The 64,584-nt window shown below is 46.7% G+C and overlaps 3 protein-coding genes across 11 annotated transcripts; 1 reads left to right on the forward strand and 2 right to left on the reverse strand.

Moving 5' to 3' along the window:
- Positions 1–15,530: 15,530 nt before the first annotated feature.
- Positions 15,531–29,650, reverse strand: SDHAF2 (succinate dehydrogenase complex assembly factor 2). 3 transcript variants are annotated; one of them, XM_040494950.1, is made up of 5 exons: positions 29,522–29,616; positions 25,698–25,775; positions 25,138–25,361; positions 24,944–25,053; positions 15,531–15,833 (listed from the first exon to the last, which is right to left on the reverse strand). In XM_040494950.1, the coding sequence occupies exons 1-5, from the start codon at positions 29,555–29,557 to the stop codon at positions 15,703–15,705; spliced, it is 579 nt and encodes a 192-aa protein (XP_040350884.1). In that variant the 5' UTR covers positions 29,558–29,616; the 3' UTR covers positions 15,531–15,702. The 3 variants fall into 3 exon arrangements, with proteins under 3 accessions (XP_040350884.1, XP_040350885.1, XP_040350886.1); XM_040494951.1 differs by lacking the exon at positions 25,698–25,775 and having other exon boundaries at positions 29,522–29,650; XM_040494952.1 differs by lacking the exons at positions 25,698–25,775; positions 29,522–29,616 and adding an exon at positions 29,360–29,384.
- Positions 29,651–29,685: 35 nt separating this feature from the next.
- On the forward strand, positions 29,686–53,327 carry CPSF7 (cleavage and polyadenylation specific factor 7). 4 transcript variants are annotated; one of them, XM_040494946.1, is made up of 10 exons: positions 29,686–29,779; positions 30,391–30,509; positions 37,766–37,984; positions 38,809–38,912; positions 39,298–39,470; positions 42,285–42,699; positions 43,205–43,323; positions 45,532–45,700; positions 46,352–46,519; positions 51,310–53,327. In XM_040494946.1, the coding sequence occupies exons 2-9, from the start codon at positions 30,456–30,458 to the stop codon at positions 46,512–46,514; spliced, it is 1,416 nt and encodes a 471-aa protein (XP_040350880.1). In that variant the 5' UTR covers positions 29,686–29,779; positions 30,391–30,455; the 3' UTR covers positions 46,515–46,519; positions 51,310–53,327. The 4 variants fall into 4 exon arrangements, with proteins under 4 accessions (XP_040350880.1, XP_040350883.1, XP_040350881.1 ...); XM_040494949.1 differs by having other exon boundaries at positions 39,298–39,443; XM_040494947.1 differs by having other exon boundaries at positions 29,729–29,852.
- Positions 53,322–60,706, reverse strand: TMEM216 (transmembrane protein 216). 4 transcript variants are annotated; one of them, XM_040494955.1, is made up of 6 exons: positions 60,566–60,674; positions 59,904–60,005; positions 59,480–59,798; positions 59,247–59,339; positions 57,132–57,333; positions 53,322–56,831 (listed from the first exon to the last, which is right to left on the reverse strand). In XM_040494955.1, exons 4-6 carry the CDS (start codon positions 59,290–59,292, stop codon positions 56,816–56,818), a joined length of 264 nt encoding a protein of 87 aa, XP_040350889.1. In that variant the 5' UTR covers positions 59,293–59,339; positions 59,480–59,798; positions 59,904–60,005; positions 60,566–60,674; the 3' UTR covers positions 53,322–56,815. The 4 variants fall into 4 exon arrangements, with proteins under 4 accessions (XP_040350889.1, XP_040350890.1, XP_040350887.1 ...); XM_040494956.1 differs by having other exon boundaries at positions 59,480–59,828; XM_040494953.1 differs by lacking the exon at positions 59,480–59,798 and having other exon boundaries at positions 60,580–60,706.
- Between the last annotated feature and the right edge of the window lie 3,878 nt (positions 60,707–64,584).

The raw sequence follows: 64,584 nt of genomic DNA on the forward strand, positions 1-64,584 counted from the left end.
CTGCCTTCCTCCTTTCCAGGCCTCATCAGTAACCCCAGCAATGTGTGGAGACCACAGGGCAGGGCCTGGATCACCCAGTCACCCCCTGAAGACACTGCCCCATTCACGCTGGACTTGGCCCAAGTGAGAAATAAACCTCGCTTTGTTAAAGCTGCTGCGATTTGGAGGTTTATTTATTATCATAGTCTAACCGCCCAGGTGCCCCATGCTTCCAGCCTCAAACAAGAGCCGTTTCCAGACTCTCCAAACATGCCCCGCCCTCTGCCAGCTCCTTCCTTCGCCCATGCAGTTCCCTCTGCCTGGAATGCTTTTCCCTGCCACAGTGCTCTACCTAAAGCACAGATCTGAACAGGTCCCTTCTCTGTTTATATCTCTCAGATAGCTCTCAGAGACCTTTCGGGGAGGTCATCCTCAAGCTAAACGAGAGGGCTTTGCTGGCAGCGAGGAAGGCCATCTCACTAAGCGGTGTCGGGTGTCACAACTGGAGAGCGAGGCTAGGTGGTACAGGCGGGGGCTGTCCGCCTGGCGGCAGAGAGACCGGGGTGCTGTGGCCGCTGCGCCCCCCACAGTGGCTTCCGGGAGGTGCTTAGCAAGATCCAGGCGGCGGGCACCCAAGGGACAGTGCAGAGTTCCCAGAGGGGACACTCCCCGATGGCGCACACAGGTTTTTAACAATTTATAAACCGAAGTGACCGAGGGACAGGAACGGCCAATACAGGCAGCACGCCAAGCCCTGTTCTTACGAGAGGGCGAAACCGCAGAGGGGTGAGGAGGGCCGGCGTGGAACCGGGCTGCCCGGCTTTACACGCCACATCTCCGGGTCCCTGGCGGAGCCGCCCTGACCAAGCGGCTCGGCTTTTCTGCACCTCTGATCCCCAGGTAGAGCGGGATGGCCCGAGAGCCTCCACCTCTCTCTAGAAGTGAGCTGCCCCAGGGGCGCGCCTCACACGGTTACATCTCGCTGTCGTTAGTCTCAGGAGAAAGCTACAAGACGTGTGGTCTTGGCTGTCCCCGTGACACTGGCCGGGACACCGACCACGCGGCCACGTGCCCCTCCTGCCATGTGGTCAACGGGCCTCGTAGGCCATGGCGATCACCGGTGTAGGCTTTCCGGTGCTGGATTTACACACGTGTCACCACAGCAAACGCTCCTGGACGTGGACAGCCATTTTTTATGCGACAAACCAAGAAACAAGTGTGTCACAAAAGACAGTTAAAAGCTTCTGCTCTCTCCACCTACATACATATGGGCTGTTGGCATTCTCGAAGCTGGTTAATATCATGGTTTAAAAGGAGAATTACTGAGGCGCCTGGGTGGCTCGGTCGGTTGAGCGTCCAACTTTGGCTCAGGTCATGATCTCACGGTCCGTGAGTTTGAGCCGTGCATTAGGCTCTGGGCTGACGGCCCGGAGCCTCCTTCCGATTCTGTCTCCCTCTCTCACTCAAAAATAAATAAAAAGATTTGAAAGGAGAATTGCTTTTTGATGGAGAATTTTATTTTCATTTTAAATATAAATGAATACTACTAAACCAAGCAATCTTTTACGATAGACCAGTCCTCACCAGGTCCCATTTTTCTCAGTGAGGAACTTATTTTCAAATATGAATTTTTGTAACTCAATGAGACTACTTTTAGCTACATTTATTTTTCATGTAAACATTTTATTTAAAAAGTGTGGGGGCGCCTGGGTGGCTCAGTCGGTTGGGCGTCCGACTTCAGCTCAGGTCACGATCTCACGGTCTGTGAGTTCGAGCCCCGCGTCGGGCTCTGGGCTGATGGCTCAGAGCCTGGAGCCTGCTTCCAATTCTGTGTCTCCCTCTCTCTCTGCCCCTCCCCCGTTCATGCTCTGTCTCTCTCTGTCTCAAAAATAAATAAACGTTAAAAAAAAAATTAAAAAAAAAAGTGTATATTCAGGGGCACCTGGGTGGCTCAGCTGGTTAAGCGTCCAACTTCGGCTCAGGTCATGATCTCACGGTCTGTGAGTTCGAGCCCCGTGTCGGGCTCTGTGCTGACAGCTCAGAGCCTGGACCCTGCTTCGAATTCTGTTTCTCTCTCTCTCTCTGCCCCTCCCCCCTTGCATTCTGTCTCTCTCTCAAAAGTAAATAAACATTAAAAAAAAAATTTTTAAGTATGTACATTCAATAATGTACAGGGGCACCTGGGTGGCTCAGTCGGTTAAGCGTCCGACTTCAGCTCAGGTCACGATCTCGCGCTCCGTGAGTTCGAGCCCCGCATCGGGCTCTGTGCTAACAGCTCAGATCCTGGAACCTGCTTCGGATTCTGTGTCTCCCTCTCTCTCTGATCCTCCCCTGCTCGTGTTGTGTCTCTCTCTGTCTCAAAAATAAATAAAAACATTAAAAAAATTTTTTTAAATAATGTACAAATAGTTTTGTTTGTTTTCACAGTTACAGATGTGGTTTTTGACAGAGATATGACAGCAAGCCTTTTAAAAAGGCTTAAAAAGGCTGAAAAAAGAAGCCTTTTTATTTTTTTTATTATTTTTTTTATTTAAAAAAAATTTTTTTTTCAACGTTTATTTATTTGTGGGACAGAGAGAGAGAGACAGAGCATGAACGGGGGAGGGGCAGAGAGAGAGGGAGACACAGAATCGGAAACAGGCTCCAGGCTCTGAGCCATCAGCCCAGAGCCTGACGCGGGGCTCGAACTCACGGACCGCGAGATCGTGACCTGGCTGAAGTCGGACGCTTAACCGCCTACGCCACCCAGGCGCCCCAAAAGAAGCCTTTTTAATAAATTATGTTGGAATAACTAGGTATCAATATGTAAAAAAAAAAAAGGACCTCAAACCTTACCTCACACCACACATAAAAATTCATTCAAGATACACAGATACACCTTCATGGCTCGGGGATAAGCAAGCTTCTGAAACAGGTCACAAAAAGCAATAACCATGAAAGGAGAAGCTGACAAATTGGACTCCATCACAGTTTAAAACTTTGGTTCTTCAAAAGACACTTAAGGAAATGAACAGGCAACTCACAGACTGGGTAAAAAATATTTGCAAACATATCGACAAAGGACTGGTGAGCAGGCATCACGAATACCTACAACTCGATAACAAATTGACAACAGCCAAATTTAAATGTGGGCGAAAGACTTGAGCTGGCCCCCCACAAAAGAAGATATATGGAGGGCCAAGGAGCGTGTGAAAAAAAAATTCAACACCATTAATCATCAGGGAAATGCAAATTAAAACCCCTCAGTTTATAAAACCAAAAAAATGCATCCGGCTCTGTGCTGACAGCTCGGAGCCTGAAGCCCGCTTCAGATTCTGTGTCTCCCTCTCTCTCTGCCCCTCTCCTGTTGCATGCTCTCTCTCAAAAGCCAATAAACATTAAGAAGAAATTTTAAAAAACCCCACAGTGAGGAGCACCTGGGTGGCTCAGTGGGCTGAGCGTCTGACTTTGGCTCAGACCAGGATCTCACGGTTCATGGGTTCGAGCCCCGCGTCAGGCTCGCTGCTGTCAGCCTGTCAGTGCGGAGCCCGTTTCGGATCCTCTGTCCCCCTCTCTCTCTGCCTTTCCCCAGTTTTTGCCCTCCCAGGGAGAAACAAAAAAAAAATATTTTTAAAATAAAGATAATAATAATAATAAAACCCCACAGTGAGGCACCAGTGCTTAGCCAGGAGAATGGCTAAATCTTGAAGGACTGACACCAAATCCTGGCAAGGTTACACGGGGCAGCTGGATCTCTCGTACGTTGTTCGTCAGAGTGTAGAATGGCACCTCCGCTCTGGAGAACGTTCTGGCACTTGCTTTTCATAGACATTCGCCCACCTCTGGCCCAGCAATTCTACCTCTAGATACTCACCAAGCGAAATAAAAGCATTTGTTGACAAAAGGAATTGTCTGTAGCCCAATCCTGGAAAGAACTCAACGGACAGATCGAGTGCGGTCGAGTTGTCCCATGGGACACATTCGGCTCAACAATAAAAAAAAAAAAAAAAAAAAAAAAAAAAACAGATATGGTGGCCTGGGGTGTGGGGAGGTGTGTCCTGGGGACTGACCGGGGTAGAGCATGAGGGAACTTTCTAGGGTGATGGTGATTCCTGTTTCTTGGTAGGAGTTTGGCATAAGCACCCGCCAAAATGCAGCCCGTGGACGCCTAAGGGGTGGGCATTCCGTTGGATGCAAACTCTACAACAAAAGGAAACAACTTCAAGTAAATATATGTCTAGTTCATGATGTGCGTCCTGCAGTATTTAGGGGCAGCATTCTGATAGCTGTGATTTTCTTTGAAATGAATCAGAAAGTAGATGGATTAACGGACAGAGAGGGATAGGAAAGTGGGCAGATAGGCAATGAACCGAGTACGTAAAAAGTTAATGCTAGAATCTAAGCGGCGGATATACAGGCGTTCGCTGCAAAACTCTCTCAACATCGCGGGGCACCTGGGTGGCTCAGTTGGCTAAGCGTCTGACTTTGGCTCGGGTCATGATCTCACTTTCATGAGTTCGAGGCCCGCATCAGCTGTCGGCGCAGAACCTGCTTGGGATCCTCTGTCTCCCTCTCCCTGTGCCCTTCTCTGTGCCACCCCCCGCCCCACTGCCTCAAAAATAAACATTTAAAAAAAAAAGACTTTTCAACATTGCTGTGTATATGAAATTTTTTAGAATGAAATGTTAGAAAAAATCCGTAACTTTTATGCATATTTTATAGGTACCTTGTTCGTTTTGGCCAGTGACGCCATTGATAAGGTTTTTCCCATTCACGGTTATGATGTAAAGTTTCCTTTTAAAAGTTTGTTTTTTTTTTTTTTAACGTTTAGTTTGGGGGGCGGGGGCGCAGAGAGAGACAGAGACACAGAATCCGAAGCAGGCTCCAGGCTCTGAGCTGTCAGCACAGAGCCTGACGCAGGGTTTGAACCCACGAACCGTGAGATCATGTCCTGAGCCGAAGTCGGACGCTTAACCGACTGAGCCACCCAGGCACCCCCGAAAATTAATTTGTTTAAATAAAGAAGGTATTCGACTTAAGGAAGACCGTAAGTATTAGTGTAGATGGTGCATGGGTTTGGCAAGGCTCGTGAAGGCAAAGGAGTGAACAGGGCAAGTCCGGGACAAGTTCACACCAAGATCTAGGGAAACCTGGCTTTAACTCTTGTCTTGCTGCTTCCCAGCTGAGTGACCTCCCTGCTGCGGAGAAAGGCAAAGAACATTGCCATCTGGCAAAAGTATCGGGAATAACGCCCACACCTCAGAGGGTGGTGGACGGACACCCCCCCCCCCACACACACACACACACACTGCGCCCCGGGTTTCAGCCCCCCTCCATGCAGCATCTACTTCCTGAAGCACGTCTGGGTTTGGGACTGGTCTTCCTTCCAGAGACCTGGGCAGAGAACCAAGAACTTTCTGCTTTCCACCGTGAGACAGACCCATCTAACTCATGGAAACCCTTCTCCTCAGTCCAAGGGCATCCAGCCACCTAGGAAGCTGGGGACCAATCCTTCAAGCACACAAAACCACTGGAACTAGAGAGAGGAAAAAATACGTCATCACTGCAGCGCACCCAAGAGGGCTGCGATCCCTGCAGAACCCCAGCTCTCCCTGCTGGGAAGGTTTGCTTTGAGCTCTGCAATGTGATTGACGCATAGATTTTTTTTTTTTTTTTTGATTTCTTAAATAATTAGAAACATCTTGGGGCACCTGGGTGGCTCAGTTGGTTAAGCATCCAACTTCGGCTCCGGTCACGATCTCGCGGTTCGGGAGTTCGAGCCCCGCGTCCGGTTCTGTGCCGACAGCTCAGAGCCCGGAGCCTGCTTCGAATTCTGTGTCTCCCCCTCTCTCTGCCCTTCCCCTACTTGCGGTCTGTCTCTCTCAAAAATAAATAAACATTAAAAAAAAATAATTAGAAACACTTTGCCAAGCGATATGCCAGGCGCTAGGCATAAGAAGATGAGCACAAATAGATCTAATCCTTGTCCTCATGGAACTTACAATCTGGTGAGGAGACAGTCATCTCTCATCATTTCTCATCAGAGAAATCACCAGACAGATTTAAAATGGAGAGGCTAGGAAAGCTTCTCTGAGAAAGTGGCACCTGAGCTGAGATCTGAAAGAGGATAGGGGTGAAGAAGGAAACGGAGGCCAGAGCATTCTAGGCAGAAGGAACTACATGTGCAAAGGCCCTGTGGTGGGAGGGGTTGTCGTAGAGGACCCTGTTAAGGGTCTCCCTTTTTTTGAAGAGCAGTGGGCAGCCATGGAAGAGCTTTAAGGAGGCGGAAGTCATGATCAGAACAGTGTATCGGAATACAGGGCCGCAGGTGGAGAACAGATTCAAGGGGGTGTCAAGCGGCCATACTAGTCGTCCAGCTGCAGGGTGTGAGCAGCTTTGACCCTGGTGATGGCTCTGGAGACGGAAAGAAGTGAATGGATTCAAGAGCTATTTCGGAAGTAAGTCAATAGGCCTTGATGATGTCATGGGGGGTGGGGGGGGCATTGGGACAATTTCTAGCTCGAGCAACTGGACGGATGCTGACTCCATTCACTGAGAGACTACAGAGGAAAGCTAGGGAGGTTGGCAGGGGGGTGGACCAGGGATGGGGAATAGCCTGGTTCCCTTTTGGACGTGCTGCGTTTGAAGGACCTTTGAGACTCACTGGAGGAGTCAAGCTGGCAGTTAGATATTCAGGCTGGAGCTCAAAGGAAAGCACAGGTGTGAGACACAGATTTGCCAACTGCCCGCACGCAGTTGGTACCGGACAGCCCAGCGTGGGTGAGATCACTAGAGGACGTATCAAGAGAAAAGAGGAGTGCTCCCAGGACAACACGATGAGGACCTTCCAATCTGATGACCGGAGAGAGGGTAAATGTGCCTCTACGGAGGCAGGGGTGTGGCTAGAGAGGCTCAAGGAAACACTGAGTCATGAAAACGGGACAAAGAGGTTTTCCTTGTTGGGCACGGGTGCATAATGTCCACTGCAGCATGGAGGTCCTAGGGGACCCCGGTGAGAGACGCTCTCATAGCACAGCAAAGTGGACAGCTAGTCGGGTGAAGATAAGGAACGGAATGGAGACGAGTGCAGTCAACCCTTCGGGGAAGGTGGGCCGTCAAAGGGAGGAAAAGGAAAGGATCCGGCTTGCGAGCTGGATGCAGCGGAGAGAGATACATGAGCGTATAAGGGCTGCTGCTGGATGATATGGAACACGGTTGGGATGGGCTCTGAACCTGCACGTGGGAGGAGGGACAGCTCTTGTGTTATGACAGGAGAACAGCGTGTGCAGCTATGGGAAGGTAGGGGGGTACCCGTCTGATGGTTCCAGTTTTCCCTGAAGGAAGTCGGTGAGGTTGTCTCCTGAGAACGGAGGGACGTGAAAGGTCACAGGTTTGAGGATGGGTAGGTTTGACGCAGTCATTGTGGAGAGTGAGACGGCGGATTGGCCAAACGTACATAGCATGTGCAAAGGCCCTGTGGTGGGAGGGACTGTGGAGAGCACAGGCTGAAGGAGCATCTTAAAGGCTGGAGCACCAAAACAGAGAGGGCCTGGCCAAGATGAGGTCTGATATACAAGAAATGGCAGTGATATACAGTGGATCCTTGAACAGCACAGGTTTGAACCACGTGGGTCTACTTATACGTGGATTTTTCCCCCATAAATACAGTGCAGTACTGTAAATGTATTCTCTCTTCCTTATGGTATTCTTTTTTAAAAAATAACTTCTACACCCAACGTGGCGCTCAAACTCACGACCCCGAGATTAAGAGTCACATGCTCCTGGGGCACATGGGTGGCTCAGTCAATTAAGCATCCGACTCTTGATTTTGGCTCAGGTCATGGTCTCACAGTTCGTGAGTTCAAACCCCAAGTTGGGCTCTGCACTGACAGTGCAGAGCCTGCTTGGGATTCTTTCTCTCCCTCTCTCTCTTTCTGTCCCCCTCCCCATTCATGCTCTCTCTCTCAAAATAAATAAACATTTAAAAAGTCACATGCTGGGGCGCCTGGGTGGCTCAGTCGGTTGGTTAAGCGGGTTAAGCGTCTGACTTCCTGCTCAGGTCACAATCTCGAGGTCTGTCAGTTCGAGCCCCACGTCAGGCTCTGGGCTGATGGCTCAGAGCCTGGAGCCTGCTTCAGATTCTGTGTCTCCCTCTCTCTCTGCCCCTCCCCCATTCAAGCTCTGTCTCTGTCTCAAAAATAAACGTTAAAAAAAAGTTTTTTAAGTCACATGCTCCACTGAGCTAGCCAGCCCCCCACCTTATGATAGTCTTTTAATTATTATTTTTTAATTTTTATTTGGGGGGGGGGCGCATGCAAGCAGGGGAGGGGTAGAGAGCGAGGGGGACAGAGTCCCAAGTGGGCTCCACGCTGCCAGCAGAGCCCGACACGGGGCTCAATCTGGGGAACCATGAGACCATGACCTGACCTGAAAGCAAGAGTTGGATGCTTAACCAACTGAGCCAGCCAGCCCCCTGCCATGATATTCTTTATAACATTTTCTTTCTGGGGGCGCCTGGGTGGCCCAGTCAGTCAAGCGTCCGACTTCAGCTCCGGTCATGATCTCACAGTTTGTGGGTTCGAGCCCCGCATCAGGCTCTGTGCTGACAGCTCGGAGCCTGGAGCCTGCTTCGGATTCTTGTCTCCCACTCTCTCTGCCCCTCCCCTGCTCAGGCTCTGTCTCTCTCTCCTTCAAAAATAAACATTTTTAAAAAATAACATTTTCTTTCTAGCTTACTTTTGTGTAAGAACATAGTCTATAATACACAACCCAAAAGATGTGTTGATTGACTGTTCATGTTATCGATAAGGCTTCCAGTCCACAGTAGGCCATTCGTAGCTGAGTTTTCGGGGAGTCAAAGCTGTGCGTGGATCTCCACCCCCGTGTGGTTCAGGGGTCTGCTGTGCTGTGTATCTGATACAACAAGACGTGCTGGTCAGAGTAGAAAAGGCTGCGACAAGGAAATCAATAAAGCACAAAACCGCCCTGACTCGACACCATAAAGGCTCGTATCTCATCCGTGCAGTATGGGAGCGTTTCGGTGGCCTTCCTCCTTGGCGTGGGCAACCCATCGCGAACGTGCGTCTTTGACGTCTGCAGCCGGGTGGCGGCGGCCTGAGGTCACTCGGGGTGTTCGTAAGGGCCCAGGCCTGAAGGTGGCCTTCGTTATTTTTGCCCACGTCCTACCTGCCCGTGCAGATCACCCAGCACCGCCCTTACGTAAGGGAGGCCGGGAGCTGGCGGTCTTCTAGGCGCTCAGGAGGAAGAAATGGGGCGATGGGCAGATCCTGTAGTCCCTGCCCAAGCCGCCCTTCCGTTCGCCAAACCAGCAAGGTGTGTCTGCTCCCACGTGGCCCCCACGCACGCTCTCCTCGAGGGACACCACCCAGAGCCTCGCCCAGTCCCTGCATCTGGCTCGAAGCCCAGCGTCCCTGGTGACGTCAGTGAAGCAACCTCTTCTCTTCCTGGGCCAACGACCCCTGGCACTGAAAAGCCAGGTCCGCTGTCCCCTTGCCCTGCCCTGCACAGCAGTGGGGCAGAGACGGCACTGCAGGGAAACTCCTTCCCGGACTGGCTCTCCACCCACTGCTCACATTGGCCCAGCTCCTTCCACTGGGAACTTCCTCTTTAGCCACCATCCTCCCTGGCCACCTCTGACATAGGCCTGTCCTACTTGGGGGCTGCACATTCTTCCTCCTGCCCATGGATGGTTGGACGTCCAGCTGAAAACTGTCAAGGACTTTTTTTTAATTATTAAAAAAAAAATCTGTTTTTAATGTTTATCTATTTTTGAGAGAGAGATAGAGGGCGAGTGGGGGAAGGGCAGAGAGAGGAGACACGGAATCCGAAACAGGCCCCAGGCTCTGAGCTGTTGGCCCAGAGCCCGACTGGGGGGCTCGAACCCACGAACCACGAGATCATGACCTGAGCCGAAGTTGGATGCGTAACCAACTGAGCCACCCAGGCGACCCAAGGACTTTTTTAAAGAACATTTTTTTTAATGTTTACTTATTTTCAAAGAGAGAGAGAGAGAGAGAGAGAGAGAGAGAGAGCAGGGGGGAGGGGCGGAGAGAGAGGGAGAGAGAGAGAATCCCAAGCAGGCTCTGGGCTGCCAGTGCAGAGCCTGATGCAGGACTCGATCTCATGGACCATGAGATCATGACCTGAACCAAAACCAAGAGTTGAACGCTTAACCGACTCAGCCACCCAGGTGCCCCAAAACTGTCACGGACTTTTCTTTTTATTTATTTATTTTGAGAGAGAAAGAAAGCGTGAGCAGGGAAGGGGCAGAGAGGGAGGAAGGGAGAGAATCTCAAGCAGGCAGATCAGCAGGGTAGCGCAGAGCCTGATGCAGGGCTTAAACTCATGAACTGTGAGACCATGACCTGAGCTGAAGTCAGACACTTAACTGACTGAGCCACTGAGGCGTCTCAAGGACTTATTTTTTGAGGGGAGGGGAGCCCCGGCTCATGGTTCCAAGGGCAATACAATCCCTCACAGACTTAGCTGGCTTCCACCCCATTTGCTTCTAGTCAGTTCTGTGTGCCAGTAGCCACACTCCCCAAAGTCTTTTCCTAGACAATTCTATTTCATGGACGCGAGACACACAAAATACTTCCATGCTGCTCCGCTATCTTGGCTCCTCCTTTCCTAGACAATTCTAGAACCTAACTTGTTTTGCTGGTTCACTCTCCCTACTATTCCTTCTCCCCTCAATGGCTATCTTGAAGCTATTCAGAATAATAACAGGAGGCATGGCCTCGTCCGGTCCTGTCCTGAGTCACTTTATCCAAGGGAGACGTTTTACTGGGCTTTTGTTGCCCCCGATTTTTCTCACATCTCATCTTTTTCTACTTAGGGTATAGAAGATGTATCAGCCCTGGAAGGCCCTGGATCTCCGGATTCCACTTCCGTTCCTTACTTCTTGAACACAAGGTAATTCTTTCCTGAGCTCATCTCTTCCTTGTAAATCCTCACCAAACGCACACAAAAGCAGCCAACAGAGATGACTAGTTTTTGGCTCTGCAACCTCTTTTCCGTGGGCCGTCAGCTTGGAAAGCACGCGGGCTTCCTCTAAAGTTAGAGCAGGCAGTAGCTTTACCGAACGTTTTGCTAATGCACACCGTGCTGAAGACCATTACAGTGTATCTTTCAAATTAGTTTCTGGGCATCGCTTCCTTTTTGGACCAAACCAGCTGCTTCTTTCTACTCGAGCTGGAGACACATCATCTAGCGCAGCATCTACAAGAACTCCTCACCTCTGCGGGCCCCTGCTGAGGGGGGTGGGAGGCAAGGGGAACAGGGTGAGGGTCCCGCTCACCAGGGGCCTGGCGTCCGAGCCCCTGACTAGGAGCCAGCACTGTCTTCCTAGCGAAAGCCCTGGAGCCAGTGTGGGTGGGCAGCTCGTCTCGGCCCCTAGAACGGGATTCTCGTGGCCTTCCCCATCAGCCACATCCTGCTCTCAGAGCCAGCCTCCAACTTGGAGGAAGAGGACAGACAGTGATAGGAAGCTCCGGAAAGCTTCAGACCTCTTCCCCGCTGCTTGAGGTAAGGGCAAAACCCTCGAAACCAGGGCAGAGTTGGAGCCTCGCTCTCCGGCCGTCCCCCAAGTCCAAAAGAAGGGTCTCTCCAAACCATCCTCTGGAGACTGCGCCTGTCATGCTTGGAAGGCTCAGGTGGTTGAGGCTGGAGCTGCTGAGGCCATGACGTCATTTCTGCAAGAGCCGGGGCCCGGGAACCAAGGGAGGGCTCTGCCAAGTGTGCCCAGCAGTCAGTCCTCCACGGACCAAGACGAGGCCCAGGACGAGAAGTCAGTAGCAGAGGGGTACTGGTGACGGCGTTCCTGTTTCGAGGCACTGGAGCATATGGTGACCAAGACTGGCCTTCAGATGCTTGTTCTGCCCCTTCCCATCTGTGACCTCCTGCACGTAGCTTCGTCTCAGCACGCCTCACTCTCCTCATCCGTGGAAGGGGAATGCTAACTGTACCCGTCTCACGTTACCACTGGGAGCATCCCGTGATAGAGCCCACGTGGTCCTCTTAGCAGCGCTGGGCCCGCGGTCGGCACACGGCACTGTTGCCACGACTACTGAGTGCCGCCAACGCGGGGTACTGCGCTGAGCGCCTGACGTGCGTGACCCTTTTGGTCCTTCCCCCCACACGTGCGGGGAGGTTCCTTTCCTTTCCGTTTTACACACACACACACACACACACACACACACACACAAAGACACAGAGGTTAAATGCTGTGCCCACTTGGCTCGCCAATGGGATCCAGGATGTTTACTTAGGTCTGACTCCCAAACATCTGCCCTGCTCTATTTGCCCTAAACATGCGTTCCAGGGCATCGCCAAATGTGAACATTCCATTCAATACCCACCAACCCGAAAATGCACTGGCAAAAAAACCCCACACACCTTAATGTCACCATGTGCTTTAAAACTTACCTGCTGTGATGTGTAGTTACGTAAGAGGTGTTCACAGTGCCCTTTTTAGAGAGAACGTTCTCCGCTCTGGCAGGGGTATCTAGATTCAGGCAAGACCTGGGACCCAGCAAAAGACCTGGACGCTTCTGTGGTTACAGGTTACAAGGTGGTAGATTTCTTCGCTGCAGCTCTTCCGCTTCGAGCCTGTTATCTCGGAAAGCTTCCACTTTTCTATAAGCCACCTTAAAAAATGTCAGACCGCTCACAGACATGTGGTTCTCGAAGCTGAAAGAGCAGCCCTTGCGTCAGGCCACCTGTCCCACCGGCGCCATTCTACCCGACCGACTGGGGAAGATTCTGCACGCGACCTCCCTCCCAGAGGGCTCCCCGGCAAACGGAAGTGCCTGCCGACAGGTGGCTTAACTGGAAGCTGTTTGGAAGCTGATAGGCATCACCCTCCCCCCCCCCCCCCGACGGCCACAGGATGGCGAGCCCACCCCGTCAGACACGCTAGGCTCTGCCGACGGGGACCCGACAGCTCAGAAGTCTCCCAGACCTGCTCGCCACGTAAGGCTGCCCAGCTTCCATCCCGTGGACCCTTCCTCTCCATCTCGCCATAGCAGTGGCGGCAGATGGGCAGACGGGACTCTTAATTCTGCCGGTGCAATCTCTTCCCCTGGGGACGTTTCAAACTATGAAGCAGGTGCGTGTCTGTGCCACCCTGGCTAGAGCTACGAGTCGGACCAGATCATCTACAGATGCGGCTCAAAGCCAGCGAGAGGCACGTCCACAGTGACCCCAACGCAACAGAGCTGGGGCAAAGGTGTTTGGCTTGTGCCTTCTGAAGGCTTAAGATGATGGAGAGAGGAACGAACGGAAGAGAAAAGCCTTTATGACCCAACGTGATGCGTCACCTGGCAGCCTGCAATGGCAGGACTCACGGGCCAGATGCTCATCTGCCCGGCTCTGGCCGGCAATGAGGCTGCTGAGCACTGAGGGGTCAGACTGACAGCTATGGGTCAAGCTCCTGTTCACCACAGTTCCTTGGGGGGCTGCAGGCCCTTGCTAGACGTTTATTAATTTTTAAAAAATGCACTGTGCCGGCCTAGTTTCAGTTAATGCCTAATAAAGGGAAAAACTGTTGACATAGCACCCCTGAGTCTGACACTGGGCAGCTGAAGTGAGCAAGATCCTTCGCTCTCAGAGATGACACAAGCCAGCAGCCTGAGAGGAAAACAGTCCCTTTTAGAAGCATGCCATTCCCGGGTGGAGGCTGCCTGAGCTTAACAGTACATTAAATGAGACACAACCAGGGTGAGGAGAGATCAGACCCCAGGGCAAAAGAGCTCACGCTGCACGCTAGGCTGGTGGGGTCGGTTGCACAAGCGCCCAGAACAGACGAGTCAGTCACTTCACTGCCCGGTTCGTGTGTGCTTCTTACAACCACTTCGATCTCTATACAAACCCTCCATCTAACGCCCTCCCCACGGTTCACCAGGAGGCCCAAGGGTGGCCAGGGGACGCCTTCTCATTGGCCCTGCTGCTGCCTCCCAACGGTCACTCCTACTCCTTGCTTCAGGGAGAGTGCTTCTCACCCCCAGGGGGGTTTCTGCCTTCACTGGCTGGGAAGATAGCGTGCGGGTCTTTAACAGGTTGCGCTTTCCTACCACCTGCGCAGGAGACAGCCCTGCACAAGCTCTGGTGACCTCACGGACACGCCAGGCAATCTGTGTTAGGAGACAGCTTGAACTCTCAGGCCTCAGGGGCCCATGGCCAAGCACTGACACCTAATATCTACTGAGAACTAGTGTGCTGGGGCGCCCCCCCCCCCCCCCACAAAAGGGCTTTACAAGCTTTTTCTCTTGCTTTTTTATTTTTGAGACAGGAAGTGTGAGTGGGGGAGGGGCAGAGAGAGAGGGAGAGACAGACAGACAGACAGACAGGATCCCAAGCAGGCTCTGCACTGTCAGCAAAGAGCCCGACGTGGGGCTTGAACTCATGAACCGTGAGATCATTCCCTGAGCTGAAACTGATGCTTAACTTTAGGTGCCCCTAAAGGAGACCGTGAATTATGAATGAATAGCTACTTGACCTTGGACAAATGACTCTGAGCCCACTTTCTCATCTACAAAATTAGCATGACACCACTTTTCCATAGGGGCACTGTGAGGCTTTCACGAAGTCCTAGAAGTAAAGACTCGTTCTCTCCTCTCCTCAGCTGGAGGCACTTTAGGGCAGGAAGGACCATGAGGAGGCTCTATGGGAACCCTACGGCTCCCCCAAAACTGGAAGCCCACACTTCCTCTCTGCAGGCATCTCCTGTGATCACCCACCGCGTGCTCGTCAATCCTGGCCTGCCTTCGTGAGGTCCACACCTTCAGAAGGTCCCGGCGCAGTCTGGGTCACTACTGCTCTGACTGGATTACAGTTCTGAGGGCAAAACCCCTCCAGCGACACCACTGCTGGCCACACAGAAGTCTCCCCGGCTCCAGGGCTCAACACTTCCCACTAATTCACTCAAAGATGCTATTTCTCATGTGTTGTTACTTTGTCGACTACAAATTGACAAATTACTTGCCAAAGTAATTGGCAAGACCGTAGAAATGCAGAAAAAGTTTGCCACCGTGCTACATGGAAATAAAACCTGTGGTTGGGACTCTGTAACGCTCTAGAGACAAAGGACTACGGATGATGTGAGAATAGACAACATTAAAACCATGGTGCGAGGGCTGGGGCATTGTGATTTTTCCTTTGTGAAATATTCTTTAATATTTAATTACCTTTCGGTTTAATTACCTTTCGGCCCACACATTCCTGCTTGCTGCCCTCATTCTGCCTGTGGTGCCTTTGAACGATTCAGCTCAGGGGGTTTGGATCCACTTCCCTTGGTAGAAAGGACCACACTGGGGGCGGGAAGGGGGAATTTCACTTGAATAAGGCCCTGGGCTGCTCAGGGACCGGCCGCTGGCTGCCTCTTTCCACTGAGCACACACCCCTCGTGGCTGAAGCAGTGAGCCGGGCCCATCGCGCTAACCTACAGTGCCCTCCTGTGGCAGAGGCCTGCCTCCGGAGACAGCGGCCACAGAAACGGACCTGAGTGCCAGCAACCCTGACAACCACTTCTGAGGTGTAAAAACTGCACAAAATTGCCAGAATGAGTCAAACTGAACATTTACACGGCCTGAGAGATGGGTCCATCATTGGAGGCAAGCCGAATGGTCTGGGTGGGCTGTCTAAGGAGAGGCAGGAAGTCAAGGCCATTGCCTATCATGTTAGGGCCTGTGGACTGAGCCCCCGTGGCAGGCAGTGGTGCAGAGCTCAACGAGGCTTTTCAAAGAGGTATTCAAGATCCGGGGCACGCAGTCTCTGCTCTTTGTTTTTGTTTTTAGCGAAGTCTCTGAGCATCGTCATGACTTCGTTTTCAAAGATTTCTGGGGCTGGCTTTGCTTCTGCAAGAGAAGGATAGACAGAAAGAATGTCAGTCAATACTCAGGCACAAGGACCTTGAAACCTGAAACTCTAGCCTTGGCAAAGAACCAGTAGATACATAGACTGTCTCCATCCTCCCTCTAAGTATACATGGCAGCCTCCACCGGGAGTCGGCAAACTACGGCAGCCCGTATTTGTAACCAGTCCTATCGGAAGAGCCGCTCCCATCTGCTGACACACTGTCCGTGGCTGTTGTGGCACTACCACGGCAGGGTTGAGTAGCCGTGACAGAGACCGTATGGCCACAAGACAAAAAGCATTCACCGTCTGGTCTTTTAGGGACAAGTTTGCCGACCCCTGGACCGTCCCAGCTCAGCTGCACCATTTTGCTCTGCACTTGGTATTCTCTGGTTTTCTGGGTGTTGTGTTTCCCCTTCCAGCCTATGGACTTCCCGAGGCAAAAATCCTCAGTTGTACATGACAAACTAGTAGCTCTACTGACTTAAGCAAAAAGGAATGCGTTGCAAGGCTATGCACGCAAAATGGACATAAACCCGGAGAACCAGACTTGAATGGACAGACAACGGAACAGCATCGAGGGCAGAAACACAAGAGCGTCATCTTGGGAGCACACGAGGGAATCCCAGTAAGCACCTTCACCTCCAACCTCTCTCTCCAACTTGAGACACTCACCTAAGGTTCAAATTACAAGCAAAGCCTCCCGCCGGGAAAGCTTGGGCAATAACGTGCTGGAGAATGACCCTCCTATCAAGACCACAACGCTGGGAGAGGGAATTCCTCAAAACAATGGCCGATTCCCCCTCACTCAGCACAGAGCCCGGCATCCAATGGACCTGGCATCTGTTTTCTGTGGCGATGAAAATAAAGTCCAGGAGATTCAGGCTTCCCCCAAAGACAGTGAAAGTTCAAGAGAACACTGTGCTCATCCTGACAACAAAAGCCAGATAAAATACAAAGAGCACGACTTTCTGTGAAGTCGTCAGAGAACGGAGGTCGCGGGGCAACCAAGCAGAATAAAATGTAAGGGAAGAGAAGCCCCTCAAAGGAGAAACTGCACATGGGCACCTGCTCGCCCGAGACAGGTGTGGGAAGAAGAGACACTGGATACCCCATGAACAGGTAAGAAGAGTTTGGCTACAATTTTGAACAAACTGCTCCGAGCCAAGTGTGGGCCACAGACACCAGGGGAGTTCACACCCTGCAGGCTGTGGTCAACAGACCTCCAGAATGCGCTCCTGACAAAGACTAGGTTCAGAGCAGGAAGCTGGAGAATGCCTCCCTCAGTGAGGCAGGCCAGGAGGAGGGGAGCGGCCAACAGTGCAAAAAAAAAAAAAAAAAAAAGCATAAAGCCCAGCCCAACCCTTCTCCTCTCAAGAATAAAAGCCTTAAGAGACTGAGACTAGGTCTCCAAATCCAGTCTCCTACAGGGGTAAAAAGGGAAAAGGAAAACAATTCTATTCCTGTGGGACAGGCAGAGCCAGAGAAGTCCACCCCTGGGAGCCCAGGGCCACAGGGACTGAATGTGAACCAGGATAACAGAGAATGCCCTCCCAACTTTCCTTGCCCCAAGGGAGGGAAGCACCAAGTGGGCGCGACAGGAATCTACGGCTGGGGAAGGACAGAGCATGAAGAGATTCCTTTTGAGGCACAGAAATACAAGGAAGGCACAATGCTGAGCATAGAAGGGGAACACTGAGATATGCCTCTGGAAACTCAGCCCCTACTCTAAGGACATGGTAGCAACAGAGGCTCGTGGTGCAGTGAAGGGAACCAAAGCAGTAACAGAATTTAGGGGTACCTGGATGGTTCAGTCGGTTAAGTGTCGGACTCTTGATCTCAGCTCAGGTCTTGATCTCAGGGTTGTGAGTTCAAGCCCTGCACTGGGCTCCACGCTTGACGTGGAGCCTATTTAAAAAACCAAAACCAAAACAAAATCTAAGGGAGCTTTACTCCTAACTAGACTGATTTGATCCCCATCTAATAGCCTAGTAGAAGTGTGCCCATTTCTAGGCATATATAAATACTATCTACTTTAGTCTTTAGTGTTTTCCGCATAATGTCCAACATTCTATCGAAAATTATGATACACATGCACACAAAAGAGGAAAAACACAACACACTGTGAAGGGACAAAGCGATCAACAGAAAAACACTCATGGATGACCCAGATTTTAGAACTATTAGGGAATTTCAAGTAACTAATATGTTAAAGGCTCTAGTAGAAAAAGTAGACAAAAATGTAGGAACAGATAAGCAACTTCAGCAGAGAGTTAGAAACTGTAAAAGTTAAACGTTAATGTTAAAAATAAAAATACAGTAGCAAAAAAGCAGATTGACTTCAACAGGCTCATCAAGAGATTCAACATTTGGGGAACTGGAAGACAGATCAATCAATATTACCCAATAAAAATTCCTCAAACTGATACATAAAAAGAAAAGAGTTGGGGTGCCTGGCTGGCTCAGTGGGAAGAACAAGCGACTCGATCTCTGTGGTGTGAGTTCAAGCCCCATGTCGGTGTAGGGATTACTTAAATAAATAAATATTTTAAAAAGAAAAAAAAAGAAAACAAAGAAAAAAAGAGTTAAAGACACAAAACAGACTCCAAAAGCTGTGGGGTAATATTAAATGGAGTAATGGGATCCAACATTCCCAGAGAACCCAAGCAGAAAAATCCCCAAAACAAACATCAAGACACATCACGTCCAAGCAGCTAACAACCAAAGATGAAACACTGAAAACATTCAGAAACAAATGACACACTGCATACAAAGGAATAAAGAAAGACACAGCAGACCTCTTGTCAGAAACCATGCAAACCAGAAAACAGTACCCAGAATTTGAAGTTAATGCTGTGATGAAGGTAATCAAAACAAACCCAAACCCAGCTCAACTCCTGACCAGACCGACTCAACCCTGCACACTAACAGCCTGGCAAATGAAATGTGCCCCTGCAAAGTGCTGAAAGAAAATACCGTGAACCTATAATTCTATACCCAGTGAAAGAAAGTATCCCTTAAAAATGACAAAAGCAGAGAAAATTCATAATAGTAGACCTGCACTGCAAGAAATATTAAAGGAAGTTCTTTAGGCAGAAGGAATATGATATCAGATAGAAACGTGGATCTATGCAAAGAAATGAAGATCTCCAGAGATAACACAAAGGTAAATATAAAATGTATGTGACACATTGTGTTACATATTGTTGTCATATACACAACACATATAGGAGTTATAATTATCTATACACAAATGTAAAATATAATGTACTCTTTTCCTTATTTTAAACTGCTCTAAAGATAACTGCCTAAAGTGAAGCAGGAGAAATGCAGTGTAGACTTACAGCATAAGTAGAAGTAAAAAGTATGTCAAGAGCGTCACAAAAGATGGGAGGGAGGATTTGGGAGTATATTACTGTGAAGTTCTTACCTCATACACAATTCAGTATAAGATCACTTGAAGAGACACTGTGATTAAGGATGTAGGTTGTAAACCCTACGGCAATCACTAGAAAAATTATAACGAGAGGTATAAATAATAAACCAACAATAGAGGTCGTGTGAAATTTAAAATGCTAAAAAACAAACATGGAAATAGAGGGGGAAAGGAAAAAGAACAGATGGAAAAAACAGGAAACAAAGATGGTAGATTTTAATTCAACCACATTGCTCCTTAATGATATATAACACACCAGTGGAAAGACAGAGACCGTAAGATTGAATGAAAAAGAGACTACGTATGCTATCGATAAGAAGCTCAAACTAAACATAAAGACAAAGATATGGGCCACCTGGCTGACTCGGTTGGCAGAGCATGCGACTCTTGGATCTCAGGTTTGTGAGTCTGAGCCCCACTCTGGGTGTAGAGACTACTTAAATAAATTAATTTAAAAAATACATATAAAGACAAATACAGGTTCAAAGGAAAAGAATGGTGTGGGAGGCAGACTTCTAAGTTGGCCCTCAGTATTTCCCACTCCCCTGGTGTACAGGGCCTGCATAATCTTCAGGATTGTGGGCACAATGGTCTTCACTATCATGATCAGGCTGTATACACGGCATGGCTAACCTCAGGACAGGAAAATTATCTAGGTGGTTCTAACATAATCACATGTGGTTTTTTTCGTGCTCTCTCTTGAAAATGAATAAACTTAAAAAAAAAAAAAAAGACAGAAAAACCCATTATATAATGGTAAAAGAATCAATTCATCAATACAATAATCCTAAATATGTCTTCACACACCACAGAGCTACAAGATACATGAAGGAAAAACTGAGAGAATTGAAAGGAGTAACAGACAAATCCACAATTACAACTGGAGATTCTGACACTCTTCTCTGATTAGTTGACAGGATATGTACAGAGAAAACCAGTCAGAATATGAGGACATGAAGAATAGTATCAACCAAGCTGACCTAGTTGACATTTACAGCACACTTCACCCGCAGGTGCAAAAGACCTGTTATGTTCAAATAAGTGCACGTGAAACATTTATCAAGTATCATGACCACAGTTCAGTCCATAAAACAAATTTCAAGAAACTTAACCAAAACTATACAACGTGCGTTCTGTGGTCACAATGGAATCAATAACAGAGAAATATCTGGAAACTTCTAAATAACTCACGGATCAAAGAGGAAGTCAGAAAGGAAATTAGAAAATAATCTGAACTGAATGCAAATGAAAACATTAACATATCCAAAGTGGCAACATGCAGCTAAAGCAGTGCTTAGAGGGAAATTCACAGCATTAAATGTGTATAGTAGAAAAGGTGGTCTCAAATCATTGAGCTCAACCTCCCCCTTAAAAAACTAAAAAAATAAGAGCAAATTAAGCCGAACACAAGCAGAAAAAAGGAAATAATGAGCAGCAATCAATGGAATTAGAAAAAGAAAAATAGAGAAAAATCAATGAAATCAAACGCTGGTTCTCTGAAAAAAATAAATAAAATTGATAAACTTTTAGCCAGACTGATCAAGAAAAAAAGAAAAACCCATAAATCATCAAAAATAAAGGAGGGACCTCACTACGGCTCTTCAGACATTCAAAGAGAAAGGGAATACTACCACAACTTAGATTTACCAGCTTACGATAATGGGCACTTATTAAAGACACACAAACTAACAAATCTCGTCCAAGAAGAAACGGGTTAACAGGAATTGTTCCACAGCTAGTAAAAAATAAAACATCAGACTTCATAGTTAAAAACTTCCAACGGGGAAAAGCTCAGATCCAGATGGCTTCCCTAGCACATTCTACCAAACATTTAAGGAAGAAATAATACCAATTCTATATACTCTTTCAGGAAATGACAAAGGAGAACACTTCACAACTCATTTTATGAAGACAGCACGACCCCCATCAAAACCAGATGACGTTACAAGATAACTACCCGCCAAAACCCTCATGAAGACAGATACAGAGATCTTCAAAATATTAGCAAATCAAATACCTATCAAGCCCAGGTGGGGTTTAGCACGGTAATGCAAGGTTGGTTCAATATTTGAAAACCAATCAGTCAAAAATTCATCATATCAATAAACTAAAGGGAAAAAAATCATATGACCAAAAAATGATCATTTCTACAGAAATGCCTAGAAAGCACCTGACAAAATTCAGTATCTATGGAAAAACACTCAATATACTAGAACCAGAAGGAAATTTTCTCAATCTGATAAAAGGAATTTACAACTAACCTACAGCTAACTTATTTATTTATTTATTTATTTATTTATTTATTTATTTATTATTATTATTTTTTTAAATGTTCATTTTTGAGAGCATGCACACACGCATGCACACACAAGCGGGGGGAGGGCAGAGAGAGAGGAGGACAGAGGATGTGAAGCAGGCTCTGTGCTAACAGCAGAGAGCCTGATGCGGGGCTCAAACTCACGAGCAATGAGATCACGACCTGAGCCGAAGTCGGACACTTCACCGACTGAGCCACCCAGGCGCCCAGCTAACATTATATTCAATGGTGAAAGACTGAATACTTCCCCCCAACAGTGGGAACAAAGCAAGGATGCCTGCTCTCACTGCTGCTATTCAGCATACGAGACATCCCAGATAGTTCAATAAAGCAAATTAAAGATATAAAGGGGATACAATACAGACTGGAAAAGAAGAAAAAAAAAACATCTCTCTTCACAAATGACACAACTGTCTGCATGGAAAATCCCGAAGAATCTACAAAATAGCTTCTAGAACTGAGTGAGCTTAGCAAGGTCACAGGATACAAAAATCAATTATACTCTGACATTCCACCAACAATGGGAGATTGGAAGCTTTTCTTAAAGTACCATTTATAACAGCGCCAAAATACATGAACTGCCTAGGTATAAATCCAGCAAAAGATGTCCAAAATAACGCTGAAAACTCCACCACACGGATTGTAGCAGTCAGACTTCTAGGATGGCCCCCACTGAGGTCCCCCTCTTGGTATCAAGCCCTTGTGTGATCCCCATCCCCACACTGCGCTGGACCGAACTCTTTAATTCAAACCAACAGAACGTGGTGAGGATAACAGAATGTCATTTCTGGGATTATGTTACAAAACACTGAGACTTCCGTCATACTAGCGGACTCCTCTTGTCGCCTTCTCAGCTGGCAGGCTCCAAAGAAGCAAGCTGCCAAGTGGGAGAGGCGCTGGTGACAACGAACAGAAGGCAGCCTCCAGGCAACAGCCAGCAAGGAACTCAGGCCTGCAGGTGGGGAACCTGTGAGGCACTTCATTCTGCCAACAGCAGAGAGAACTTGAAGCAGCTCCTTCCCTAGCTGAGCCTCCTCATGAGACTCCCGAACCCAGGCTGACACCTTGACTGTAACCTCGTGACAGAATAAGGCACAGGACCCAGCTAAGCCATGCCTGGATTCCAGACCCACAGCAACGATGAGATAATAAAGGTGGGTTTGTTTTAAATCCGTAAGTTTTGGGGTAATCTGTTATACAACAATAGAGAACATGCTGATTAAAGAAGTCAAAGGCCTAAATAAATGGAAATACAGCATGGTCATAGATCAGACAATTCTAAATTGCTAAAAAAATTTTTTCCAAATTGATCTGTTGATTTAACACAATTCCAATCAAAATCCAAGTAGAATTTTTTTTTTTTAGAGAAACTGAACAGGTGATTATAAACCTATACAATTCCTAGAAGAAAACAGCAAAAATCTTTGTGACTTTGAATCAGGCAGAGTTCTGAGATACAGTATCAAATGCACAATCCACTAAATCACCCAATAAAACATGGTACATCACCAAAATTAAAAACTGCTCTTTGCGGGGCTCCTGGTTGGCTCAGTGGGTTAAGCCTCCAACTTCAGCTTGGGTCCTGATATCACGGGTCACGAGTTTGAGCCCCAAGTTGGTCTCTGTGCTGACAGCTCAGAGTCTGGAGCCTGCTTCAGATTCTGTGACTCTCTCTCTCTCTCTCTCTCTCTCTCTGTCCTTCCCCCACTCACACTGTCTCTCTCTCTATCAAACATAAATAAACATTAAAAAAAAACAAACCTGCTCTTTGAAAAATAATGTTAAGAAAATGAAAAGACAAGCCATGGACAAGTAAAAAGAAATCTGTAAGACACATCATCTGATAAAGGACTTGAATCCAACATACAGAACACTCAAAACTCAATTAGAAAACAAGCCCAATTAAGAAAAAAAATAAAGGTGGGTAAGATTTGAAGAGACATATCAGCAAAGATATAGGAATGGCAAATAAACACTGAAAAAAGAGCCTCAATATCCTTAATTATCAGAGCCATGCCAATTCACTACAGTGAAATACCACTGCATACTCCTTACTTAGAGTGGCTAAAAACAAGAACAAAACCCTGATAATACCAAGTGCTGGTAAGGATGTGGAACTTCACACCCAGTCCCTGGCAATCACTGGTCTGTTTTATGCCCCTACACTTTTGCCTTTCCCAGAATATCCTACAAATGGAATCATACAGTTTGTATGGTCAGTCTTTGATCCTGGCCCCTTTCACTTGCACAGGAGTCGGCAAACTATGGCCTGTGAGCTAAGGATGACTTTTAAATGGTTGAGGAAAAAAGTCATTTCACGACACGTGAAAATTATATGAAATCCAAGGTTCAGTGCCTGTCAATAATCTTATTACATCACGGTCACACTCAATTGTTTACCTATCGTCCGTGACAGTTTGCATGCTCTAAGGGCAGGAGGTGAATATCACGCCAGAGACTATATGGTCGGCAAAGCCTAAAATATTTACTACCTGTCCCATTATAGAAAAAGTTCCTCATAAACATACACTTACAACAGGACTCATTAACCCTTCTCCTGGGTATCTACCCTAGAAAAACTAAAACCTACTTCCACAAAAAGCTATATGCATTTATAGTGGCTTTATTCATAATCACCTAAAACTGGAAATAACATGATATCCCTCTAGTGGTTAATGGATAGACAAACTGTGGTAGGCCCACACGATACAACTTTACTCAACAATACTAAAAGCCCAGAGCGTAAAAAGTTCACACCTTGTGGGTTTTCCAATGGCTATATAAATCTCTAGACTCTGTACCATCACACTCTACACGTGGAACCTACAGAATGGTGTCTATTTTATGACTCAGATATTGAGTGGAAACATAATAACCGAAGACCCAGAGTATGACAGAAACGACACGATGTCCCCTAATACCCGTTCTCTCATTTTTCCTTGATAATAAAGGAACCCCCAAGTTAGCTAGACACATAGACTATAGTATTTTCTCATTATGATGAGGTGTAGCCATGTGACTAAACTGTAGCTAATGGAAAGTAAGCAGAAGCACGGTGCAGAATTTCTCAAGAAGGATCCATAAAGAATCGGGTGTGTGCTTCTATACGTCGACTTCTGGCTGGAACACGGACGGGACAGACAGGGCCTCAGCGAACTTTAAGTAACAAAACCATTTTGCACTTGTTTTGCAAAACCGTTTCTCACTCTGAAGAATGTGAAGAATGTGAATGTGTTTGGGTTGAGTGTCCATTACGTGAATGAACAGCAAAAAAATTGCCTAGGCTACAACTCCAGACGCAAATCACCGCAAGCCATCCTATTTCTCATATCATGCTGCTTGTTTATCATGCCCAGTACCTGTGGCCCAGTAGTAAATATCCCAGTCGTTACTGGGCTCATTAATCAGACGATCATACAGGTTCAGCTGTTTCTCTGTCATGTGGTGCAGGTATTCTTTAGCAAAGAGGCTAAAAACGAGAAAGAGAGAGAAGGAAGCTGAAAAGGCGGTCTCCAGTATGAGACAAGCGATGCCGAGACTCGTATTTCCCTACCTAAGCAGAATACAGTTTTCCAACATTCCCCTCTTTCTGCTCTCATAGAGCAGCCGGGCTCTTTTGGTTTCTATGGATTCATCAGTTCGCTCCTGCCACGGAGGTAAAGGTATTTCAATCATGTCTTTTTGGGAATCTGTCGGGCTGTCACCTCTGTAGAAACGGCTGAATGATGTCGTGCTGAGCGAGGGTGACACTAGGTGGCGCCTTGGCAGAGCAAGCATCTGAAATAAATAAAGCACAAACATTTTTATAATAACTACCGTCACTGTCATTCCCTCAACACTTCCTAAGTACTAAGCTCATTCAATCTCCTTTAGTCCTTAAGAAGTTATGTTGATACTGTTCCCACTTTATAGCTTAGGAAGCTGAGGCTAGAAGAGGTTAAATAATTACCAAGGTCACCCACATAGTGACTGCAGTTAGGACTAGAAAATGGTCCTAACTGCATATGTGTTCTTAACTGGTACCTTTCCAGAAATTCTCCAGCAGAAGTATCTTCTCCTTCCTTTGCATTCCCTTGAAGTTCTTATGGTGTTGTATATATTTTAGTTACTTGCCTGTGTTAGAGTCTGAGTATACAGTGACGGCATGGTTCCTAATCCCCAGAAGACTCCCAATCTAGAGAAGGGTAAAACCTATCAAGATGCAACGAGAAGGCAGTGATGCCAGCAAGATGGTGGAACAGGAAGCTCCCACTCCCCTCCTCCCACGGAGACAGCAACTCTACAACAATACATGGACCGATTCCCTTTATGAGAAATCCAGAAACCAGGTAAGAAGCTCCTGAAATAAGAAGTCAGCAAATCCTTCCAATAGAGAACTTCTATGCACCAGCCCAGAGAAGATATATCCACACAAAAATGTTTGAGAGGCTCCCAGAATCTTTAGCCAGGCTGACCGCTGAAGGTCTTTCCTTGCACAAAGCCAATCTAAAAAGACTGGGAGAGCAGACTGTTTTTTTTGAAAGCCTGGATTCAACATAAATTTGCAAGGGACACGAAGAAACAGGAAAAAACATGGCCCAATCAAAGAAACAAAATAAATCTCTAGAAGCCAACCCTTAAGAAACAGAGGCATATGAATTACCTGACAAAGAATTCAAAACAACTGTCATCAAGATGTTCAGTTTGCTCTGCAAGACAGTGAATGAATGGAATGACAATATAAACAGAGACAAATATTAAAAAGAACCAAACAGAAATTTTGGAGCTAAAGAATACAATAACCAAATGAAAACAAATTCGCTATGGGGGTTAACTAGCAGACTTGATCAAGCAGAAGAAAGAATCAGTAAACTTAAAGGCAGGTGATTTGAAATTTCCCAATCAGAGAAAGAAAAAAAAAAAAAAGAATGAAAAAGAGTGAAATATGCCTAAGGGACTTATGGGACATCATCAAGCAAGCCAACACAAATATTATGGAGGTCCCAGAAGGAGAAAAGAGACAGAAAGCTTATTTAAAGAAATGGCCAGGGGTGGCTGGCTGGCTCGGTCGGTGGGAGCATGTGACTATTGATCTTGGGATTGTGAGTTTGAGCCCCACATCGGGTGTACAGCTTACCAAAAAAAAGAAATTAATACAAAGAGATGACCAGAGGGGCGCCTGGGTGGCTCAGTCGGTTGAGCGTCCGACTTCAGTTCAGGTCACGATCTCACGGTTCGTGAGTTCGAGCCCCATGTCAGGTTCTGTGCCGACAGCTCAGAGCCTGGAGCCTGCTTCAGATTCTGTGTCTCCCTCTCTCTCTGCCCATCCCCACTCATGCTCTGTCTCTCTCTGTCTTAAAAATAAATAAAACAGGGGCGCCTGGGTGGCGCAGTCGGTTAAGCGTCCGACTTCAGCCAGGTCACGATCTCGCACTCCGTGAGTTCGAGCCCCGCGTCGGGCTCTGGGCTGATGGCTCAGAGCCTGGAGCCTGTTTCGGATTCTGTGTCTCCCTCTCTCTCTGCCCCTCCCCCGTTCATGCTCTGTCTCTCTCTGTCCCCAAAATAAATAAACGTTGAAAAAAAAAAATTTAAAAAAATAAATAAATAAATAAATAAATAAATAAATAAAACATTAAAAAAAATAAATTAAAAAAAAAAGAAATGGCCAGAAACTTGCCAAATTTGGGGAAGTTTGGACATCCAAATTCAAGAAGCCCAAAGGACCCAAAGGACAATAGAAAACAATACAAAAGCATATGAAAGCATAAAGATCACTGGTAAAGATAAATATATGACAAATACAGAATACTGTAATATTGTAAGTGATAGGTAAATCACTTTTTTTTTTTTTTAGTGTTTTTTTTTTTTTAATTTTTTTTTTCAACGTTTATTTATTTTTGGGACAGAGAGAGACAGAGCATGAACGGGCGAGGGGCAGAGAGAGAGGGAGACACAGAATCCGAAACAGGCTCCAGGCTCTGAGCTATCAGCCCAGAGCCTGACGCGGGGCTCGAACTCCCGGACCGCGAGATCGTGACCTGGTTGAAGTCGGACGCTTAACCGACTGCGCCACCCAGGCGCCCCTGTAAATCACTTTTAATGCTAGTACAGAAGTTAAAAGAGAAAAACATCAAAAAATAACAAAATATACTAATAGGTACGCAATATAAAAATATGCAGTCGCGACATCAAAAACATAAAGCGGGAGGAGTAAAAGAGTAGTTTTTTTTGCAATGACAGTAGAGTTAAATTGCTATCATCTTAAAATAGATTATGCTTCATGTAAGCCCAATGGTAACCAAAAAGAAAATACCCATAGAAGATACATACAGAAAATGAGAAAAGGATTAAAGCCGGTCTCTACAAACGAAACAAAACAATGAAACACAAAGGATAATAACAAGAGAGGAAAAAAGGGACACAAAAGCTACAAGATGGATAGAAAACAAAATGGCAATAGTAAGTTCTTCTCGATCAGTAATTACACATAAATGAACTAAACTCTCCAAACAAAACACTAGAGTGGCTAGATGGATTAAAAAACAGGATCCAGGGGCGCCTGGGTGGCTCAGTCGGTCAAGTGTCCGACTTCGGCTCAGGTCATGATCTCCCGGCTCATCTGAGCCCCTCGTTGGGCTCTGTGCTGACAGCTCGGGGCCTGGAGCCTGCTTTGGATTCTATGTCTCCCTCGCTCTCTGCCCCTCCTCCACTCATGCTCGGTCTCTGTCAAAAATAAATAAACATTAAAAAAAATTAAAAACACAAAACAAAACAGGATCCAACTATAAGCTGCTACAAAAGACTCCTTTTAGATATAAGACTACACAGGCTGAAAAGCGAAAGGATGAAAAAAAAGATAACCCGTGCAAATGGTAACCAAAGAGCAAAGATGGCACTACTTATGTCAGCCAAAATAGGCTTTGGGTCAAAAACTGTCACAAGAGATAAGGAACATTATTATAGAATGATAAAAGGATCAATGCACCAGGAATATGTAACAATCATAAACATACATGCAGCCAACATCAGAGCACCCAAACACGCGAAGCAAACATTGACAGAACTGAAGAAAGAAACAGCAAAACAATAAAAATAGATTTCAGTACTCCACATTCAATGGATATCTATCATTGGATAGGTATCAATGGATATCTATCAATGGATAGAACATCTGGACAGAAGATCAATAAGTAAACAGAAGACCTTAACAACACTATAGATCAAGTGGACCAAAACGGACACATCCAGAACATTCCAGCAGAGCACATTCTTTGCAAGCACCCTGGGAATATTCTCCAAGACAGATCACCTTAGGTTGCAAAACAAGTCTTACCCAATTAAAAAAGGTTAACATCACACAAAGTATCTTTTCTGACCACAATGAACTAAAACTAGAGATCCACAGTAGAAGGAAAACTGGAAAATTCACAAATATGTGAAAATGAACACACTCTAGGTGATGAATAAACCAATAGTTCTAACGGGTCAAAGAAGGAATCAAAAGGGGAATTCCAAAACATCCCGAGACAAGCGAAAACACAACATACAAAAACTTATGAGGTGCAATAAAAAAGTAGAGAGAAGTTTACAGTCTGAAATGCCTGCATTAAAAAAGAAAAAAAAAATCTACGATGTGAAATCCTAACATGTATTAGACGCATAAGAACAGAGACTCAAGAACAGAGAGAAGCGGCGCACAGAGGCGGTGCAGCCAGCTCCACCTGGGGAACAGGTGAAATCTGAATTGGGTCTCGCACGAGTCAGGCACACAGTGGGCTCAGAAGAGTGGATGTGACCTGAATCTCCTATGTTTCAAGACGGATCTCTCCTTGGGTCTGCCCTTGCCCTGGGCTATCAAGCAGCTGGACGCTCCTCGCAGTCTCCATGACTGCGTTGGAAGACGAGACTCAGTCCCCACTACGGCCTGCCCAGGACCCTAAAACCTCCACTCTCCTCACCCGTGCCAGACCCGGGAACATGGTGGCCACCGCCATCCTTCCCGACCTTCACCGGAAGCCTGTGGCCCAGGCACTTCCGGACGCCTGAACTGTGGACTTCTGCTCTGAGGCCCTGAGCCGGAAGATGAGTCCCTGCGTATGGCGGAAGTGGCTGTGCGTGTGACGCCAGCGGCGGGGGGGGGGCGGGACCTGGGACCGAGAGCGGTTCGCGCGCTTCGGGCCTAGTCCGGACTCGCCGCCGCCGCCGCCATATTCCCGGTAACGGGGGCGCGCGGCCGGGGGCCGGCTGGGCCGGAAGAGGGCTCGGGGCCAGCGCTGAAACTGGGAGGGGGTCGGTTGAGTTTGGGGCAGCCGGAGTCGGCGGGCGGAGGGAGGCGCGGGCCTTTGAGGGAGGAGGCCGAGGGCGCCGGGCCGAGTCTGTGGGGAGGGAGCGGGGCGGGCCTAGCCGGGGGCGAGGACTGGGCCTGGGTGGGGAGCGAAGGCGGCTGGAGCTCCGCGACCCGCAGGGACGCAAGCCGGGGCCGCTCTGGGGCCTAGGCAGGTGCGGCGGGCTGGGGCAGCGGGCTTCGCCGCGGTCGTTCTTCGCAGCGCCGTCCCAGGGCCCCTAGGAGCAGAGGCCTGGACTTTTCCGTCGCGCCGCGGGCAGCTGCGGCGCAACTCGGGTCGGGCCCGAGGGTGATGGGCAGCGAGCCCCGCGAGCCCCGGCGGCCTGGGAGAGCGAGGGGCGGCGCGAGGCCGGGGGCGGGGCGGAGCGGGTGGGACCGAGCTTGGGCTGCCGGGATGCTGCGTCTCTGGAGACTGGAGGTTGGCAACCATTGCTCTCCTCCCAGCCCGGGACCCTCACGCCTTCTCACTCTTGCCTCTTCCAGGATACCGCAGTGGCATCTTTCTTACTTGGTCGGTTCTCCGGGCTCGCGATCTTCCTTCCGGAGCCATGTCAGAAGGAGTGGACTTGATTGATATATATGCTGACGAGGAGTTCAATCAGGTGAGGGGTCATCGGGAGCATTGGATTTTCCTGGATCAGCTGAGGAATCACTTTCCCCAAACTTACGGTGGTTCCAGGCTATGGCAGTCTTTGCTAGGCCTGAACATCCCTCTGTAGGGTCTAAAATGTTTCCTCTATCAGAGACTTTCGAGACTTCTGACCGTTCCGCTTTATGTTAATTTTAAGCCTCCAGGCTTAATTTTACAAGCTTTGGTTTAAGAGCAAATAAAAATCAGGTTTAATAGAATGGGGATCAACCTGTGGAACTTGCTCCCCCAGGAGGCCAGAGTTGGGTGCCAGTCTGCTCAGAGACTGAGCACACTTAAAAACCAGAATTATGTTTGCTGTAGTATTCGTGAAGACGGTGTTCATACCCGTTCCTTTGTGACTCTTTCAAACGGCAGCTGGAGAAACGTAGTCTCCTCCTCCATGAGGCAGTGCAAAGGCACACTATAAAAGATACTTGAACAATCAGTTGAAGCTCCATTCTGACTGTTCTGGGCTTTACTTCTTCCTGTAAGTAGTTTGACTCCAGTCTTCAGCGGTGCGTAGGCATTTTGGTGTAATAAATTTTATTTTATTGTTGAATCTCATTGTTTTGAGGGAAAACCAGTTAAAAAGCAGGTATAGACCTGTGGATTTGTTGATCTCTTTATGTTACGTCAAGGAACATTACATGGTGATTTTCCTTGAAACAGTAATATATTGAGGTCAAGCTCAAGAATGTTCTGAAGTCTCTTTTTATTCTACTTTTTTGATAAATTCTACCAAACTTTCATTCATTTATTTATTTAGAGGGCGTGCTAGTGGGGGAGAGGGGCAGAGGGAGGGAGAGAGTGAGAGAGAGAGAGACAGAAAGAGAATCTTAAGCAGGCTCCACATTCAGCGCAGAGCCTGTAGTGGGGCTTGATCCCATGACCGTGGGATCATGACCTGAGCCAAAATCAGGAGTCAGTCACTCAACCAACTGAGCCACCCAGGCACCTCTCAAAGTCTCTTTTTAAAACTTAGTAGTATCTTGCCTGGATTGTTTTCAGCACCATTTTACTTGAGTAAACTTGTTCTTTCATTGGTGTCTTTCAATGCATACACACAAGAACCTGGAAAGAGGGTAAAAAGAAGAGACTAGGGAAGGAGAGTGCCCTGGTTGGACCCTGACTTTTATACAAGGCAACAGAAGAGGTTCTGTACACTTGGCAAAAGTTTGCGTTAAAAAAAAAAAAAAATTAACACATTATGCCATTTTAACATGGAGACGTTAAAATACAAAAGTAGAGAGATTAGTATAATGATCTTGTACCCATCATACAGCTTCATCAGTTATACTTTTTAATAGTCATTTTCCCACGTCTCCTCAGGTATATTGGAGTCATCTACATGTTGACCTAAATACGTGAAAAAAATTTTTGAGCTCAAACAAGTCAAATAATTATGGCTGAATAGAAAGGTTCAGTATATCAGTTTAGTTACAACCATTGTTTTCCTGAGTTTTCCATATTACTTTGAATCAGACCTTTACTATTTACAAGCTATGGGTGGTTTTCATTTTTTTGTTTTGTTTTTAGTACATGATAGGAAGGATAGTTATTAATAAAAACCCTTTTTCCCCCCTTAATTTTCTTCTCTATAGGTAGATAACCATGCTGCTGAATCAGTTTGAGAAATGAGCAGAACAGGATAGGTCTAGTCACATTTGGTCTTAGAAAATGGAATTTCAGAATTTGTTAAGCAGTATAACTTATAGGGTATAGTCAAGGCACAGACCTTATCCAGTGGTCGCTGCCGTGTCTTTGGCCTCAACAATTTGTTCTCCTGTGTCTTTAGTTAAAAAAGACCTGGGGTGGCTGGGTGGCTCGGTCGGTTGAGCGTCCGACTTCAGCTCAGGTCATGATCTCGCGGTTCGTGAGTTCGAGCCCCGCGTCAGGCTCTGTGCTGACAGCTTGGAGCCTGGAGCCTGTTTCCGATTCTGTGTCTCCCTCTCTCTCTCTGACCCTCCCCCGTTCATGCTCTGTCTCTCTCTGTCTCAAAAATAAATAAACGTTTAAAAAAAAAAAAAAGGCTTGTTTATGGGTGTAAGGCCAAAGATGGTGTGTGGAATCTAGTAGACGTTTGTATCAAATAGACAATAATTAATGCTTGGCAAGTTGGAAGAAGTACAGATTTTGAATATCATGTCCATTTATGGAAGGTCCAGGGAGGAGTGCTCCTCTCATGAGTAAATTTTTGGTAAAGCCGGTTTTAGTGTAATTGGGAGGCTGCTAAAGAAATGATTAAGGTTTTGTTTGGCAAGCATTGTAAAAAGCAAGGTTAGACTGAAGGCAGCCAGTACAGATTGTGTTTTAGAATGTTTTAAGAATATTAAGGATTCATCCCAAGCTCAAGAACCCATGCTCAAGAATCTTGTCACATGGTACTCTGGTCCCCAGGCAAAATGAACAGTTTCTAGATGGAACCCTGTGGTGCTGACTCCCTGATCCCCTGTAACGTGCTATAAAAGCCTCTTTTTGCCGAACTGTTTTACTCCCGTCACATCGGGAGTCTTGAAATTCACAGCTGCTCTCTTGGGCTGGGAGGTACTCTGGAAAAGTGAGTGAGAGCTGCCGCTTTGCTGAGTGTTTCTCTCTGTACCTTGTGCTAAGCAAGGTGCTTTGCACACTACCCAGTTCTCTTTGCTATTTTCATCAAGTATTTATTGAGCAATTTCTGTTTGCTAGGCACTGTGTCAAGACCAGTGAGGGAATGGGGAACAAATGGATCCCTGTGTTCAAAAGACGTTCCATTCCTGGCGGTTGAGGGCAGTGGATAGTGGCAAGGAAGGCAGGCATGAGGTGAGGACTGGAGACAGTCGTCATAAAGCCAAAAACTTTGAGCTTTAGTTACAATTAAAAGGAACATTGAGTAGGTTGCTTTGAGAAAAATAAATGCTAACCTTTCTTCTCTCAGATATCAGGAAAAGGGGGTTGGAGGGTAGAAACATTGAACATACAGGTGGAAAGGTTCTTCCTTAAATTCAGAATCATGCAAGTTGTTTTTTATCTAAAGAGCTTCTTGAGACCGCCACAGTTCTTCCTATACGATTAAACACAAAATTCTTCCTGATATAATCAGTTTTAAATACGAATACATACTTTTTAATCTCCCTGGAACTAAACCTTTGGCATCAGTGCACATAAAACATTGTATTTTTCCCTTAATTTGTAGAATTAGATTTTGCTTTAACCTAATTCAACACTGAGTAAATCGCCAGCTCATTTGGTAATCAGAAAAGCTTCAAGGCCTTATCTGTTTTTCTCTTACCAGCTCAAGAACTTAAAATGACTTGGTGTTGCCAGTAGACTTAAATTCAGACACAACTTGATACGTTGTTTCTTCAACAGACTCCTCCACAGGCCTGCTCTGTGCATCAGAACAGTTCCCAGGTTCTATGGCCCAGAGAAACCATTTGAATCTTGTGACAGTTTTGGATTCATTGAATCCTTTTGTGCTTCTTAAAGTGGTAAGGTAATCATGTACAAGGTTTTTCAGGATTTGAGTCTTACCGTGTTCTCTAAGGGTCCCTAAAAGAGTAGATTGTTTGCCTAGGCTTGCGGTATGGGAGGTTTCCTGGTCACGTATGTGAACTCTAAGCTGGCCCAAATCTGCACGCTAGTTCACTACCCAAGTATCAGTGGTGATTTTTGTATTATAACTTTTAGATTCGCATCTCTGAATCACAGATAGTGCCGGAAGGAATCCTAATTTGGTTCCACTGAGTATCCAAGATGGTGTGTTTCTTTATTCCCTTTAAGTTCCATTTCAAAATCCTCGATTTAAATTTAAGAAGTGGGGTGCTTGGGTGGCTCAGTCCGTTAAGCTCCCAACTTTGACTCAGGTCATGATCTCAACGGTTCGTGAGTTGGGGTCCCACGTCAGGCTGTCTGCTGTGAGAGTGGAGCCCGCTTCGAATCCTCTGCCCCTCCCCTGCACACACTCTCTCTCTCCTTCTCAAAAATAAAGAAACACTCAGTAAATAAAGAAATGAATTTTTTTATTTCTGGTGTGGACTATTGCTCTCTAAGGATTAGAACGTTGAAGAGGCTCAAGCGGTTTCCATCTTCTTCCTTTGAACCACAAGGGTGTATCACCATACTTAGTACAGGAATAAGGAAATAAATGATTTTGTCTAGAGTTGCAATTCCTGAGACATAATAGCTGTGAAGTATTTTACGCACATTGTGTTTGTCAAGTTTTTAGCCCTTCGCTGTACTCCCCTTATTATCCCCCCTGTGCTCTCCAGTGTTAGCTTCTCTTCCTGTTCTTTACATACTCTTTATGGAAGATCCTTACTTATTTATAAATTGACTATCTAGAACAGTCTTTTTGTGCTTATTTATCTCAATTCCTTTTCTTACTTGCAAGTCACCTCCAAAAAGGTCTGTCTTGGGGTGCCTCAGTTAAGCATCCAACTCTTGGTTTCAGCTCAGGTCATGATCTCACAGTTCATGAGATCGAGCCCAGAGCCCAGCTCTGTCAGCGCAGAGCCTGCTTAATTCTCTCTCTCTCTCTCTCTCTCTCTCTCTCTCTCTCTACCCCTCTCCCGCTCGCATGTGCTCTCTCCCTCAAAATGAATAAACTTTAATTTTTTTTTCAGTATTCTTTATTTTTGAGAGGCAGAGAGAGAGCGCATGTGGGGGAGGGGCAGAGAGAGAGGGAGAGACAGAATCGGAAGCAGGCTCCAGGCGCTGAGCTGTCAGCACAGAGCCCGATGCGGGGCCCGAACTCACGAACCGTGAGATCATGACCTGAGCCAAAGCCGGATGCTCAACCAACTGAGCCATCCAGGCGCCCCTGAATAAATAAACTTAAAAAAAAATAAAAAGGTTATTCTCTTTTGCCATCCTATTTCTGATGTTTTAGCAAGTGTATACGCTCCTCTTATAGGGGTTTTTAGGGTATTTGTAATATTTGGAATTATTTACATGCCTCAGGGAGTAGAACCCTTTCCCCCTTCACTACCAGAACAGTCCAGTAATGCTATTTTTGTGTGCACGTTCTTCCATTGTTCTTCAGATGAACTGAGGAACTAAAAAATTGTTTCCAGAACTTTGTGATGGTATATAGGTCTAGGAATGAATCTCGTAGTGAGTCTCCTCTCTAGTCTCATTTTAGAATCTGCAGTTGTTGTGATGGAATTGAACAGAGAAAGTTACTGGAACTTCCTATCCTGAGTTACATCATAGGAAGTGCTCTCCTTCAGAGAAGTAGACAAGTTACCTAACGTAGGTTCTTCTTTGTTTCCTTTTTAAAAACACAGCAATGACATGATGAGCTGTAGTTCCCCTAAAACACTTTGAACTTCTGTCTGTCACTTTGGCAGCAGCATCTTTAGCATGGTCGGGATGTTTTAGAACGTTATCTGAGAAAACACTGATCCTTAAAAAGAGCTCTCTGAGATAACATTGCAAAATCTGAAACGTTGAGGTCACTTGGCAGTAGTTCTTGTGGTTTTAGGATTGGGGGTATATAGTGTTAATTTAGGCTGCTGTAACAAAATACCAAACAGTGCTTATAAACAACAGAAATGTATCTCCCTGTTCTGGAAACTGGAAGACTAAAATCAGGTTTGGGTTCTGGTGAGGGCCCTCTTCTGGGTGCAGAATGCCAGCAGGCTGAGCAGAGATGCAAAGCAGACATGCTTTCTCTTGGCTTTTATATGGGTACTAATCCTTTTCATGAGGGTTCCCCCTCAAAACCTCATTTAATTTCGGTTATCTCCCAAAGGCCCCTCCTCCTAATACCATCACACCGGGGAAGAGGGTTTCAGCACATGCACTTTGGAGGGGCCACAGGCATTCAGTCCATAACAGCAATATATCACATACACACAAAGTATATTTCATGTGTCTTTCAGAGTACGTGTCCACATTGTAAATGCTAATCGTGACACAGTTTGGGCCATGGGGGCTTGGCCTGTTTTCTGCCCTTCTATTTTATTTAAAAAAAAAAAAAAATTTTTTATTTTATTTTATTTTTTTTATTTTTTTTTTTAACGTTTATTTATTTTTGGGACAGAGAGAGACAGAGCATGAACGGGGGAGGGGCAGAGAGAGAGGGAGACACAGAATCGGAAACAGGCTCCAGGCTCTGAGCCATCAGCCCAGAGCCCGACGCAGGGCTCGAACTCACGGACCGCGAGATCGTGACCTGGCTGAAGTCGGACGCTTAACCGACTGCGCCACCCAGGCGCCCCCAAAAAAAATTTTTTTTTAACGTTTATTTTATTTTTGAGACAGAGAGAGACAGAGCATGAACGGGGGAGGGTCAGAGAGAGGGAGACACAGAACCTGAAACAGGCTCCAGGCTCTGAGCTGTCAGCACAGAGCCCGACGCGGGGCTCGAACTCACGGACTGCGAGATCATGACCTGAGCCGAAGTCGGCTGCTTAACCGACTGAGCCACCCAGGCGCCCCTCTGCCCTTCTATTTTAGAGAACTTCACTGTTTTTGTGTATCATTGAATGTCTTTGGTGTTCCTCCCAAAAGTCTCTCATATAAGTGTCATAGTAATGTATTGGACCTGCATTGTCATTTGAGAAATAGTAAGGGAAAATCTCCCAGAGTTATTCCTCCCCCCACCCCTTTTTTTTTTAAAGTTTCTTTGGTGGTTAGTAGAAAGACGGGATTGTGGACTGACTGAGTTTCAGAGCCTCTCTAAATCATTTGTGTAAATGTAAAAGTTTAAACCAGTAACTCCCAATTCTTTTTTGCATTCTAGTTTCCACTTTCATATGTTTTTTCCTTCTAAATGAATATACTGTCTTTCTGATTAAATAGAGTAGTAAGTTTTGTGTAACTCTTGATTGTGGAAGCAGCATGAGATGGTGAAAGCAAGTTTTCATTGCTGTGTCTTAGATGTGGCCTTTAGAAGCTGACCTCTTTGGTAGCGGTAGCAGGTGCATCTTTATGCATTCTCAGTTTGCTTGTTTAATCACCATGACTTTTTGATTCTCACAGCTGGCTGAAGCTGGAAACGTCACAGACTACTAACAGGGTCTTAGAAGAAAAACCTACAGAAGCATAATTCAATGAAATGGTTTTAAGTGAAATATTATTCTTAAAAGAAAATTATTCTTACCTAGTTTCCTGGAGTAGGACAAAGAAGTTTTACACGTTGTTTTATGAAGTATTTGACCACGGATTCTAAGTGAACTAGAATGAAATAGAATGAACCCAGTGGAAGGTCTGCAAACCCACCTTTGTCAACCCCTCATCTCTTAGGACCCGGAGTTCAACAATACAGATCAGATTGACCTGTATGATGACGTGTTGACAGCCACCTCACAGCCCTCAGATGACAGAAGCAGCAGCACTGAGCCACCTCCCCCTGTTCGCCAGGAGCCGTCTCCCAAGCCCAATAACAAGAGCCCTGCAATCCTGTACACGTACAGTGGCCTGCGTAATAGGCGAGCTGCTGTCTATGTGGGCAGCTTCTCCTGGGTGAGCATGGGGAACCAAAAAGGCCCATGGGTAGGCTGGAGGGAGAGCACTGGGAGGTGATGGCATTTTCAAAAACCACTGTTGCACTGTTTTGTGCTCTGATGGGGTTGGATTTCTTTTTCCTGGGATCAGGTTGGATTGATCTCTGAAAGAGAACTATCCTGAGGACGTACTGGTGCCGAAGAAAGCAATGATTAAGTGGGTAGTTGCTTTTTCTGCCATCTTGTTAATGCCCCTGACCCTGGGGCTTTATGTCCAGTAGGGTCATCTGTGGGATGAGATTTCAGAATGAGCACCTTGAACTCTTGGTGGTCATTAGACGGTCCTTTGATAACGATGGGTGACAGGAATCAAAGACCTTGATAGTTCTAGTATACTTGGGGTAGGTGCTGATTGTTGTTCTGCAAAAGTTCTTGTATAACATGTTTTGGGACTCGTAGAGGGAGAGCCCAAATTAGAAAATGAACATACTCCTGACAGTGGTCAAACTGTAGCCTGTCAGCTCTGTAATGAAAGCTGCTAATAATCAGTGTTTGAACCGATGACCAGCCAGCCCAAATGGCAGTCAAAGTTAAAATAGGTTTTAATCTTCTTAATCTCAAAAGACGGGGATTGGGGAGGGGGTGGGAAGTTTTGGGATTCTGTATGGATGAGGATAATAAGAAAAGCCTGCACTAATTGAAATGTTGATGGACTTTAGGGTTTCTCTGGGAGGTCGTGGTTGTGACTAGAATCCTAGGTTTGGTGAAAGGGTTTGGGACATTCTAGGTGGGGCGGGGGTGTAGCTGTTGACATTTCTTCCTTTTCCATCTTGCCGGCCCCAGTGGACTACAGACCAGCAGCTGATCCAGGTTATTCGCTCTATAGGAGTCTATGATGTGGTGGAGTTGAAATTTGCAGAGAATCGAGCAAATGGCCAGTCCAAAGGGTGAGGTCTGGATTTGAGAAGCCCCTTTTAGCTTGTCACCTTTAGGATAACAGATCTACACTGTATTTTGACCCTGGATTTTAATCCCTCCTACCCCTGGCCAGGATTATTTCCTTGGTTTTGGCACACTGCTGTAGAATGGGGACCTAGCTGCAGTGTAACAATGTCCATCCATTGAGAGGCGAAGAAAGCTGATTTCTAATTCCAAATAAATAGGAAGATTAAAGGGTGACACCTTTTTATCAAGGGTGGTTTTGTATATGTTATATTAGCAAGAAATCTTTCTTTTGCTTTACCAATTTTCACTAAAAGCAGAAGAGTGTTTCTTTGTCCCTCTCTTGTTCGGCTAGTAGATCTCACTCGTTTTCAATTTTTCTTCCCCAAGGTATGCTGAGGTGGTGGTAGCCTCTGAAAACTCTGTCCACAAATTGTTGGAACTCCTGCCAGGAAAAGTTCTTAATGGAGAAAAAGTGGACGTGAGGCCGGCCACCCGGCAGAACCTGTCACAGTTTGAGGCACAGGCTCGGAAACGTGAGTGCGTCCGAGTCCCAAGAGGGGGTACGTGGAGACCATCTGTCTGAAGGGGGGCAAGTTTGTGGGGTTGTTTGCTGTGTTGTGGGCTCTGCCTACAGTGTGGGGCGCGGGGGTGGGTGGTGGGGGTTATGGGTGGTGGCGTGGTCAGTTAGTAGACCCAAACTTGAGGCTGTGTACAAGAAAGAACACTGTGCTGAGAGGTAGGTTCAAGTTATAGTTTGGTTCTGCCACTAACTCATTGTGTGACCTTGGGCAAGTCACTTTACTGCTTAGGACCTCTTCCCTTCTCTGAAGTAGATACGTGATGTTTAAAGTTCCTGTCAACTCTAAATTACGTGTTTCTATCTAAAAAATCAGTGTATGCGCTTAATTGTAACCTGTGCCCTCTATTAATTAACAAGCAGCAGCCACCCTAATGTGTTGGTAATAGGTATAAAAGATGGCTATAATCTTGTCATAAACCTATATTGGAAGGGTGCTCTGTAAGGAATCAACCAAAAGGAGGGCTGGAAGATAAGAATTTCACAGTGTTTTTCTAGCATTGTCTGGGGGAGAGGGTGCCCTTTCGGTGACCAGGTATTTTAGTCTGCTTGGCAGATCCTTCCCACTAATAAAGCTGCATCATATTTACTACCTTAGCTTGATGATGGTATCACTTAAGTTCACCTTGCTCCCTTTGTTCTGATTCTGTACTCACCAAGCCACCTTCTGATACTAATTTGGTTTCCCAACTAGGCTCTCCTACTGGGAAGAGAATGCGCTGACCAGCCGACACAAGTATTCCGGTCTGCTTGGCAGTTATATTTCTCATTGTAAATTAATAAATTGGCATTCTGGTTTATGAATCAGTCTCTTGTGAGTTTGGTTAGCGTGAATCAGTTTCCTAGGGTACAATCACCCCTGGATGTACTGTTAAAATCGAGTTTCTGAACCTGCGAAACCTGAGGACCAGACCTTGGATTGTCCTGACCTCACCAGGTGCAGCCACCCTGCAAGGCCCTGCCTGAAGCCGCCAACTGGCTTTACTTTTCTTTTCTGACAGCGGGGGTGGCGGGGGAGGGGGACAGACTCACCGCCTACGTTCTGTCATTTCTTAGGTCCTGCTCTCAAGATAGCGCCTTGTATTGATTGATTGAAGGTGAAAATCTGGCCACTTGTCTCTTGCACAGGAAAAACTGTTCTTTTAACTAGTTTGAGAGCCTAGATGGGTGTAGTGTGAGCTCCCATTGCTCTGGGTTAAAAGGCACACACTTTTCTTCCTTGACAACTTGAATTTTCAAGTTTCTGTTTCAGAGCCTTTATGTAATTCAACCCTCTTCTGACTTTCCTAAGATGCATAAATTGACAGTCGCATTAGGGATAACATTCCTACCTCCACCTGGCTGCTTACTCAGTGTTCCTGTTCTTTGCTGAAATAATGGTAGTGACTGAGTGGTGGTGGTCTGCTCTGTCATGTTGACAGACTTGGGCTCTGTTAAGTCACTGAGTACAGCTGGTGGACTTCCTCCGCATAAAAATGGTTGCTGCTCTTGGGATTGTAGCCATAGATACAAAACAGAACCCGTGCAGAAGTGGGAACAGTAACCGAGAAGATGGCGAACTTTCAGAGGATCACACGTGCTAATACCTCTTTCTTCGATTTGAGAGAACTCAGGGAAGAGACAAGTTGCCATGTGTTTGAGGCACGAAAAGCACAAGTGTGCCGTGACAGGCACTGGTGATACGCTACGGTGAAGAAAGCTCTGTGGTTGCTGGGTGATGGACCCCCTCCCCCTGTGTTTGAACCTGGAGTTGTGTCTACCAGCAAGTGTTAGTTTACGGAGCGCTCTCCTTTCTGTCCACATTTGACTACTAATGGCATCTTTGCCTCCCAGCAAGACCTTTAAGGCCGTGTGATCGTGTTCTTCTGTTCAATTCCACACTAACCAGGCTTGGAGTCGACTGTTAAATTGGGAGAGTGAACAAGTTTAACTGGGTGACTTGACAGTTTACAACCCCATTCCCAGCTGCACACAAGCATGTTTGAGTCCCTGTTGTGCACAACACCATACCAAGGTGCTATGGTGATGTTCCCTGGTAGGCTGCCCTGTGGGGTACAGTGTTTGGGCCACTGAAATATAGTGGGAGTTCCCCAGGTGTGAGGCTTGTTTTTCACTAAGCTTTTACTAGGAGTCCCTGCTCTCGGCTGTGTGCCTTCTGCTCGTTCTGTGGGCACATCTTATCTTGGCTTACCTCCCATTTTCTCCCTACCTCTCAACTTGACCTCCAAGGCTTCTGTGGTATATGTCTGTTCCCCGTCCCAGTGACTAGTTTTAGTATATGGTTGGAAGAAATATGTCCCCTGCCCTCCCTTCTCTTTTCCCAAATTCCCTGGCCATAGTGCCACGGCAAAGAGAATTTCGAGTGTATGTTAGCACATTAGTCTAAGATCAACTAGTACTGGTCGAAGGAGAAGGGCCCTGGGATTTCACATCTGCTTGAATCCAGCTGAACAGTAATGAACATACTTGAACAGGTCATTTTCTTGGGGGTTAATTAGGATCCTGCATTTAGAAATTGAAAGCAAATCTGAGGATAAATTAAGTATAAAGCACTGAGAGTTCTGGATAAAGAGCATTCTCTGACAAACAGAGTGATAGTGCTGTCTGGGTTTATGACTTAACTCGCTTGCCTTTTTTTCTGAGGCCAAAGAAAAGGGAGCCGATGATTTCATCTTCTTTCTCAGCTACCTGTCGCCTTCCTCAGTGTGGTGTCAGAGGACTCTTGCTGAAGGATGAGCTGGTCCCGTGGGTACGTGTAAAGCCTGGGCAGTAATGTTAGTTCTGTTTTGCTTCATAGGAATACCTCCACGGGCCCATTCCCGGGATTCTAGTGATTCTGCTGATGGACGGGCCACACCCTCTGAGAACCTTGTACCCTCATCTGCCCGTGTGGATAAGCCCCCCAGTGTGCTGCCCTACTTCAATCGCCCTCCTTCAGCCCTCCCCCTGATGGGTCTGCCCCCACCCCCAATTCCACCCCCACCCCCTCTCTCCTCAAGCTTTGGGGTCCCTCCTCCTCCTCCTGGCATCCACTACCAGCATCTCATGCCCCCTCCTCCTCGATTACCTCCTCATCTGGCTGTACCTCCCCCTGGGGCCATCCCACCTGCCCTTCACCTCAATCCAGCCTTCTTCCCCCCACCAAATGCTACAGTGGGGCCTCCACCAGATACTTACATGAAGGCCTCAGCACCCTATAACCACCATGGCAGGTAAGGACTATCTTGTTCCTTTCTGATCTGAGCCAGGTATAGTAGGGTAGACCATGTGTTAAGCATTTTGTTCTCCCCTGAGGAAGTAAGTGAGCGTGAATTCTTGTGTTTTCCCTTGTGGAAACTCTGTTGCCACAGTGTTGAGTCCTGGGAAGTAGTTAACTGTCTGTTAGGTAACCTTTTTTATTTGGTGTTTTGGTTGCATCTTAGTCTCTTGACCCAAACCATGCCTTTCACATCCCTTTTTAAGGAGCTTGATTAAATTGAGCGCCATAAGTGGCTATTAGGGATGCTGGGAATGCCTAGTGCTATTAGGTCATGCCAAAATTACAAAAGAACACGATGTCAGTCCTGTCCTTGAAGAGAATGTGAACACATAAAATATGAACAGGGTGAGAACCACTTAAGACGTTATATAGGAGAGCATGATTAATTGACATCGTACTGTAGGGTATGGTAAAGATAATAAGGGGTGTGGGCAATCAGAAGTGTTGTTTCTGTGCAGCCGAGACTCGGGCCCTCCGCCCTCCACAGTGAGCGAAGCAGAATTTGAAGAGATCATGAAGCGAAATAGAGCGATTTCCAGCAGTGCCATTTCCAAAGCGGTATCTGGAGCCAGTGCAGGTAACTCACCCTTACCTTTGCTGTCTTCTCCTTACCTTTGGTTTTCCCAGGTTTTGTCATTTCCATTGGCAGGAAGTTCAGTAAGATAAAGTTGGAGCACTGTTAGAGTCTCAAGAGTGGCACATTTTGAGAAGCAGTATATATAACCTGATTTTGTGGCTTTGCAGAAGCTCCACTGGTGTTATTTATTGAACCTGTACCTAAACCTGCCCCATGAAGACAAACTTCGTGCCTAGGTCATAAATGACTAATAATACCTCATAGTATTTGTTGTAGAATGAAATTCCTGGCCTCGTGGAGATCTCAGCGGTTGATCAGGGGATCTAGTGTCTGTAGTGCCAAGTGTAGACCCTGGGTTTTTAGGACTGATGCCCCAACTAGATGTGGTTTGTTATGGAATGTCATTATATCCAGGCGTCTTGGCAGAACTGGTGGCCTCCACGTAGCCTATCCTAGAAATAAGGAGGTCTGTTGGGTGTCATCGTAAGACATGATATGCCCTAATGGCTGACTTTGGCCCTGCTGTCAGCAATCAGTGGGCAGAACCAGAAGCTGTGACTCTGAGAGCCCCGGGCATGGAATCTTTGGTTCTTTATAGAGTTCTGGTCTGAGTTTCACATTATGATATTAGTCATATTCGCTTCCTTCTTGTGAGTTTCCCATGTTGACGTAAATGTAGACCGTCAGGTCTCCTAAGAGATAGGTTAACAGTAAATATTGTCTGTTTTCCGTAATTTCTCATCTCTGGCTGCCAAATTTGAATCCACAGAGTAGGTTAAAGACAGGAAATATAATATATATATATTTTTTTTTTCTTATTTCCTTTTTTTTTCCTCCCCAAAACATTCATTGACATATGAATGATTTTTAAATTAGAAAGTAATCAGTGCTCATTGTAACTAAAGTCAGATATATACAGAGGAGTATAAGGGAAATAATCATTGTTCTTCCTTACCAACTCCTTCACTTTGAGATGATCAATAACTGAATCTCTATCTCCCTCCCTTTTTGTTGTTCTCATTCCAGTCATTCAAACCACAAATACTTATTGAATGCCTACAAAATAAGCAAAAATTCCCCACCCCGGTAGAGCTGACAGCCTGGTGTGCCTGGACCTCTACAGAATCACAGTTCCTCCTCAGCTTCCGTTCTGTTCTTACTGCCTTGCACAGAGGAAGCTACCAGTCCTCCTCATTGGACCCCTGTCTGGTTTCATGCTTCCCTTGCATTGTCTTCGGTCTGTAATGCACTTGACTTAGCTTGGGAAAGCATCGTGCAAGTACCCAGCCCGTGACCACTATCCCTGAGCCAGGCATTGCTCATATTTGGGGAATGAAGGGGCTGGTTCTTGACGGCAGCGTAACTTAAAAATGTATACGCACACACACTACGTGTAGAAGCGTTAGGTACACGTTACACGCTTGTGTACACACATCTGATTATAGATTTAAAATAATTCAGACTTAGAAATGTGTATTGTTAATAAATGAAAGTCCTCTATACAAGGACTACCACCAAGACCATCTACAATTTAGTGTCAGATTTTTTTTCTGTGCGTATAGGAGAGCATACGTGTAATTTTTATTTTTACAAAAATGGAATACTGTTTTGCAACTTTTTAAAAATTAATACATCCTGGACATCTATCAATATGTACTAATACCTAACATTTATTGAGCCCTTACTGTGTGCCTGGCACTGTGCTAAGCGCTTTATGTGGATTACTCTGTTTACCTACAGATTTATCTTATGCTTTTTAACGGTTATGTAGTGTTCTATAAAACCAGTGTCCCATAATTCATATAGCCAGACCCTACTGAAGTCGTGTCTAGTTCTTTGACAAAATAATGCCGAAACATGTGTTGTTAAGCATACATACTTGTGAAGAGAAGTAGAATATTTTTAGAATTGCTGGGTCGAAAAGTATGCATGTCGTTTATTTTAACGGATGTCGTCCAGTCGCCCTCAGACAACCACGCACCAGTTTGTACATCCACTAGCAACATCTGAGAACGTCAGTCTGATTCCAGACCATTGGAATATAGGTGCCATCCAGCTTTATACCTGCCACTTCTGCCTCGTCCATTTTACCATGGTTCTGTGGGACAGCTAGTTACTCTTGATTTGTGTCCTCCTGAGTTCTCCTTTTGGTCCCGATAGTCTACTGCCTCTGCTCATCGTTGGCCTTTCCCATCCGTCCCCTGTCAGGGGATTACAGTGACGCGATTGAGACGCTGCTCACAGCCATTGCTGTTATCAAACAGTCCCGGGTCGCCAATGATGAGCGTTGCCGTGTCCTCATCTCCTCTCTTAAGGACTGTCTTCATGGCATTGAAGCCAAGTCCTACAGTGTGGGTGCCAGCGGGAGCTCGTCCAGGTGAGTTGTTGGTTGCTTCCGCGGCCTCCCAGCCCTGAGTAGCACTCTTCCAGGGATTGGCAGGGGGAGGAAAAGAGCCCAGGGGGTCTGGCAAGGCCCTGGCTGAAAGAGCAGATCTAGCCCTGTAACATCTTTAAGGGGAAGGAGTTAGTCAAACACCTGTGTTGACAAATGACGTGATGTCTGGAACCTGTGTTGGGTGAGGCAGTGGGCTATTTAGGAATAAAGATAGACTGGCATAGTTAAGAACGTGGGCTTTGGAGCCATACGTGCTTGGATTTGAATCTCCGTTCTGCTTCTAAGTACCTGTGTGACTTTGAGTATGGAAGTCACTCGGCTTTCCAAACCTCATTTTTCTCATTTTTAAAAAGGGGACAACAGTAGTACTTATCGTACCGACCTGTCATAAAGATGAGGTGAGAGAAGCATGTAAAGCTCTTAGCACTGTGCCTGATACATTAGTAAGATCTCAACAAACTTGACTGTTACTGTTTCCCCAAAAAAAGACGAGTCCTCAAAGAGCTAAATCCTCAGACATTGGGCCCAAGCTAGAAAAGTGGTTCAGACAAATACCAGAAGACACCGAAACACAACACTCTTGGAAGGCGTGTGGTAGGTCCTCTGAGTGAGGCTGAAGGATCTTTCTAATAGGAAAAGACATCGATCCCGAGAGAGGTCACCTAGCCGGTCCCGGGAGAGCAGCAGGAGGCATCGGGACCTGCTTCATAACGAAGATCGACATGATGATTATTTCCAAGAAAGGAACCGGGAGCATGAGCGGCACCGGGATAGAGAGCGGGACCGGCACCACTGAGAAAGGTGGGACGAGGCCCTGTTCCTGGCTGCGGGACACCTTGTGTGAAAGGAAAAATACTTACGGCAAAGATTTTGCTCTCTCTCTTTAAAGCAAATAAAGGGGAAGGGAGGACTTTTGACTTAGGTAACCGGAAGTTGAGGAGGGCAGATTTGGGGCTCGTTTGGAGAAGACTCGCCCTGAAATGGACCTGAGATTGTGCTGGTTTTGTCTGTGTCTTGTCTGTCTTAGCTAAGCTCGTACCTGGGAGACAGCATGGCGTCTGGGCTGAGAGCACAGTGTCTGCAGGCCGTATTATTTTGTTGTTGTTGTTTTTAAGTTTATTTATTTATTTTGAGAGAGAGAGGGAGAGAGAGAATCCCAAACAAGCTACACACTTGGTGGAGAGCCACGCATGGGGCTTGAGATCTCCCGAACCGTGAGATCATGACCCGAGCCGAAACCAAGAGTCGGACGTTTTACAGGACGCTTAACCAATTGAGCCACCTAGGCACCCCTGTGGGCCTTATTACTTTGTTCTTCAGTTTCCTCATTTGGGAATGAAGATAATAAAAACAGCTGTCTCCCCGAATTGTTGAATTCAGTGAGACAGTCCATGTAGAGCATTTAGCGCTCGTAGGACTTGTCACATACCAAGTTCTCAATAGACGATAGCCACTTCTGTTTTCACCCCACCAAACTTGCAAGTAAGAGATCAGGAGAACTGACCAAGACAAAAAGTAAGACCATTGCCTTCTTGTTAGTTTTCAAAAGGCACAGCATTAATGATTTTAAGAATTAATATCTATTAAAAAGATTTTGAAACTCCGGATACTTTAGTCAGAGGAGAAGGCTGATCTAAAAAAAATCATATTTAATGTAATAGTGTGGAGGATACTTCAATGGAAGGATACATTTGTTTTGGGGGGAAAAAATCTCATTGACAGTCCTATGGGTTTTTTTTGTTTTTTTTGTTTTTTTCCAAAGCAAAAGCAGAAGAGTTGTGGGGGGGACCTTTTTAACTCCGGTAATGAAGAAGTTGAGTAAGGGTAGGCTGGATCCAGGGGCTCCAGCTGTGCCCTCAGAACTTCATCCCTCCACATATCTCAACCCTGCTTTTTCTCGGTCTTCATTCTCAGACAGACCTTGGGGGATGGGGGCAGGGGCCCCATAGTTCCCAGTTATGTCCTACCAGCTTAGTAATCCCAACTGAAAGAATACTTCCAGTGAAGATTGTTTCTAGTCTATAAGCAAGCAGGAGTGATTGTTGATTCTGTTTCCATGGAGACCTTTAGGGGTAGTCTAGACTCTGGCTGGGATGGTGGTCTGTTCGTGGTTCCCGGAGGCTACTGACTGACCCAGGTGACCGGGGGGGGGGGGGCTCTTTTCAACATTGTGGTTTCACGTCAAGTGTGTTACGAAGGTGTCCTGGGGTTTTTTTTGCCAGTTTGGTTGGTCTGAAGTAACAGGGTGAGGAGGGGTGAGGCTTAGGAGCGGTTCTGTCGTGTCTGAGGGGTGGCTGGATGGATGACTGGATGAAGAAGGGGAAGGAAAGCCTCCCGCTACCTGAGAGTACCTGTGCTTCACACGCAATGGTGGGACTGTGGGCAGAAACTGTGGTGTTAGGCCTGCTGACAACCTGCTAACAAGAAAGTTCTGTTATGTGGTGCCGCCTTCTACTTTGTTGTTTGGCATTATCCGCCATTAATTTAAGCAGTTAGAGCTGGAAATTCTTTTCTGTCGTCTTTTGTAGGAGGCGAATAAGTGGGAAAATGAAAAGTGAAACTTTTTAACTGCTTCCCTTCTTTTTTAGTTTTATTTTTGAGAGGTGGGAGAGGGGCAGAGAGAGGATCTGGAGCAGGCTCTGCACTGACAGCAGAGAGCCCGATGCGGGGCTTGAACTCATGAACGATGAGATCAGGACCTGAGCCAAAGTCAGGCAGTTAACCTACTGAGCCACCCAGGCGCCCCTCCTTCTCTGTTCTTAAACCACTTATTTATTCCACAAAATTTTAGAGCGCTTGAGATCACTGGAATCTAAGGTAGTCCACATAAAATCAACAGTTAGGCTGTGGGTTCCAGATACTTCTTTCTAGATTCTGCAACAGGTTGAGTTTGAGAAGGTGCCCATATATCTTCCAGAAAAACAGACTTGAGGGGAGGTGGAGCTGCTAATAGCCCTTGGCTAATTTGGCCTCACAGTGGGCAGGAGAGCTAGGCATTGGGGTAGACCTTTGTCCCTGTCTCACCCTTCGGTGGCAGCGGCAGCATCTGCCTTCTCTTGTTTGAGCTAGCACAGTTGCTAGTGTTGCTGTGGGTCCAGTGTCCCCCCTTCCCCAATCCTGCTGCTCACAGTGTAGGTCCTTCAGAGTGGAGACTAGGAGAACAGTGACGAGGGAGGCACTTGTCAGTGCAGAGCACGGATTGTAGTCTCTGGGGCTACATTCAGTTCAGCAGTTAGAACATGTCCCTGCATGTCACCATTCCTGGTGGCTTTGCTTTTCACAGCCTTTTGATAGAGAACTTGTGAGATCCACTGATAATTAGTACTTTGGGGACTGAACATCTGAACCTGAGACTTTAGCTGTCCTTTTGCTTCATTTCTCCCACCTGTAAAATGGGACCGTTTCTTCCATTAGGGTGATTCCATTTGGATGACTGAAGAATCCCTTAACCCAGTACCCAGAAAAGTCATTTGGTCTGTGCAGGCCTATGACAAGACAAGGAAAAGGAACTCTGCGATGGGTTTTCCAGTTCCCCATTTTTTACCCTTTAGATACGTTGGTTATTCCCTCCGAATAACTAGTCCAAAGAACTGATTGAGACACCCCAAAAATGTCAGTTTCTCACATCCTCATCCTAAGGACTCTTCGTTCTATCTGCAGTCGCCAAATTGTGACGTAGGAGATCTCATGTTGGGGAGATGTACATGGGCCCATATATCTGGAGAACCTTGCAGGTTCTACATACAACACCTTTTAGTTAGAAAAGAATAGTGTTTATATTGTATAGACAGGCGTTTCCTGAGAGCAAATGGTGTCTTCTGTCTAGAGGCAGCAATTGAACAGCAACCTTTTTTCTCCATCCTTCCTCAGGATGGACACCAGCACTGGGGCATGAAGTCTGATTGGCCCACTTTGGCTTCTGCCTGCATCCAAACATTACCAGCAGATGTAACCGTAACCTCTAAGAATTGGGTGCTACAGTTTACGTCTCCTGATGTACTAGTTATCCTTCATGTTTTGCTTTGTAGGGACAATTCCCAAATTATATCTCTTTTGGGGTATACAGGTGTATGCTTTGGAATTTGAGGATATTCTTAGGTAATCTGTGGCTTTGGCTTCAACTTCCTGTAGTTCTTGGCTATTGGCTCATTATTTGGGGATATTATCCTATTTAAGATGGTCATTCTCACCTCGTTCCCATCCTCCTGGTCCAGTGAAAACTAAACATTGTGTTCAGTTTGGATCCGATGCAGAGATTCAGAAACCCCAATGGTGAGAAATGGAGAAGGCACTGAGGGCTTCAGTTTTCCCATATAGAAAATGAGACAGACATCTGCCAGCACAGGTATTTAGAGAAACCGGAAAACACAGGCTTCTGTAACAGATTCTGAAGATCCCAAGCCGAAATAGTGCCATTTCAGAACGTAGAAGGATCAGGTAGCTTATGGATGTGTTTTTCTCGGATAGCCCCTCTAGGTCACAGAAGTGCATACATAAAGAGTGAGCATTCGTGTGGAGGCTGTGTTGCTGGTTTGGCCATTAGTAGACATCCTAAGCCCAAATTTAATCTCCCTTTTTCCTGTTAGTGATTAATTTTGTCTTATATGGTCAGATTGATCCAGCTACCTCTCACCCACCCACCCCCCACCCCCCGCTTACTGGTACTGCAGCTTGGAACAGAGTTGAACGTACTAGGGACCTTATAAGTTTGGTAGCGATGTGACAAGTAGCTTAGCAGTACCTTACTGTTGGGCAGAAGTTCTTACTTGTGCTTTTGGGTTTCTTGGATGGTAACTGCCGATTCTTTTACTTCCATTCCTTGCTTTCTGTTGGGGCCTGGCCAGATCACTCTTGCTTGGTATTAGGATGCTTCTTGGTCTTTCACTCAGAGCTGTCATCTGGGTAAAGACTTAAAATCCCTTTAGTACAGCTTAGAACATCCCTGGCTCTTTGCACGTGTGCCTGCACAAGTGTTCTCGTAGACACTGGAGTCTGTTTTAAACGGGGCTTCTTTAAAAGAAAAGTATAGGAGTCTCCTGTGTAAGTACAAGCTCCCTGACAGGGCCTCCTGGGTGTTTGGAGTCAGTAGATTTGGTCGTGTACCTGCTTGTTTTCTTAACGCTTGTGCCTCCCGTTTCCAGATGTTTACCCCTCCCCTTAAGGTAAGCTAGGACTTGCTCAAAATAGATTTTCTGAAACAGGCTTTAAACTCCCCATATTCCCTTAGAGCAGCTTTTCTTGAAATGTTGGAGTTTCCGTACTTTTCCAGCCAAAGCCTACTTTCCAATCAAACTGCTTTGAGAGCTCTTTTCATGGTCTGTTTCCCCCTAACCTCAAAGTGAGATGCCCCTGCTTTCTCTTTCTGCTCACCGTAGCTCCTGCAGCCTCTCCGTCGCTGCTCACAGTGCCGGACGCCCCCGGACAGTCTTGCCTGCTTGCTTTCACCCTCCCAGGCTTGCAGTCCGTGTATATGCGCTACTTCGTATGTGGTAACTTGAGAAAAATGCCAGTGTCGTTCATAGAAGCCCATCATTCGGAAAGTAACCTCTAACTTGCGTTTTCTTTCTTTTCTTCTGATGTTCTCATTGCAGGAGTCTGGTTGGAAGCAAATGTTTTTTTAATGGACTTGCATCTCCTCACCTTGATCAGGACTAAAGGACGGAGGCCACTCCACCCCTCCCCCTTCCTCCAAGCCCCTAACCCCCTTCAGACACCCAGGGAATACCCTCTGCCCTACAGGATTGAAGGTTGCCTGGCGGCCCTCCCAATCCCACACCTCCTGTTTGTCAGGGGAACGAACCTAAAGACTTCGTGTGGTTGGGAGGGGTGGCAGACAGGAAGAAAACATGTCCAGGCCCCTGGTCTCCATAGAGAATGGTGCTCTGTCCAAGGAAACGTAGGAGTTTCTGATTCTCCAGGAGTGGTTCAGTGGTGAGGTTGGCGGGAAGGCTCTCTTCCCAAAGAAGATGGATCCTCCCTGCAGGATCTAGGAGAGGGACTGGGTGCGCCAAAATACGCCCGGGGTCCTGCCCTCAGCACTAGGTTTGATGGGGCCAAGAGGGTCCAAACCCCTTGCTAACATACCACTTCTTTGTTTAACTCCTTTACCCTCCCAGCCCTTTGAGAGGGACCCTGAGAACAGAAATTCCCTTATGAGAAGCCTCTCCTGTTCTTGCGTTTCCCTCTTACATATTGACGGTTGGTTTCCCTGACCTCCCAAAGGGCCAAACCTTTCCGGCCCCCTGCCGCCCAGCCGCCTCAGTGGACCTGCCCCTCCTGAGCAGAGAAGGCCCCTGAGGTCGCTTTCTGCCGGGGAGCCGGCAGCGCCACTTACCACCCTCTGCTGCTTCGTGCTTGGTCGCCTCTTGCAATAACCAGCTGTACTAGGTGTTCCCTTTCCTGGGGCTTTTCCATTTCACACGTGGAGCCCCTCCCCCAAGAAGGCTGCTTCCTTGTTTTAGAGGAAGATACTGCCACTGGGAGATGGGGACATCGGACCTCAGCAACGAAGAACCCTTGTGAAGTACCAGGAGGAGTGGGAGAGGAGGCAAGCTGGGCAAGAGAGAGCCTACTTCCATAGGCTTTTCTGTTTTCAGGTTCGATGTGAGCAGGGGCTTACATCCTCCAGGTACATACCTTTACTTATCGTGGGATAACCTGGCACTAGTAGGCAGGTAAAGTCACAAACGTGGTGTCTTTCCACCTTTTGACTGTTGACTTAATAGCTCCCCTCGCTCTACGTGGAGGCACTTCCTGCCTCTAATGGGGAGCAAGGAAGAAGTGGAGCCTGACTTGAATGAGTTCAGCTCAGAGTTCTAAGGACCACCACTCTGGGGGCCGTTTTCTACACAGGCAAATGGAACTGCTTTTCCCATAACATCTAAGTTGTGATGTGGTTGCTGCTGAAGGAAGAAGCGGCAACGGGGTCCTGCGGTACCCATGGGGCGATGGGTGCTGTTTCTGCCTGCATTTACAGGGCATGTGACATCTGACACGAGAAGAGACGTGGCGTGTGAGATGAGACTTGGCATGTGAGACGTAGGGTCACTGGAGACCCTTCTGGCTCAGAGGGGAGAGACTGAGTGGGACCGAACCCTTCCTCTGTTCCCTGCACGTTTCTGACATAGCCCTCAGTCAGTCAGTGAGGGGTCCCCCCAGGGTTGGAGAGGCACATTCCCTTGGGACAGAGGCTACAGGTTTGTAGCTTTTTTCCCCCTGTCCCCCAACCCCATCCCCACCTCCACTTCAGAACACGGCCCCCCGCCCAACTGGCCAAGTGTTAAGTGATGTGCTTATCCTCAAGAGCAGCTCCGGGTGTCTTTTTAAAATGTAGAGAAAACCAAGTAAGGTGACAGTTTAAGGAAGAAAATATATAGAATACCAGAAAAGCCGTTTACCCGGAGAATTTTTTTCTCCCCACTTTTGTTTTGTTTTTACTCAATGACACAAATTTTAGTTTTATTTCCTGATAGCAAAAGGAAAAAAAAAAAAAAAAAAAAAACCCAGCCCTCAAAAAAGCCAAGGCCCCGTCCCCCTGTTGTCGGTGATTTGTTTGTCTTTCTGATAGGTTGAAAATTGTGTAATAAACTTGATGACGCTGTCAATCTTTTATACTGCATTGTATTTTTTTCCTTTTGTAACAAAATATTTTTAAATAATAAATGGGGTGTGAGCTGTTTTATGGATTCTGCATTGAATAGATTTGTTGAGGTGTCTGGGACGTGGGCATGGGCTGATGGAGAGTCTGTGGGATGGTAGCGGAACCCTGAGCCCTCGGCTGGAATCGCCTGGCGGGCACCCGGGCGCCTGTGGTGCACCGAGGAGGCCTCTAGTGCAAACCTTTGGAAGTGCCCCCCCTTGAGGCTTAGCCTTCTTCCTTAGCCATCTAACCTAGGGAAAGAAACATTCCAAGTCCTTTATCCTTTAAGATCCCTAAGATTCATGCTCAGAGTAAGGAGAATGTTCTGATGTTCTCACGCTCAGGAAGGGAAGATTCCTCTGCCTGGACTTAGGAAGTGTGCTCGCAGTGCCTGCTTCCACCGTCTGTTTACCTGGCTGTTGACAGCAGCATAGCCTGTCTCCTCTGAGCTGAGAACAGCTATTCTGCCTTCCACACAGGGGTGTCTTAAGAATCAGAGATAACGTGAACGTGTTTTGGAAACTGGATTGCTGTCTAAACGTCGGGAAGTACACATTTGGAAAGTTCAGCCAAGTGTTGTGAGTCAGTTCCTTGGAATTCCAGAAAGCCAGGTGAGCAAGAGGAGAGTCACATGTATAAAAAGATGAACCAGAGATCAGGTGATAGTGAATGAGTATTGGGACGAGCACAGGCAAGACTGGCATAAAAAAACACTTCCAGGGGGAGGGAGAGCCCCAGAAGCTCTATGACCAGAAGCAGCGTGAGGGAAGTAAGTGTGCTTAGTCCAGGCCAGTAACGTGGTCCCCTGCGTCTCAGGTACATGCTGTGCTTGCTAAAAGTGCCTCTTCTCTGCCTGCATCCACTTCTGCGTGAAATCTAGAAACCTACTTTTTAAGCTCCAGATGACTTTCATGTAAAGTAAAGCGTGAGGACTGGTGGCTTAGAGAAGGAAACACATCCTTCATCGGAGAGCTACCATGGTGGTACAGAAAGGGATGACCTTTGGGTTACTCTAGGCTCAAATCCCAACTCTTACTTTTTAAGCTAAATGTGCTCAGACACAAGTTGACTTCACATTCAAGTTGATTTTCTGCCTCCTAGGATCGAAGCATGGATTAAAATATACTCTGCCAGGCCCTGGATGGGACAGTAGTCTCCTACACATTGCTGTCAGGGTATAGAGCCAGAAACCTGAATCTGTGGGTCCAAAGTGCTTCCTGAACTGGGCCACAACTCAGCCTCTAGAGATGGCCACTGCAGTCACTTGACAAGCTCTAGCCACGAGTGTGAATATCTGAGCAGGTCTCTACCAGCACCTATAACCACGGCCTGCTCCTTCACTCAGGTCCTCTCCACTGTACCACACTGACCCTGAAAGGCTAGCTGTCCTCATTCCTGTCCTCTGCTGCCTCGGTGTCTGTTGAATGATGTTCTTTCTACTCTGGTGTGACTGCACCCGCACAGGTGGCTCCAACAAGCACCAGGAAGATTGAACATGGGTGGAGCCATACACAGGAAGCAAGAGGCACGAAGCTCCCAGATAAGCATGAAAAAATGAGGGGACTTCCTGTTGTAGCCTATCCCCATTTTCAACCACTCCTTCTCTTCCTCAAGCGGTACCTGTTGAAATAGAGTTTGCTTGATCTAAACGGAGACTCCTCAGACAAGGTTTCTATTTCCAGCTGTTTAACCAGGTGTGTGAGGCTTGGCTGTTCCTCATCGCTAAGCCTGCAAGGTGGGGGATTAGATTCATTTCTAAGGTCCGTTTTAAATTATAAGCCAACTCTAAACTTCAACAGAGTCTTTCATTCCTTTATCTGTGTTGCCAGGAGAGTGACCTTAACCACTGAACCTCTCGAAGAAACGGGGAGGCCATGGAAAAAGTTCCTGTCCAGTTTGATGCCAGCAACTTCTTCAAAGCACAGATAGAGAAAGCAGTGTGAGCAGCAGAAAAGTCAGGGGATTAGCGGGGTTTGTGACAAATATCAGGGAGGTTCCCACTGGATTTTTTGTGACTGTTTCTCGTGGTTGATTACACCTGTCTACTATAGCTTTCGGATAGACCCCAAAGGCAGCTAGGAGGCAAGGACACAGAAGAGGTAGGAAACGAGAAAAGTCTCAGTGCTTTGGACAGCGGTGACCTTCACAGGATGAAAATGAGCTCAATCCCAGGAAATAAGCAGAATTAAAAACCAGCATGAAAACACTTAAAGACCAATTCACTTTCTACAGGGAGCAAGAGTAGATATCAGAGGATTCATCTGATAGCAAAGAGCCATATGGCTCAAGGGTTTCTAAAGTGAATTCTGTCATGTGTCCTGGGACTTAGAAAAATAAACAAAAAAAAGCCACTACCAAGTAAGATGAGAAACAGGTTTAAAGCTGGTCGCTTGGAGAAGGGAATGATGTACTCAGGACAATATTTCTCTTGCTTGGAGAAGGGAATGATGTACTAAGATAGGACAATATTTCCCCAGCTTATTAAAAAAAAAAAAAAAGGGTTTCCTTTTACATTAAATTGAAATTTTAAACTAGATGACAAAAATGCTGCCAAGTTTTGACTATACCTCTTCCAATTATTTATGCCTCACTCTGGAAAGCAGCTGACAGCTGTCTGTAAGAGGAAGGAGGGAAAAGACGCGGGGATGCGGGATTGGGGGCAGAGGCAAAGAATATAAAGCAGAGTCTTTTACAGGATGACAGGCCTGAAGAAGATACGGAAACTGCTGCCTTTAGGGATTAATCTAGGCTACCGCTGGGGGAAGAAAGTCATCGCTGCCTTTGCGTTCACGCTGGGTCGCCGAGCACAGCCTGAGAAAAACCTGCCGGGACAGTCGCTCCCTTCCCTTGTGGATGAAATTCTAGGGACAGGTGCCGTAAGAAAAAGGCTGCAACCCCCATGATGGAAAATACATGTTTATTATAAAATAATGTTTGTTTCATGATGAGAGTAGAAAAATAACACTATGAGCTACTAAAAAAGTTCCGGAGCTCAGTCTCTGAGGAATGAGGTGAGAGGCTTTTGCGTCACTCTAGGGGCAGACATCCTGAGGCTCTCTGTGCTTGGGTGACAGGGGTGGCACGGCACGTACGGGGAGTGTGGGGCTCCAGTCCTGCTGGAAGCCCAACGAGCCTCCGTGGTCCACACAAGAGGCTCTGGCCACAAGGATCACAGAGGACTTGAGGGCAGCAGGGAACTGGTTCTGAGAAGGGCCAGCTTGGGACAGCCTTGCCCCTCCCTACACTGGTGTGTAGAACAGTCTCTCAGGCTGATGGTCCTTGTTTAGAAGATGATGCCCAGTGGCCTGATGCTCAGTTTGTTGCCCAAATATCTGTGTTGAGGAAAAGCTGCAACTTTCCCGGGACAACGTGACCCACCACTTCTCACTGGTGTGCCTAAAGACCAGAAGTATCTGTGGTCTCAGCCCCTGAGGACTGCTGGCTGAAATTTTTGCACTTCAAATCCTGTCCATACTGATGGCAGAAAGAAAGAAAGAAAGAAAATGTTAAAAGACCAGTGAACAAAAGCGACTGGCCTGAACTGTTCTATATTCCAAGCCTATATTCCAAGCCTCTTGGCCCCAAAGAACAAGGAGAATGTCTTCCCTGGGTAACGGTCTACCCTAAATAGGAAAAGCAATCTCACAGACACCTCTTTCCCCTTAGCAATCCTTTAGAGACCCGTCAGGCTTCAGAAGAACAATGAATCCCTCCCTAGGACGGGATGGGAACCCAACCCTCAGGTGACAGGAAATGGTCCCTCAGCAGCAGTACCTGGAGAAAGCAGTCAGGGTGAGCACCTCAAGCAGCAGCTCGGAACCACAGAAGAAAAGCAAGATGCTGTTCATAATGGCTTCCAGGCGGAGCACGTAGGTCTGTAGCAGCAGGTAATAGGAGGCCATCATGGCAGATGGGAAGGTCAAGGCCACACTAATACCAAGTGGCATCTTTCGTTGGCAGAGGTTTCCCTTGGTACCTGTCAGACACAGCCCATGGGGTCACCTCCAGTGGCCTGCTTTCCCTGGGCTCAGAGAAAATGGGGGGATGGGATGGGATGGGATGGGATGGGATGGGATGGGATGGGATGGGATGGACCGGCAAGGCAGAGAAAACTGGTCCTGAATGGAGATGGGCAGGATTATAAGTGGGGTCCCTCTGTGCTCAAAATGAGAGGCTTTGGAGGAGCCATTAGGGTTGGAGTCATTCACTCCAAAGGTCCTGCTTCAGGTCTGGCTCCCACTCTGGGACAATGGGTTCTTTACTTGGGGAGAAATATTTTTTTTAATTATATAATCATTGAAAACTTTCCAACTAATACAAATACAGAAAATAATTTTAGAAAATCTAGAAACTAAAAAGACCCCATGATTCCTCACTGGAGATAGCCATTCTTATGGAACGATGTATATTGTTTCAGATTTTGTTATGTGTGTATACTTACATATTACTATTATTATAAAAATGGAATCATACTCTACATACTGTTTTCAACTTACATTTTTTTCCCATTTAACAGGAGTTAGACAGCTTGCCACATGTAACTACCTTATTCTTTTCTTAATCGCTATGAACGATTTCACTGAAGCAATTCCATAATTTAACTAATCCTGTACTGACAGATGTTTAGGTTGTTTCTAATTTCTTTTTTTCTTAAGAATGTATTATTTTAAGTAATCTCTACACCCAACTTGGGGCTTGAACTCACAAGCCAAAGTCAAGAGTCGCTCACTCCATGACCGACCCAGCCAGGCACCCCTCTAATGTTTTCAGGTTACAAAACACATCGATATCTTTACATATCTGTGGAAGTGTTTGTTTTTTTCACCCAGTTTTAGAAGTGTAATTGTTAGATCCAAGAATACAATTTTACATGGCAAAACGATTAGCAAAATGACTGCTGTAATTTACGTTCCCAAAGAGTGTGGGAATATAGAGACCTGGTCCTCACACCCAATCTAATGCTAGGTATTTGGAAATCCTTTTATTTATTTTTTTTATTTATTATTTTTTTTTTTTTTTGGGACAGAGAGAGACAGAGCATGAACGGGGGAGGGGCAGAGAGAGAGGGAGACACAGAATCGGAAACAGGCTCCAGGCTCTGAGCCATCAGCCCAGAGCCTGACGCGGGGCTCGAACTCCCGGACCGCGAGATCGTGACCTGGCTGAAGTCGGACGCTTAACCGACTGCGCCACCCAGGCGCCCCTGGAAATCCTTTTAATCTGCTGGATGAAACTGTTACCTTGTTGTTTCAATTTGCTTTTTATTATTGAGTTTGGGCATTTTATCATGATTGTTGATCCTCTTCTTATTTTTATGGGAACTGCCTATTCGTGTCCCTTAACAGTTTTTAAAATTAGGTTGTCTTTTCCTTATTGATTTATGTGGACCTTCTTCATCCTTCATTACATGTGTTGGAAGTATTGTTTCTTCTTTGTGTTTTATGGGATGAGCTATTCTAACTAATAGGAGGTTTGCTCTAGACCTGAGGATAAACTTGTCCTACAGAAACCCCTGTTCAGAGAAGTGGAAGGGACCTGAGTGCTGACTCGGGTGACATGCACTGCCTTGAACATGGAGTTCCTTCCAGGTAAATCTATTCTCCCAAGCAAACCAGGGAGAGGAACCAGGCTCTCTTGGCAGTTATGCAGTTCGGGAGGAACAATCTAAAATCTCCTGCTACTGCCCACTCCTGCCCCTACAGAGCAACACACAAACAGATCTGACCCAAAATAGGAAGCCGCTTGAAACTTCAGAGAGGGCATAATGAGACATCCCACTAGATCCAATCTCTTACTGTGAGACTAGGTTATGTACTTGTTCTGGTTAATCAAGTTACAGGTAGCAGTTCTTCTCAGAGGGAATGGAAGGATTCTCTGGCCAACACTCACCAAAAAACAGTCGGATCACTTCAATTCCAAGGTAAAGGAGGAGCATCACCACATCCAGGACTAGATTGGCTGTTGGGTATGGTAGGAGGAGAGCTGCCAACACAAAAGCCAGAGTTTGCAAACAGCATACACCGGCACCCACAAGAACACCCACACACCTGGGGATAATGAGGGCACGAGTCTTATCAGCTTTCCATGAACTAGTTCACAAGGTATGGGCAGGATCTGTTCACCTGCTGCAGGATATGTTAACTCATAGTGCGACTGTTGGAGGCACGCGCATTATTAGGAGATTTTACTCCTAAGCCAAAGTCTGTGAGGACCCCATTCTCCAAAATGATCGGATCTACAAGGGTACACTGGCCGCTGAATAGATCCTGAGGGTCACCAATGAGCTTAACGTGCAGTATTGAAAAGAGGCGATGAGGGAGAGTAAGGATGAAGAAGCCCACATTTCTCAAACTCAGGAGATTCTTGCTGCGGGGCTTCCTACTGAATCATTCTCAAAGAAGCCATATGATGAAGAGCCTTCTACCTTGCAGCGAAGAGGAGCTACAGGAAAGAATGAAAAATAAGAAGGCACTTGATGGGAGTTGGCTCTGGGCTGAAGTGGGGAAGGGATGTTGGGGCCAATGGTAGTCAAGCCCCAGGCCTTACCTTTATACAGAAATATGAAGAGTTCCAGCAGGAAGTAGGTGGCATAATACCACCCGTTCAGAAAGAACAGGATTTCCAGCGGGGTGGAGGAGAGTCGTTTACCTGAAAAGATAAGCACAAAAAAGAGGTGGGGGGGGGGGCGATCTCTGTTCAATCTCTGTTCTTCGAATGGTTCGGTATCTAACTTGAAGAACACACGAGGTCGCAGTAGTGGGAAAGGCCATTCGGGGCACTTCCGATTGATGATGATGAAGGTGTGTGCGTGCGTGCGTGTGTGTGTAGGGGGCTTCCTTCAATCCCCCCTTTCCCCGGGAATCGCCGTCCAACTCGACTCGGCTTCGGGGTGAAAGGCAAGGCCGCTCTAAGATCTAACCCCGTCACTATTTGGGAGAAGAAACTGGTGCGCAGAGGCCAACAATGGCCTGTTCCAGGTCACACAGCAAATCTGTAACCGATCCTGCCTAGAACAGGCCGAGCCCAGGATTGGGGAGTTTCTGAGATCTGCACCTCAAGACCTTCACGCACTCAGCGTGGGTGGGGCTCGAACCCCACTCTGGACAGGTGAGGAGCGATGTCCCTAACACCCGAGAAGAAGAGCTGAGGTCGAGCTCTGGCAGGGGAGAGAGGGGCACTGAAGGCATCAGGACCAGCGACTCACACACCTCCGGAATCTCACCTCGCGGCGCCATCTTCAGTCTCCATGGAAACTGCGTACGCCGCTACAGCCGCTCCCAGAGCAGCGAGGCGCAGCCGGAAGCAGGAGATGGAGCGACCCCGGCTTTCTGGTCCCTCTGCTTATCCCCGGCACTCTATGGCTTCCAGGGCCCGGGCCCGACCGGGGGCAGGCTGCGCGTGCGCGGGGAGGACTGCCGGCGCAAAAGGCTTGCGCTGGGATTTCGGCTCGCTGAGGCTTAGGGGGGTCAGCGGCTGCGCCCGAAGCCGTCGGCCGCAGGGCTCCGGGGCAGGGACAGTTCTCGGCCCCCCCAGCCCCAGGTGACAATGCATTGGCAGAAGTGGTCAGTTGTGGCGGTGTGACCGCGGGATTGGTAAATAGGCCTTAGCCCCACGATTCTTTTTTCTAATAGCGGTCTTAATGAGAAACGGTTTGCGCGACGGTGCTGGGCAAACGCCTGGTTGGGTTTAGCATCGGTCTTTTGTGTGGCGGATTTACGAACCAGGTAGTTAGCGGACACCAAAGCGAATGAGAACTAGAGGCTCCTTCCAAGGAGCACGGATGAGACACACAGATGAAACGTAATCACCACGTGACCCCAGAACGTGCAGGGGGAGTTGAGAGGACAAAGTACTCCTGGGTGGGACCTGAAAGAAGTTCCCAAAGGGTCCCTGGATGGCTCAGTCTGTTAAGCTGGGGCTCTTGATTTTGGCTCAGGTCATGATCTCACATCTCACACTTCGTGAGATGGACGCCTTGTCAGGCTCTGCCCTGAGGACTGGGAGTCCGCTTGGGATTCTCTCTGCCCCTCCCCCCGCTCTCAGGCTGGTGTGCTCTTAAAACAAATAAACGCACATTAAAAACAATAATAGAAACACTGTCTCCAGAAAGAAAGAAAAGAAAGAGAGAGAGAGAAAGAAAGGAAGGGAAAGAGAGAAAGAAAGAAGAAAGAAAAGAAAGAGGGAGGAAAGAAAGAAAGAAAGAAAGAAAGAAAGAAAGAAAGAAAGAAAGAAAGAAAGAAAGAAGAAAAAGAAGTTTCCAAGAGATGGCCTGTGAACTGGGTTTTGAAGCCTGACGACAACGTGGAGTAAAGTGTGTTACTTCCCGCAGGGGAGTGGAAAGAAAGAGGGTTTTTAGAGGACTCCAGCTGGCTTGACTGTTGACCCGCAGTCAGTCCCCGCAGAGCAAGAAACAGGTCATTTGAGTCGAGTGATTAACCTTTAAGGACAGTGCTGTGCTCCTACCTAGTTGGAATGGAGGTGGGACGGTAATCTCTTGTTAGTCCTAAAGGGGAAAGAGCAGAAGCAACTCCATGCACCTGGAGAGACGTAGGGAGAAGTCCTCCCGCCAGGGGGCGGCGGTCTGAGAAGCTGGTGGCTGAATTACGATTACGTTTCCCTCCCCTGTCCTGTCTTCCGGTCTCGGCTCGTGCCTCCCATTGTTAGGAACTTAACCGCAAGCTGGAGGTTTTCTTTAGCACCGGTGAAAAAAAGCAGAGACTAAAGTGGGGAAAGGTGGAAAGGGATGTACCAACAAAGGGCCACCTTCACCTCCACTTCCTTACCTCCACTGCCTGCTGGATAAGAGCCATTAGGCAGGTTCCTCTGAGCCTCACATGTCCCAACCGAGAAGGAAGGTGGGCCAGCTGCTGGTTCTTGTACTTAAAATTCTGAGGGGGGAAACACAACGACATCCACTCATTTGCATACTGTAAACAGCTTCCGGCAGGCTACCGTGGTTAAGCTGAGTGGTTGCCAACAGAGAAAACGTGGCCTGCAGCCTGGAATACTGCAGCTGGCCCTTTAAGAAAAACGTTGTCACCTCTGTCATAGAGGATGGCGAGGAGTAAAATTGCCACGACTCTGTAGGTGCCCAGAGTAGGGGATAAGACTGAATTGCTCACAGCACAGCAAGCAGCGGGAACATACCTGGTTTCCCGGCACTCAAGTCCTGTGAGCCCAGATGGAGGTGCACACAATAGATGCCTCAGCCGAGAAGCCCAGGGCAAGGACTTAGCACGTTTCTGAGCAAGCAGCCTAATAAGCCAGGGCGCCTGGAGGAGGGAGCAATTACAATGTAGTTATGTATCCAGTAAGGGATTAAGATCCAAAATCTATAGAGAATTTATACAGCTCAATAACAAAACAGACAAAAATCTAATGAAAAAAAACGGGCAGAGGACCTGAACAGGATTTTTCCAAACAAGACCTACCGATGGCCCGCAGGCACATGGAAAGATGCTCAACGTCACTAGTCATCGGGGAGATGTAAGTCAAAACCACAATGAGATGTCACCTCACACCTATCCGAATGGCTGGTATCTAAAGGACAAGAAATAACAAATGTTGACAAGATGTGGAGGAAAGGGAACCCTCGTGCACTTGTTGGTGGGAATGTATATTAACGCGGCCCTTCTAGAAAACATGGAGGTTCCTCAAAAAATAAAACATGGAAATACCACATGGCCCAGTAACTCCACTACTGGGTATTCGTCCCAAGAAAACAAAAGCACTAATTTGAAAAGACAGATACATCGCTGTGTTCACTGCAACATTATTCGCAATAGCTAAATACAGAAAGAGTAAGCGTCTGTCAACGGATGAGTGGAGAAAGCAGATGTGCTCTTTCTATATATTCAATGGAATACTACTCGGCCATAAAAGAAATCTTGCCATTTGCAACAACATGGATAGAGCTTAAGGGTATTATGCCAAATGAAATAAGTCAGAGAAAGACAATACCTGGATGATTCCACTTACAGGTGGAATCTAAAAGGAAACAAAACAGGGGTACCTAGGTGGCTCAGGTGAGCAACTCTTGAAGACTCTTGACTTCAGCTCAGGTCATGACCTCACAGTTCGAGAGTTCGAGCCCAGCATCAGGCTCTGCGCTGACAGCACACAGCCTGCTTTGGATTCTTTCTCCGTCTCTCTCTACCCCTCCCCTGCTCTCTCTCTCTCTTTCTCAAAATAAACGTAAAAAAAAAATGAACAAACAAAACTCATAGATACAAAGAATAATTTGATGGCTGCCAGACGGGAGGATATGAGGGTGAGTGGTGGGCAAAATGGGTTAAGGGGATCGAGAGATACAAACTTCCAGTTATAAAACAAAGTAGTCATGGGGATGTAATGTACATCATGCTAACGTATAGTCAATAATATTGTATTGCAAATTGGAAAGTTGTGAAGAAAATCTTAAAAGTTCTCATCACAAGAAAAAAATTTCACCATCAATATGTTAAATATAGACTTTTTTTTTCTTTTTTGGTAGATACTCTGTCACATTAAGAAAGTCCCTTCTCGTGGCTGAGTGGCTCAGTTGGTTAAGCATCCGACTTCGACTGAGGTCATGATCTCATGGTCGGTGAGTTCAAACCCCGCATGGGGCTCTGTGCTGACAGCTCAGAGCCTGGAGCCAGCTTTGGATTCTGTGTCTCCCTCCCTTTCTGTCCTTTCCCCACTCACATTCTATCTCTCTCTCTCAAAAAAAAATAAATAAACATTAAAAAAAATTTTTTTTAGTCCCTTCTCTTCCTAGTTTGCTGACAGGCTGATGATATATTTTATTGACTGCTTTCTCTGCATCTATTGAGATGATCATATTTTATCCTTTTATTCTGCTAATGGAATGAATTACATTGATTTCCAAAGGTTTAATTAGCCTTGCCTTCCTGGAAAGAAACCCATTTGGTGATGATACCATGCAGAAAACAGTTGACAGAGCAGGCCTGGGACTGCTATCCTTAGGAAGTCCTACTTGCAAAGCTTCGCCTTTGACCACTGTCTGGCAACTCGGATTTCAAAAACGTTTCCACCAATCCAAAGTGGCTCACTGTGCCTAAACTGTTTGTACAAACTATGTGGTTTCTGCTGAACACCTGTCTCCTTCCAGGAGTCTGGAGTTTTAGTAGGTGCATATTAAGCAGAAGTTGTTTATGTAGCCAGCCCCTGGTAAAATCCTTGGACGCCCAAGTCTTTATTTATTTTTAACGTTTATTTATTTGTG

Source organism: Herpailurus yagouaroundi, unplaced genomic scaffold (assembly GCF_014898765.1).
Source record: "Herpailurus yagouaroundi ecotype Mexico unplaced genomic scaffold, PumYag 187, whole genome shotgun sequence".
Taxonomy (NCBI): Eukaryota; Metazoa; Chordata; class Mammalia; order Carnivora; family Felidae; genus Herpailurus; species Herpailurus yagouaroundi.

Bases quoted from the DNA above. Each gene is read 5' to 3' on its own strand.
- SDHAF2 (XM_040494950.1), bottom strand. From the start codon at position 29,557: ATGGCGGTGGCCACCATGTTCCCGGGTCTGGCACGG. The intron at 25,362-25,697 runs GCAAGTAACTAA...TATTTATTTCAG, and splicing joins ATACTCAGACTCTAACACAG to ATGCTTGCTCTGCCAAGGCG. The intron at 25,054-25,137 runs GTAGGGAAATAC...TCTCGTTTTTAG, and splicing joins GAAAACTGTATTCTGCTTAG to CCTCTTTGCTAAAGAATACC.
- CPSF7 (XM_040494946.1), top strand. From the start codon at position 30,456: ATGTCAGAAGGAGTGGACTTGATTGATATATATGCTGACGAGGAGTTC. The intron at 37,985-38,808 runs GTGAGCATGGGG...TGCCGGCCCCAG, and splicing joins ATGTGGGCAGCTTCTCCTGG to TGGACTACAGACCAGCAGCT. The intron at 39,471-42,284 runs GTACGTGGAGAC...TTTGCTTCATAG, and splicing joins CGTCCGAGTCCCAAGAGGGG to GAATACCTCCACGGGCCCAT.
- TMEM216 (XM_040494953.1), bottom strand. The intron at 59,340-59,903 runs GTAAGGCCTGGG...TTGTGTTGGCAG, and splicing joins CTTCATATTTCTGTATAAAG to CTCTCCTCCTACCATACCCA. The intron at 57,334-59,246 runs GTGAGTGTTGGC...TGTGTCTGACAG, and splicing joins AGTGATCCGACTGTTTTTTG to GTACCAAGGGAAACCTCTGC.